This window comes from Bidens hawaiensis, unplaced genomic scaffold, assembly GCF_021521415.1.
Source record: "Bidens hawaiensis isolate Kalapana, Puna unplaced genomic scaffold, B.hawaiensis_p1.1 tig00005152_1, whole genome shotgun sequence".
NCBI lineage: Eukaryota > Viridiplantae > Streptophyta > Magnoliopsida > Asterales > Asteraceae > Bidens > Bidens hawaiensis.
The window spans coordinates 439,196-511,284 of NW_027491329.1; the positions used below are offsets into that span (position 1 = coordinate 439,196).

A 72,089-nucleotide genomic window follows, 5' to 3' on the forward strand; every position below is an offset into this window, starting at 1 on the left:
TTATCAAAAGAAAAGAAAAAGAAAGCTATTGAAAAATATAAAAGGATCAAAAACAGTATAAAGAAATAAGTTATCTGATATCATGACATAAGGGACACTAAGGGAACTACAGGCGTGGGGCATCCAAATAAGTCCTAAACACCCTGAATGTAAGGCATGTAAGTCCAACGTTCAACCTTATAGTCTGTTATCTACAACAAATATATATATATATATATATATATATATATATATATATATATAATATAATATAAGTAACTGCTCACTATACCAAAAGCAATTTTGACCAGGGCATCAGGGGGTCGGAGTCAATTCGGGGTGATTTGGAGAATACTGAATAAGCTTTGAGAAAAGATTAGAAGCAACCTGAAAATACAGTGATAACCATTCCTAACTTATACTCTAATTGAATCCTAAACGTATCACAGAAAGCAATGACCATTATGCTAAGTGTACCTGCTGTCAACCTGACTCAAGTCATAATAACACTAACCATGAAGTGGTGTGATCTTGCCTTAAACAGTCTGATCCCATGTTGAGATCATTCTATGAAATTATTTTCAATATATTCCACTAGAATTTGATCTCTTATTTCACCTTAAACAAATTGCTCAATTCAGCTCACTGTTCTGAAATGATTATCCTTTATGAAAAGTTGAAATTTTGAGCACAGAACATAAATAATCATGTCCAAAATTTGTGGCATAACAGTTGTGATTATCAAACTAAATTGAAAATCAATTGAGTGTTTCGAGCAAAGAAATTGTGCTTGCTTGTGTTACATTGCTTCGAGTATACTACGTGACTTGTATGATTCATCTGTATGGTTACTTTTGAGCATTCTAATGACATGAAAATTTGCTATTAAGTGTTTCGAGCATGCATCTTACTTTCGAGCACCTGATATTATATGAAAATTGATGTTATGTCTTTCGAGCATGATTGCATGATCAATTGTTAGACCCAAGTCTTCGAGCACAAAAAAAATTGACTGAGGAAACTTTTAAGTGTTTCGAGCATAGAAGTGTGCTAGATGCTTCAGTATGAGAGTTCGAGCTTAAGAACTTAATGGATCATTTTGTTAGTAGTTCGAGCAAACTTGTGTGCTAGACCCTTAGGTTGTGTGTTCGAGTACAGGCATAGGAAGGATTCAATCTGCTAAGGCTTTCGAGCAGAAGGGTACATCAAGCACATTGAGCTGTAGCACTCTAAGTAAGTCGAGCAAAGGCTACAACACTGTTAAGAATGCATCTCGAGCATAGGGTATTGTCATGATAGACTTCTAAGTATCTCGAGCATGATGCATAGTTGAGTAGGGTTAGATTACAGGTGTGTCTCAGGCATATATATTGAATAAAATTTGCTAAGTACATTCGAGCACACTACACCTCGAGTATTGCTTAACACTCAAGCAAGTAATCTAATGATCATTAATCATTTGGTTAAGGCATCGAGCACAAGTCTATTCGAGCACACTGTCTCGAGTATACTAGTGCTCGAGCAGTATATTCCAAGTACATCGAGCAAGGGTTGTACTATGTACTCGAGTACAGTTGGATACAGCTGTTCATTTGGCTGAATGCTCGAGCAAGGGAGGTAGATTAAATTTGAATTAAATGACAACTGTCGTGCACTAGACGACAAAAGGAGGTACTGTACCACCCAAACGTTAGGTATAAAAGGGGAACTTAGAAACTTTTTCACACATTTCTTCTTCCTTCTATTAAACGTAGACGCAAACCCCCTTGCTCGTGTTATTTCCTTCTTACTCGAAAACTCTAATACTCACTCGATTATATTTCGAATACAGCCATTAGCTCTGTTTCGACCTCGGTAAGACATCGTTATTCGATAATTGTCACACCGATTTTGAAATTAGGGTTTCTAATTGATTTATAAACTAATTGTTTACTTGTTTATGCAGGTACGCATATTACTACGGAGCATGTTATTGAAGAAGCTATAATCATCTACCTATCCTCGAATATTAGTTTTGCAACTTTGTGTACTGGCATATTTTCTTGTTTTGCAGAACTGATGGCTTTCAAATTCGAGAAGAGACACAATATGTGCGCTCAGTTAGAGCTTGATGATGAGAACATGGAGTTGGAGAACATGATTATTTTTCTCAGAAACTCCAACTTGAGGGTAGCACTAACTGAGAACCCCACAATTTACAGGAACCATATTATAGATTTTTGGGGGTCAGCGACCAATGTCAATGATGTAAACGGGAAGAGAATTGAGGCCTCTATCCTCAATAATGACATTGAAGTAACAAAAGCCTCAATCAGAGCTGCATTGGAACTTAATGACAATTTTGATGCTCAACCATCTTTCTCGGTCCAAAGACTGTTAAGAGTCTTTCAAGAGACTATGGGATACCATGGAGGCGTAAAGGAGGGACAGTTTCATAAAGGAAGTTTTCCACTTATCTACCGCTTCCTGATTCATCACATCATTTAGTCCTTATCTCCTAGGAGAAGGACTTGGATATTATTGAGTAGAGAGCTCGGGACTCTCACTGTGGCGATACTCTACTAGCAACCCTTCAACATTTCAAGATTTATCTTCCAAGGGTTAGGGTCAAATGCAGAGAAAGAAGTCAATCAGCGATTTCTTATGTATCCTCATTTCCTGCAAATTTTGATAAACAGAGCATTATCATATCTTCAACGAACATGACAGATATTGAGGTTACACGATCCCAACATCTGCAAACGCATGAAAGATGCTAAGAGCAACTTTGAAGACAATGATGATTGGGATGTACTCCCATGGTTGCTTGTACCAGCACTAGGTGCTATTGATGTGCCTCGTACCCCCAGTAACAGTGATGATAAAGAGGATGATGATGTGAATGATGATGATCAAAACGATGATGGGGACAATGGTCCAGAAGGTGAAAATGCCATGGTTATTGATAGTAATGATGATGCACAAGAGGTTGTTGAGGGAAATGTGCCTATGATTGAGCAATCTACTCAGAAAGGAGATGCTGCAGGATTAGAGGTAGGTGAAGAAACTAATGAACCAGTTGAGGGTGAAGCTGCAGAAGGTGTGGATGACGATGTATTTATAGCAAATGTTATATCCAATGTTGCTGATACCATTGAAAAGATAACTCTACCAGATTCACTACCACCTGAAGTTTACAATGATGACACAGACTCCATTGAACTAAATGATGTAAATGATAATGTTCCTTCCTCACTAGCTATAACTGAACCAGCCATCTCAGACTCTAAACCAATCAATGACCCTCATATCCCTTCACCACCAACATCACCACTTACTGTACCTATCATCACAAGACCCGTTTCCCAACCTACAAAACCTGATCAAGATATACCTCTTCAAACCCCACCATCCTCTCCATTACAATAAACATATGCTACTACCAAGCCAACACAACCACTTCCCACAGAACATGAGCCTTATAATGTCCCATCTCCAGAAACTGCTGAATCAGAACCCTTTTTTGAACCCGCTACAAAGCCAACTCAAGAAACCCCACCCTCAAGCCCGAATCTGTATGACATTGTCTGTGAAAATGCCAAGCTTGAATTTGAAAATATTATGTTGAGGGAGAGGAATGCTGTTTTGGAAACCAGGAACACAGCTTTGGAGGCTGGATTAAAAGAAGCACTATTGAAAATTCGAACCCTAGAGGGGTAGTCTGAGGTTGAGAAGATCTCAGATGCACCAAAACAGGGGGATAAACCTGTTGAAGCAAAGCATGATGGTGCAAAAGGATTAAAGGTGATTGGAGACGTGTATGCCGGCTCTAATGAAGAAGTTGTGGATGTTGGACCATCAGATGCACTAAACATTATAAATCAAGCATATGAAGATGGAAAATCTGGTGATGAGGGGGAGAGTGAAAGTGAAGATGAAACTGAAGAGGATAAGTTGAAAAGGAAAGAAAAAGGGAAAGGTATTGCTATTACAGATGATGATTTACATCCATGTCGCAACACAAAGTTCAATCTGATGATATACTTCACAAAGAAAATGTAATTGATCCTGACGTAGCAAAAGTTGAATCTCTCAAGACTGCCATGAGATTAATGAATGAAGATTTGGAGTCTTTGAATCAAGAAGATGAGGAAGAAATTCCTCAAGAAGTGCTTGAAGCACTAATCAATATGAAGCAGAAAGAAAAGGAGGATGAAAGAAGGATGAATGAGGCAGATGAGGCAATCAAAGCCACACTAGATAGCAAATCTGAATGTTGATGAACAAAAGAGTACACAAACTGAAGAACCTGTGACAACTGAGCCTGAAGAGCCTATGGAAACTGAACCTGAATAATCTGAAACTGAACCTGTAATACTGAGATGGAAACTGATAAAGAACAAGAACTGGGTTTGGGATTAAGAGAAGAACCTGAAAGAGATGAGGCGTAAAAAATGCCATGGAAGGTGTATGAAAAGTTCATCGCTCAGTTAGTGATGATTAGAACACATTTTGACATTCTCTTACATCCTGAAGAATTTAGACCAAAAACTGTGGCTACCGCAAGAAGGGCTCAAGAAGAACAAAGACAGGAACATTGGAAAAAAAGCCAACTCCTGCAAAAAGACAAACCTGAACCAAGAGTAAATGAAGTTTGTGATGAAGATGATCAGGAAATTGAAGAGATCAGTGATGAAGAAACAAAGACCTCTGAATCGATTGATGAAGAAATTATTATTAAACAGCCAGAAATTGAAGTGACACAACCTAACACACCCACTCCATCTCAATCATCTGAATCGTCTAAATCGTCTGAACCAGAAACTGAAGCAAAAGAATCACAGAAAAGAAAAGAAACAGCTGAGATTGAAACACCTAAATCTAAAAGACAAAAATCAGTGAAGGTGATGGTGTACAAGAGAAGATTGGACAAACTTGAAGAAAGGAGAAGGGCTCAATCTGCAAGTAATGAAGAACCAATGATGGGGCAATCCACAACCTTGATGAAACAATTGATATAGAAGATGATAGTGAAGGAGAAATGAAAGGTGTTGGAAAGGAGAATGAAGACAGAGATTATTTGATCAGCCTGGACTATGACTCAAAGTACCTTCTAAGACTATCAAAAGAATACATAGCCAAAGAAGCCGAAGGGTGGAGAATGAGGAAGTCGAAACGAGAATCGTTGATTAAAGCTGGTCACAAGCCTGCATTCCTGAATTTGCAATCCTTTGACACAATAGACAAACTTTACAGGAATGCTCTTGTGGACGACATCTCAGATTATGTGAAAAAGGTATCAAAGAAGAAGGTAGAGGGAGAAAAGGTGTTAAAAGAGTCGGACAGTAGCAAAAGGAGAACATAAAAGAAAGCCAGTGATGAAACATAATATGAAACGATAAAGGCAAAACATAATGACATAAAGTTTCTTCAACTATATGGCTACAGCTATGAGTCCTTGATAAAGCTTTCTCTTGAAGAACTAAAAAGAAAAATTCAACTTGTAAAAGACTCTCACAAAGACAAGAAAAGTCAGGAAGAATATGAAAGAGAACAAGAGTTAAGGTTGAGATTGGAATAGAAAGAGAAGAAGCTAAGAAGAAAGAAGAGGATGTGAAAAGATGGTTTGAAGACCGTCAAAGGGTAGAAATATTGAAGAAGATTGTTATGGAGAAAGGAATGATGGAAGAGCAGTTTCAAAACATGCCTAATGAACAATTGATGGACATATACAATAGAGAGCAGAAACTGTATCTGGAAACACAAAGAAAATTAGAAGAAGAGAAAAGAAAGATGAAGGAATTAGTTAGGGCTTAGATGATGAGTGCATTACACAAGAAAGGAGTGAATATGGGAAACTAATGACTCAAACTGAAGAAACCTTGAAGAGATGGTATGAGGAAGAGGGGCTTGACAAACAAAAGAAAACTCAACAAGCAAGCACAAGCCAAGCACCCCTTGGATCTGAGATTGTGAGGCCTGAGCAACCAAGGAATCTAAATTTTCCCACACATCTCTTCTTTGATAAAAGATCCAAGACTCTTAGGGTGATCACTGAAGATAAAGAGGAAACTCTGATTATCTTCAGGGACGACTTGAGGGACTTTACTAGGGAACAATTAACAAGGATGGTTGAATTGACACTGCATGACAATCAAATCAGAAATCAGCCATCTAGTCAACCAAGGAATGAGCTATCAAAGTTTATTAAGGAACAAGCTGAGAAAGAGTTTCCAATCCTAAATCAAAATAAGAGAGTCATACACAGCCAAGCTGAGAAAGAGAGAAGGAGAAAAAGGATAAACGAAGGACATACTTTGGAGCTTTCTCTTTTTGATTCAAAGAGAAGGAAAACTCAAGCTGGCAGCTCTTCGATAAAAAGAATGACTCTGAGGGATTGTCTAGTAATGAGAAGGGAGATGACTCACAGCAAAATGGAAGAATCTCTAACCTTACTTATAACACACACAACGACTCAATCAACTTGAGGAATGCATCTGGAGGCACAATAGCTGTGATCTTATATGACAGTGATCTTCAGTTTATATATCTGCAAGATATTCAATATATAATAGATGCCAGATTCCCTCATGATTTTCAAGATTCGGTGGAGCTTGACATAATCAAACAGAAGGCCACCTATGTTAAACTAGAAAAGGAGAAAATAAACACAAGAGGCAGGAGAAGATAGCAGAATGGAGCTTAGTGAAGATTAATTTTATTTCTGTTTATCTTGAAATTTTTGTTTAAGTTGTAAATGATGGAAAAACTTTAATGTGTAATGCCCAAGAGGCAGAATTCATATTTATGTAATGAATGACATGTTCTTAAATGATATATCTTTGATGTCTGATACATGTGTAACTCTATGCAGGTATGTTTTGCTGCTTCTGAGCTTTTTCCAATCTAAGGGGAGATTGTTGGGTCGGATTTTTGATAAGGAAGATTGGAATCTTCTCAACCTCCTCAGAAAACGGCTAAGTATGGACTTCAAGAAAGCCTAGACGATCGAGCATGGTTTTACTACTTCGAGTAAGGTCTTCAGAACCTTAAATGGTTGATTCTTCTAAGTGTTAAGGCTTTGAGCAAGCTACACCTCAACGAGCAAGAGTATTCTTCTATCGAGCATGGATTGCCAATCGAGCAAACAGCTTGATCATACAAGTTTTAGCCAAGTGTTACGAGCACATGGGGACAAGCATGGACGCAATAAGAAGATGTCAAGTGATCAGAGTAAGGACTTCGAGCACAGTTCAGTTCTCCGAGCAAGATTTACATCCGAACATGTTAAATATTGCTTAATAAGTCTAAGGACAAGACTGAAGACATCAAGTAGAATGAGCTTGCTCGATGGACTAATTCGAGCAAAGCAAGGATTGGTCAAGAGGAATGAAGCCTGCTAGGAGAGAATATATTCAGTGAAGATATTCTAAGTAAAAGTATGCTCGAGGACAGTCACCAAGCATACCTAGTATAGGAAGTGTGCTCGAGCAAGATGTTTACCTTGCTCGAGGACTCTTTACACTTGTATTTGTTTTGTATTTCATTATGTAATGATTATGACTTCTAGAAGGAATGTCAGTGTCTATAAATAGACATCCTAGGTTTCCTTTTAGGACACGGATAACGACGCACGCAATACGAGAAACATTCCAAAAAGAATATTTTATTTGTTTCCTCGTACAGCCGCCGCCGTCACCCCTAGACATTCCTTTCATTGTTACATTGAATGATGCATTTATTAAAGTGAATCTTTGTCTTTGATTGTGTTCTATTGATTATCTATTATTGTTTCGTGTCTGTTATCCTGATTCCGTTGGGATATTCAATAGGCCTTTGGGTAATCGAGTCGGTGTGTTCTTGTCAACCTTTCCCGCACAATTTCCCGCTTAAACTCAAAATTTACAATTAACACCAAAATATTACAGTTAAGTTGTTCTAGATGTTCAAAAACCATCGCGAACAATCTAAGCATAAATCAAATTTAGTTATCATCAAATCCATGAGTAATTGATTGATTCTTGGTCCGTAATACCTTACTCTCGATTTCAATACAATTAGAAACAATTAAACATCAATTTGAGGCTCAATTGAATACTATTAACTCCAATTCACTAATCAATCAGAACATATGGCTTTGATACCAATTGAGAAGCCGTATGTTCCTGATTCAACAAGTTTTCGATTGATCTAGTTCTTAGATTTGTTTACATGAATGGATCTATGGAGATTACGTTAACTATGTGTTTCTGAGTGTATTTGGGTAGAGTAGCGAGGCTTCAATGTAAATAATCAATAACTATTATTTCAGAAATGCATTACAAGGTATATATAGGAGATGGGCCTCATTCGTTCTCAATACATTAAGACATTCACTAAGACTTAATGAATGACCACATTCATCCTCTCATTCGTTATAAGTTTGTAAACGAATGAGGGATACATTAATGAAAGGTCGCATTCGTTATTAGCTACTCAAACGAATGTGACATACACTTAACGAATGTGTCATACGAATGACATACATTTACCAAAATACCCCTATACATTTTTTTTAATATAATAATACTTTAAACAAAGACCGAGACACAAAACTGTGCACTAACATAACATCTTAGTTTACCCTTGTTGAAACCCACCTTCTTATCATTAGGAAAGGTCTAGTTATTTTTCCCAGTTTTCTTGGTGAAGTTTTTGGCTCTAAAAACGACCATAGCAATCTACCAGGAAATATCGATCTCCTCTACATCCTCGAGATGGATTTGATCTAGTTTAGCAATCATGATCTAAGGGATTAGATCACTAGCTAGAAAGGCTACAAGCGTTGTAGCAGTTCATAAAGCCAGCCATTAAAGCAATGTTTTCCTCAGTCTCTTTTAAAATTGAAAGAATCTGTGGTGGGGGGGGGGGGGGTTGGCTGTAGAGCTTGCTAATGACATGGGTATTTAAGCCTTGGTCGGGGTTTGGTGGGAGCTTTGACTTGAATGATAGATGGGTGGTAGAGTTGCTTGATTTAATGAGGATCTAAGCATAGCAAAACCATCTTGAGTAGCAAAAGCATTATTAGTGGAAGAACTTTCTCCTGCTGTGTTATAAGAACAGGCGTGATTAATGGCACATTGCTTGTCATCCATATCACAAGATTTAATGACAGCCATAACTTCGGACAGAGTCAACCTAGCCAGATCCTTTTGTCTTTTTAATATTAGCCACATTCATATCACAGCTCTGAGGAGGGAATTCTGTTGGGTCGGATTTTTGATAAGGAAGATTGGAATCTTCTCAACCTCCTCAGAAACGGCTAAGTATGGAATTCGAGCAAGCCCAGACAATCGAGCATGGTTTTTACTACTTCGAGCAAGGTTCTGAACCTTAGATGGTTGATTCTTCTAAATGTTAAAGGCTTCGAGCAAGCTACACTTCAACGAGCAAGAGTATTCTTCTATCGAGCATGGATTGCCAATCGAGCAAATAGCTTGATCATACAAGTTCTAGCCAAGTGTTACGAGCACAGGATGATCGAGCACATGGGGACGAGCATGGATGCAATAAGAGGATGTCACGTGAATCAAAGAAAAGATTCAAGCACAGTTCAGTTACCGAGCAAGATTTACATCCGAGCATGCTAAAGATTGCTGAATAAGAAAAACTGAAGACATCAAGAAGAATGAGCTTGCTCGATGGACTAGTTCGAGCAAAGCATGGACAAGTCAAGAGGAATGAAGCTTACTCAAAAGGAATATGTATTCTTCGAAAGAGAATATATTCTAAGTTAAGTCTGCTCGAGGACACTCACCGAGCACACCCAGTATAGGAAGTTTGCTCGAGCAAGGTATGTACCTTGCTCGAGGAATGTAACACTTGTATTAGAGTTATCTTTCATTATGTAATGACAAGGACTTCTAGAAAGAATGTCAAAGTCTATAAATAGACGTCCTAGGGTACCTTTAGGGTACGGGTTTTTCAAGACGGATTTGGGAGACAGAGGCTGGCACGCACTGATTACGAAAGCATTCCATTTTGTTCATCATACAAGAGCCGCCGCCATCACACAAAACCCTAGACATTCCACTCACTATTCCACTGATGTATCATTAAATATAGTGAATCTTTGTATTTGAATAAGCGTTTACTGATTATCATTTACTGTTTTGTGTTTGATATATGTTCACAATCCTTCATTCTCAATCATTGGATATCCTGATTCCGCCGGGATATTCAATCGGTCTTTTGAGTATTCGAGTCGGTGAGTTCTTGTCAAACCTTTGCTAAGGTTTCACCTAACTGCCGGTCCTGACAAGTGGTATCAAAGCTTGAGTAAGCTCACAAAATACCACGGGGCTGAGGGTTTGTGAAGAAGCTTGAAGATTCACTGTGCTCTGCTGCTGAAAAACTCAGATCTGGTGAAATGGAAGACCAGGAAGTGTCAACCAACAAGATTCCAAGGCTGCTTGGACAAGAGAACTTTATAAAATGGAAAGTGCTATTTGAAGCTGCAGTGAACTATAACAATCCAGAACTTTGGATGGCTCTCACTGAAGGGAACTATGTTCCTTCAGCAGCTCCAAACAACAACGGTGCGGTCGACTTGAGAATGAAAATGAGGGATGATAAAGCACTGTCAATGCTGAAGTTGGGGCTTTCATGGGAAATTTTAACCACTGTAAATCATCATAAAAACGCAAAGGATATGTATGATGCAATGATTGAAATGTTTGAAGGAAACACTGAATTGAGAGATATTAAGAAAGACCGACTGAAGCAGTAGTTGGATAGATTTAAGTTTAAAGAAGGAGAAAGGTTGAAGTCAGTGTTACAAAGGTTCATGACCATTGTGAATGAAATTAGGACCACTGATTTGCAGATTTCCGATTTTGAGCTTAACAAGAAGCTTCTGTCATCTCTGTCTGGCGAATGGTATACTGTAAGCAAGTTTATAAAGTAAAAGGCAAGTTTTCCTAGCTTCAAACTGGATGATGTGATTGTTTTTCTTAAGGCTGTTGAGCATGAAATGATTGAGAATCATATGATTCGAGAGGACAAGCCAAGCTTTCAAATGAACAATGCTCTTGTGGCACCAATGGGCAATCTCTCGATCAAGAATCAACAGCCTATCATTGAGGAACCATCAGAAGCAAACTCATCTTGTAACACTCAGTCAAGATTCAATGTGCAGCTGATGGAAGATGACAATCAATCCACCGGAAATGGGCAGTCTACTTTCGCACAACACAATCCAACTCAAGGAACAGATTACCAGGCATTATTCTCAATGTTCACTGAGTCTTACCATGCCTTTGTGGCCAAGAATTTGATAAACACAAGCATCGTACAAGAAAACTTAGAACAGATAGATGCTGATGATTTAGAAGATATGGACATCAAATGGCAAGCGGCTATGTTGGCAGTAAGAAGCAAAAGGTTGTATAACAGAACTGGCAGAACCAGTTTTAATGGACTCAATGAAAGGATTGGATTTGACAAATCCAAAGCCATCTGTTATAACTGTCAACAACCGGGACACTTTGCAAGGGAATGCAACATGCCAAGGCAGTCTGGCAATCAAGTTAACCAGAATCAGTTCTATCAGAATCAGAACCAAAATTTTCAGCAGCAATGGAATTAAATGCCCAGCTAAAATCCCTATCAAAATTAGAATAGAACCCAACAACAAACATTTCAACCTCAGAGAAATAATCAGATGCAGGTTCACACAAATCAAAACAGACCATCTCAAAATGGTGTGAACCAGCAAAGGGATCAAGGGAATGTAGCTGTTACAAGGGTGGCTTAGGATGGAGAGTTTGACTGGAGTAGTCATGCTGCTGAGATGGAAAGGGCAAATGTTGCATTCATGGCCAAAATAATTGACAAGGCTGAATCTTCCAATACTAAGATGCATTCTGATACTTCTATTTCTGATCTTCTTGCTAAAATTGATGAATTAAATCAGGAGGTTGGATAATGGAAAACTGAATGTGGAAGGAAGGATGTCTTTTTGAATGTGTATGCGGATAGTGAGGCTACATATGAAAGTCAAATCAAGGTATTGGAGGATGATTGCATGATATCATACCAAGATCAATCCAAAATGAGAATTGAGATAGAAGGACTAAAGAAGATGTTTGCTGAAGAAAAACTCAAGAATGCAGAGCTGTTGATTGAAATGGAGTTTTTGAAAAACCTTGTCTCTACAGGAAACATTATTGGTCATGTTGACAAAATGAAAGAGGAAGAGAAGTACAAGAAGGTACCACCTCCTTTCTGTGACAGTTACCTTTTGAAAGTTGATAAAGAGAGCAGAAGTGAGTATCTCAAATAGTTCAAAAATGTGTTCGATGATAAGCCTAAATTTATCAAGCAGTATGATGATGTGATTGTAGATCAGGATGGAGAATTTGTGATGAAACAGACTGAAAAATCGTAAACTGTGATTGATGAACAGCTTCAAGGAGAGAAAAATAAGTGGAGTGAATACTTTAGTGAAGAAAGCAACTGTAGCTATGGAAGCTCTATGTCATCAAAGGGGAAGAAGAAGAAAAGAACAAATAAGAAGAAAAATGACAAAATTCCTCTTCTGCCATCCATGACATCACAGGTAAGAAAGTACCACGAGAGAATGAGTAGAGAGCATGTTCCATTTGATATATGTGCTAGACCACAGCCAGTCATCAAGAAAAGAACAGAACCACAGCCAGTCATCAAGAAGAAAGAAGAACAACCAATTAAATCCTCTTATGATCAGAGCCATCCACCAATCTACCAAGAAGAAAATATCCAAAAGAACAAGAGGGAAGTTCTACAAGAATGCCATCCAAGCTGAAGAAAATTGTTTTTGTCAAAGAAAAATATCCACAAGCAATTGATCTCAGCAAGCCAATCAAGATGGATTTCTCCAACACTTTGAATCCAAAGACATCTTTAGGATTTGACTTCCTTAAACCAAGTGACAAGATCAAGGACAAGAAACTCCTTGAAGATTTGGGAAGCTTTGCTAAAGTATTCTACACGAAATGTGATGCATATGGGCATCACACTGACTCTTGCTGGGTTCTTGAGGATATTTTTGAAATTCCAGAGGTGGTTAGTGGCTATGACATGAAAAGCTACAAAGAAATGTATGAGAGATACTTAAATGGAAATAAAAACCCATCTGAAGATAGGCACCATTAGCCTGTGTTGGAACAAAGGCTCAAAACAATTTTGAAGATCAAAGAAGATGACCAGATCCTGAGAACAACAGACAAGAACAAAAGGTCACCAAATGAAGAGAAAGCTAAGAGGAGACCAGGTGTTCTAAATGGTGATGAGAAGTTTCTGTTAAAACAAGGATTTGAACCAAGAGGATTCAAGTGGAAGACAAAGAAGAAAGTAGAAGAAGGGATGGATAAGGTGATTGAGGAAGTTGATAGTAGCATTAAAGTATCTGCAGTGTACTTTGGATCAGAGTCCGAAACTGATGAGGATTGTGAAGTCGTGTATGAAGATCCACCACCTGTTCCAATCCCAACTTCTGATGCATCCTCCACTATCTCTGAATTACAAACTGATGGAATTTGTAACTCATAATCAAACTGATTCCTTTTGTGTGTGTGCAGGAACAGTCCATGAGTAGCAATGATCTATAGTATATGGACAGTGGATGTTCAAGGCACATGACATGTGACAAGTCTGCATTGATTAATTATGTGAAGAAGTATGAGGGACCAGTTGCATTTGGGAGTGATGAAAATGGAGGAAAAATTGTTGGAAAGGGAACACTCACAAATGGCAAAGTATCCTTTGACAATTTTCTACATGTTGAAGGACTGCAGCACTATTTGCTGAGCATTTCTCAAGTATGTGACAAGGGATACAAGGTTGCCTTCAATGATGAACATTGCTTGATTTTGAAGCCAGAGTTTCTGATTCCAACCGAAATGATAATTATGATGGCTCCAAGAAACGGCAACCTCTATGAATACTGCAACTTCAAGAGGTGGTTCATGCTTTGTATCAAAGGCAACTGAGCATGAAACTGTGCTATGGCATAGGAAGATGTGTCATGTAAATTTGAAGAACATGAACAAACTAGTGAAAGGTGAACATGTTGTTGGCCTTCCCACAAGAGAGTTCAAGCTAGAAGAAAAATGCACATCCTGCCTAAAAGGAAAACAACACAACTCCTCACACAAGAGCAAACTAATAAACACAATAGATGAGGTCTTGGAATTACTTCACATGGACTTGTTTGGTCCAGTGAGTGTTCCAAGTGTTGGGAAGAAGAGATACTGCCTAGTGATAACTGATGATTTTTCAAGATTCACTTGGGTATATTTCATGGGCAACAAGGATGAAACCCCAAACATGATCAAATCCTGTGTACTCAAGATGGAAAATCAACTTGACAGGACACTGAAGGTAATTAGAAGTGACAATGGGTTAGAATTCAAGAATGACACTATGAGTGAATTCTGCACTTCTAAGGGTATCTTTCAGCAGTATAGTGCTCCTAGAACCCCTGAACAAAATGGTGTTGCAGAAAGGAGAAATAGAACTTTAATTGAAGCTGCAAGAACCATGATTGCTGATGCTAACCTTCCAGTTACTTTCTGGGCAGAAGCAATAAACACTGCATGTTATGTGCAGAACTGGGTTCTACTTAACAAGGCACAAAACAAGACACCATATGAAATTCTCTACAAGAGAAAGCCTTATGTGAAGTTCTTGAAGCCTTTTGGATGTAAATGCTCACTCTTGAACACAAAGGACTACTTGAACATCCAGATCACTGGAATGTTTCTTTGTGGGCTATTCAACTCATTCAAAAGCTAATAGAGTGTATGTGATTGAGCACATGGTGGTCATTGAATCATCTGACATAATCTTCAATGAAAACCAGTTCAACAATACTGATGATCCAAAATGGCTATTTGATCTTGAGAAAATGATCAAATCATTTAAAATCTATAGTGAAGACATGGATGATAGTATGTACAGAACCAGCTTTGAAGAATAAGAAAAACCAAAACAAGTTGATCTGAACAAACTATGGACCTCAGTTGCTCCTGAAGCAAATGGTTTTGACTTTGGTAGAAGCATCCAAGAAGAAGATGAAGTAGAGAGAGTTGGACAAGAGACTGCAGTTGAATTCTCAAATGAAGGTCCAAGTGTTATTGAAAGTGAGCCCATCCAAAGTCAACAACCCTCTCAGACTGAAGAAATGTCTCAGTTGCAGACCCTGTTTGCTCATTGCAGCTAGGAGGAAATGAGGCATCTACATCAAAACTCAATGATGTTCAAAACTCTACTTAAAATCAAGACAGATCTGATGTTGAATCTGCTGAGATGAATATGACAAATCTAGAAGCAGAAGTGTTTGTACCCCCAGTTGTTCAAACTGCCTCTGTAGAAAGAAATCACCCTACATGGAACATAATTGGAAATCTACATGAAAGAGTTACCAGAAGTGCATCTGAAAGAGCAAATATCTGCCTGTATGCATGTTTTCTATCCTAAGTTGAACCAAAGAATATCAATCATGCTTTAAAGGACAACAGCTGGGTGGAAGCTATGCAGAGGAATTAGCTCAGTTCAGAGATTTACATGTGTGGGACTTGGTGGACAAGCCCAGAGGCAAGTATGCAATTGGTACAAAATGGGTTTTTAGAAACAAGAAGGATGAAAGGGGGATAGTGATAAAGAACAAAGCTAGATTGGTAGCTCTAGGGTGTCTACAAGAAGAAGGAGTAGACTTTGAAGAGGTATTTGCACCTGTTGCAAGACTAGAGGCTATCAGGATTTTTCTAGCATATGCAGCATCAATGAACATTAAAGTCTATCAGCTTGATGTAAAATCTGCATTTCTGAATGGAAAGATAGATGAAGAAGTTTATGTCACTCAACCTCCTGGATTTGAAGATCCAATTCATCCAAACAAAGTCTACAAGCTCAGCAAAGCACTTTATGGACTACATCTGGCACCAAGAGCCTAGTATGATGAGCTGTTGTTAGAACATGGTTTCTCCAGAGGAGCCATTGACAAGACTTTGTTTTACAGAAGAAAAGGAAAAGGTTTGCTGCTGCTGCAAGTGTATGTGGATGACATCATTTTTGGCTCAACAAATGAACAAATGTGCAAAGAATTTGAGCAAGTGATGAAGTCAAAATACCAAATGAAGTCAAAATATATTCAAGAGATTCTCACCAAGTTCAAGTGCCAAGACTTCAAGACATTGTCAACACCAATGGACACACATGAGAAAATGGTACCTGATGAAAAGAGGGGGCCAGTGGATCAGCATGAATATAGGTCCAAGATAGGATCATTAATGTATCTCATAGCATCTAGGCCAGATATTATGTTTGATGTGTGTGTTTGTGCAAGATTTCAAGCCAATCCCAAGGTGTCATATATGCTAGCAGTGAAAAGAATATTTAGATACTTGAAAGGAAACCAGACTTGGGAATTTGGTATCCAAAGAACTCTTCCTTTGATTTAATGGCTTATACAGACAAAGACTATGATGGTTGCAACATGAGTCGAAAATCAACTTCAGGAGGATGTCAGTTTCTTGGAAACAGACTCGTGTCATGGCAATGCAAGAAACAAACCACAGTGTCAATCTCTACTGCTGAAGCGGAGTACATTGCTGCATCTGATTGCTGTGCACAGGTTCTGTGGATTCAAAACCAACTGCTAGATTAAGGTCTGAATTTCTTACTCACACCTATTTTAATTGATAATACTGCTTCTATGTTCATTGTTAAGAATCCAGTCCAACATTCTAAGACTAAGCACATTGAAATTAGACATCATTTCATTAGGGATTGTCAAGAAAAAGGGCTTATAGAAATGAAAATGGTAGACACATATGATAATTTGGCTGATTTGTTCACCAAACCTTTAGATTAGACCAGGTTTCACTTTCTGTTAAAATGCCTAGGAATGATTAATGCTGATGAAGTTTGATTTAGGATGTATGCCTAAGTGGGGTGCTTACTGATGATCTATGTTACTCACTTTGAATGTTTGCATGATAACATTTCTATGCTTGAATGATTACTCAAATTGCATGAATCATGTTTGTGACTGTTCTTGTGTAGAATTTCTGTTAGCTTTGATAATTACAGCTGTTAGTACTTTGATATGTGCTTGCATGATGAATGTTTATGATTCTAAGTACTTCGAGCATGAATCTGTGCATGATGATGTGCTTATTTCTCTTCGAGCACAAGCTTAGGCTTCTGAAAGACTATTCTAAGTCATTCGAGCACAGATGTCATTGCTCAACTGCTCGAGCATAGAATGCAGTCTTGAAAACTTTTGCAAGTGTTTCGAGCATGCTTCTGTGGAAGATAGGTGTTTAATGCTCTTCGAGCATAAACAATCCATACTTGGAAGTTTTTCTCAAGTAACTCGAGCATGAATGTTACCAGTTAAATTAATTGTCTCTCGAGCACAATCATTGAATTGATTTACTCTATTGCTTGATACATTTTCGAGCATGCTCGATGGAGTTCTGGGCATGCTCGATGGAGTTCTGGGCATGCTCGACAGACTTAACTGTTAACTTGTTGTTTTTATGCTATCTGAAAGTTTGTGCTGTGATAATGTGAAAGTGTGTGCTTGGTTTCAAATGATTAAATGACAACACCATCTTTAAAGTCATTGTTCTTAAATTGAATTCTCAAAGGAAAATGAATTTTAAAATGTTAAAGAGTTTTTGATTAAGCAACACAATTTTGGTGATCATACAAGAGAGATGATAACATTATCCAAGTTCCTAATCAGGAGTGAAAATTGTTTTTCAAGTGGAGATTAAATTCAACTAATATGGGAAATGATAGTATATTGTGTAATCTCCTAACTCATGGATTATAGGCTTAAAAGATTTCTGTTCAGCAAACTGACAATTTGTGTAGCTTCTTCTCATGAGTGTAGTGATCTATGTTATACAAATACTATAATCATGCTAAGTTTAACGTGGTGATTCATTTGAAAACTAAGGTATGTTTCCTTACACATCTCTTCGAATGATAGGCAGAAAGGCAATTATCCAATCATACACGAGCCTGTTGATGTTTTGGTCTACCAAAAACAAGTCCTCAAATTTTAGCAGCTACTAAATAGCTATATATATATATATATATTTGAAAGTTTATAAACAGAAAATGAAGCAAATGAAAAAGATTGAAAAAGAAAATGTCATATGCTTCAAAATCATTAATGATAAATAAATGTATCATGACCTTAAGGGGCTCTAAAAGAACTACAAGAGTGGGGCATTCAAATAAGTCCTAAACACTCTAAATGAAAGGCATGTAAGTCCGGATGGCTTGTAAGTACAACGTTCAACCTTATGGTCTGATATCTATATATATTATTACTAAATAAACTGCTCGGACAATTAAAAAATATTTTTGACCAACGCATCAGGGGGTCGAAGTCAATCCTTGGTGATTCGGAGACAGCTAAATAAGCTTTGAGAAGAGATAAGGAACAACTAAAGTCTAAAATGTGACCATTCTAACTCGAGCAACTAATTGAATCTTAAGAATATCACAACAAGTCATAAGACTCTTGCTAAGAACTTACACCTAGAGTCAGCCTGACTTAACTCATAATACGGCTGAAAATGAAGTGGTGTGACAGTTATTGGACAATCTGATCCCATGTTGAGATCTTTCCAATTAATTGACATGACTTTTTGAACTAGATTTTGATCTCTTGTTCACCTCAAACCCAAGCTTGAGCAAACGGAATGATTTCATTAACTTGTAATCTTAATTATTGAAAAGTTTGAGTGTGATCTTTGTCTTAACTTCTAGGCAAATGATATTGACTTAACCAATGTTATTTGTGTTTGTTCTAAATATTTTCGAGTATGATCTAGGAATTAGACTGTACTTCGAGCTTGCTTTTGATGTGTTTTTGTTATCTTTGATCTATGAGCACGAAGATATACTTTGTTATTTTACTAAGTATCTTCGAGCATGATTGCATGAGTAAGTATGATTTCAAGTCTACGAGCACGACAACTGAATGATAGGAAACATCTAAGTGTTTCGAGCAAGGTCTGTGCTAGGTGTCTTGGTGAGCGTGTAAAGATGATTGAGTTAGAATTTCGAGATGAGGAAAGATGATTCTATTGCTAAGAAATTTTCGAGCACACTAGGGTACCAATTTCTGTGCTCGAGTGCGGGATTAGGAAAGATTTAGTTTGATTTAAGGTTTTCGAGAACACTGTACTTCGAGCACACAGGAATGCATCTCGAGCAAGCATTGTACCATGTTCTTGTGTACAGGAGGAGCCAGTTTTTATTTTGGCTGTATACTTGAGCAAGGGTGGTAAATGTGAATTTGAAATTAAATGACAACTGTCGTGTGCTAGACGACAAACCAAGGTACTGTACCACCAAATCGTTAGGTATAAAAAGGAGACTTAGAAAGTTTTTCACACCTATTTCTCTAATTAAACCTAAACGAAAGCCCTCTTGCTCGTGCTCTCTCCCTCTTGCTCGCTGGTCTATTATTTCTTAATTTCACTTCGATAATAGCCATTAGCTCTGTTTCGTCCTCGGTAAGACATCGTTGTTCGATAATCGTCACACCGATTTTGAAATTAGGGTTTCCAATTGAACAAATTGACTAACTGTTTACTTGTTTTGCTGGTACGCATATTACTAAGGAACAGGTTAATTGAAGACGCCATTAATCATTTATCCATTCTCATATATTAGTTCTGCAACTTTGTGTACTGACAACTCTTCTTGTTTTTGCACAACTGATGGCTTTCAAATTCGAAAAACGGCATAATATGTGTGCTCGGTTGGAGATAGATGATGACAACAGTGAGTTGGAGCCAATGATAAACTTTTTGAGAAACTTCAATCTGAGGGTGGCTTTAACTACCGACCCCACAATATACAGAAATCATATTTCGGATTTTTGGGGGTCTGCAACATATGTCAATGACATCAATGGGGAAAGAATTGACGTTGCTAAGTCGAGAGCTTGGGACTCTCACTGTCGCCATTCTTTACCAGCAACCCTTCAACATTTCAAGACTCATCTTTAAAGGGTTGATTTCAAATGCAGAGAGGCCAGTCCATCAAAGATTCTTAATGTATCCACGTTTTCTGCAGATCTTAATAAACAGAGACTTACCAGACATTCAGAGGACAGGGTAGATTTTGAGGTTGCAAGACCTAAATATATGCAAACGTATGAAGGATGCTCAGAGTAAGTTCATTGACAATGATGACTGGGATGTACTCCCATGGTTACTCGTACCTGCACTGGGTGCTATTGATGTACCAAGGACCCCGGGCAACAGTGATGAGGAAGATGATGATGGTGATGATAATGATCATGATGATGGTGATGGTGCCGATGGAGGAGATGAGATGGTGATTGACAATACTACTGATGCACAGGTTGTAGCTGACGAGCCTATGTCTGAAATTGGTCAAGAAGCACATGAGGAAGTGCATGTTGCTGCAACTGTTATTCAACCAGACTCCCCACTTTCTCCAATTCACACTGATTATGCTGACATTCGTTCTTCACCAGCCACAACTGAGCCTTTCCTATCAGCTGCTGAACTACCTACTACATCTCCATTACAAGACAGACCTATCCATCCTCAACCTGCTATAGAACCAACTGAACCTACTCTCCCAACCCAAATTCTTGAACCTTACAGGATTCCATCACCTGAAACTGAAGACTCTGAACCGTTTTCAGAACCAACTCCAAAACCATCGGTTGAAACTCCTATCTCCAGTCCAAACCTCTATGACACTATCTGTGAAAATGCTCAACTAGAGTTTGAGAACATTATGTTAAGAGAAAAGAATGTCATTTTAGCTGCAAAGAACTCGGCTCTGGAAGCTGCATTAAAGGAGGCTTTATTGAAAATTCAATCTCTTGAGGGGCAGTCTGAGGTTAAGAAGACCTCAGATGCACCAAAATAAGGGGACAATATTGATGTTGAAGAGGAGGTTGGACCATCTGATGCTTTGAACATGCTAAACCAAGCATATGATGATGGAGAATCAGAGGATGAGGGGGAGGATAAAGAAGAAGATGAAACTGAAGAAGAGAGACTAAAAAGAAAAACAAAAGGCAAAGGGGTTGCAATTACTGAAGAAGATATACATCCCCTGCCTAAGCATCCAGTCCAATCAGAAGATATTTTGTTTAAAGAAAATGTTGTTGATCCGGACATAGCTGAAGCTGAGTCAGTGAAAACAACAATCAATCTAATGAAGCTGGAGGCCCTTGAAAGGGAAGTAATGGTTGAAGAAGAAGAGGAAATTCCTCAGGAGGTCATAGAAGCCTTGATTTAAATGAAAGATAAAGAGGAGGAAGATGAGAGGAGATTAAGAGAAGCCGATGAAGCAATCAAGGCTACAATTGATGCCTTGAAAGAAAATTTGAATGTTGATCCACAAGAACTTGAACAAGAAAAGGCTGCAGAGCCTTTGATCACTGAGCCTGAAGAGCTTGAAATAAATGAAGATGAACTTGGTTTGGGTCCTGTAACAAATGAAGAAGATTAAACAGTTGAGGTTTCAGCATTTACAATGGTCAAACTGGTGATAATGAAAGATATAACACTCATACTGAACAACCCATAAAAACATCACCCAGACATTGTAAAGGCAGCAATGAAAGCACAACAGGAATTCATCAATATGGGCAGAGAAAGGGAACAGAGAATGAAAGAACATGATGACTTAAATGAGCCCATTATTGAAGAAGTTACTGAAAAACCTGTTGACACACACTCACCTGAAACTGAAAATGACGAATCTGAGTCTGTTGATGAAGAAATAATCTTAGAAGAACCAGAGGAAATACAACTCAAAAGAAAACCTTTATCTGAAATTGAGACTTCAAAGCCAAAGAGACAAAAATCTGTGAAGAAAATGGTCTACAAACTTAGGTCAGAGATGCTTGAAGAAAGAAGAAGAGCTCAATCCAAACAAAATGATGAACCAATGATTGAGGCTCTTCATAACCTTGAAGAAGTGGTTGACTTGGATGGTGAAAATGAAGATGAGGAAGAAGTAAAGGAAGCTGAAAAGACAAATGAAGATGTTGAGTATCTGATCAGCTTGGGTTATGATCCTCTTTATGTTCAAAGACTATCAAAAGAGGATGTGGCAAAAGAAGCTGAGGGTTGGAGAGTAAGGAAAGGAAAAAGGGAAGTTTTGATAAAGGCTGGTCACAAGCCTGCATTCCTCAACTTACAACCCTTTGACAAGATTGATAATTTATATAAAAGGGCTCTCATGGAGGATCTATCTGAGTATGTGAGAAAGGTGTCTAAGAGAAAGGAAGAGAAAGAAAAGAAATTTACAGAATCTGACAGCAGCAAGAGAAGAACAGAGAAGAAGGCAAATGATGAAACAGAGTATGAATCCTTGAAAGCAAAACACCAAGATATAAAATTTCTTCAGCTATATGGCTACAGCTACAACTTCTTGATAAATCTCTCTCTTGAAGAACTGAAAAGAAGAATTCAACATATTAAAAACTCTCACAAAGATCAAGAAAGTCGAGAAAAATATGAGAGAGAACAGGAACTGAAAATAAAGATGCAGAAAGAAAGGGAGGAGAAAGAAAAGAAAGATCAAGAAGCTAAGAAGTGGCTTGAGGACTCTCAAAGAATGGAAATGTTGAAAATTTTTGTAAGAGATAAAGGGATATCAGAAGAACAGTTTCAGAACATGCCTCTTGCTGAACTAATGGAAATATATCACAAAGAGCAGAGGATGTATCTTGAAATACAAAGGAAACTGCAGGAAGACAGAATGAGGGCAGAACAAGAAGTTCATGTAGAAATGATGAATGCCCTCCACAAAAAGGGAGTAAAAATGTCAAGACTGGTAATGCAAACAGAAGATACAATAAAGAGATGGTATGTTGAAGAGGGTCTTGATAAGATAAAGAAGGTTGAAATGGGGAGCTCAAGCAGAACCCATAGGTCAGAGAGTGTGAGGCATGTGCAGCCAAGAAACTTGAATCTGCCCACACGTCTCTATTTTGACCGAAGATCGAAGACATTAAGGGTGGTGACTGAAGATGAAGCAGAACATATCATCATCTTCAGAGATGATTTGAGAAATTTTACAACAGAACAACTGACCAAGATGGCTGAGCTGACTTTATATGACAATCAAGTAAGGAGTCAACCATCTGGTCAACTGAGGAATGATCTCTCCAAGTTTTTAAAAGAACAAGCAGAAAAGGGATCCCATTTCTACAGTAGAAGAAGAGAGAGATCAGGAGCCAAGCAGAAAAAGAGAAGAGGAGGAAGAGAATCAGTGAAGTTTACATATCTAAGCTTTCCCTCTCTGAGTCAAAGAAACAAAGAACTCTAGCAAGCAGCTCTCATTAGAAACGGAAGACCTTAAAAGAGTGCTTGGCTACGAGAGAAGTGATGAAGGAACCCAACTCAAGAGTACAACAATTTGGAAGAATCACATACTTAACGTACAATCAACATGATGATTCGACCACTTTGAGAAATGAGTCTGGGATACCTATTGCAGTCATAAGGGAGGATGGAGATCTGCATTATATGCATCCTCAAGACCTACAAGATTTAATTAGTGCAAGATTTCCAAGTGATGCCTCTGACTCCTCAGAACTTGACATGCTGAAGCAAAGAGCTGCATATGTGAAGAAACTAAAAGAAATAACTTAAGCCAAGAACAGAGGAAGAAGATAACATAATGGAGCTAATGAATGATTGATTCTTAATTCTGTTTATCTTTATATTTTGTTTGATTTGTAAAAATTTAGTTTGTAATGCCCATGTGGCAGAATTCCAATTATGTAATGAAATGACATGTTCTTAAATGATTTATCTAGAAATCTGATACATGTGTAACTCTATGCAGGTATGTTTTGGTGCATCTAAGCTTGTTCCAATCTAGGGGGAGATTGTTGGGTCGGATTTTTGATAAGGAATATTTGAATCTTCTCAACCTCCTCAGAAACGGCTAAGTATGGAATTCGAGCAAGCCCAGACGATCGAGCATGGTTTTTACTACTTCGAGCAAGGTTCTAAACCTTAGATGGTTGATTCTTCTAAGTGTTAAAGGCTTCGAGCAAGCTACACTTCAACGAGCAAGAGTATTCTTCTATCGAGCATGGATTGCCAATCGAACAAACAGCTTGATCATACAAGTTCTAGCCAAGTGTTACGAGCACAGGATGATCAAGCACATGGGGACGAGCATGGATGCAATAAGAGGATGTCACGTGAATCAAAGCAAAGACTTCGAGCACAGTTCAATTACCGAGCAAGATTTACATCCGAGCATGCTAAAGATTGCTGAATAAGAAAAGCTGAAGACATCAAGAAGAATGAGCTTGCTCGATGGACTGTTCGAGCAAAGCATGGACAAGTAAAGAGGAATGAATCTTACTCAAAGGGAATATGTATTCTTCGAAAGAGAACATATTCCAATTAAAGTCTGCTCGAGGACATTCACTGAGCATACCAAGTATAGGAAGTTTGCTCGAGCAAGGTATGTACCTTGCTCGAGGACTGTAACACTTGTATTAGATTTATCTTTCATTATGTAATGACTAGGAATTCTAGAAGGAATGTCAAGGTCTATATATAGACGTCCTAGGGTACCGTTAGGGTACGGGTTCTTCTTCCAAACCAGCAACGCACACCAAACCAACAAACAAAATAGATATCATAAATCTGTTGATATCAACTTTGAGCCCCAAAAAGGTCTAGCGGCTCTGATCCAGTTGTAAGTCCCACATTCGGGTCTTATGCAATATGATATTAATTAACACAATGGATATGCAGATTCTGGACACCGTGATAATTCAATAACAATATGAACAGGCAAATAATAAGAACAAAGTAAACTTCAACACACACGTTTATTATCACCAAAATGTCGGGTACATAAGTTCACTAAATCTTGAGAGCTGATTGCTGTAAGATGAATGAAAACTCTAACAATAAATAATGATATCCAAAATTATATATAGGGTTTACACAAGCAATACCTGGCCAAGCCCATATCAAGCCCAATCCCTTTAGGGATTTCAGTTATATTAAGCTAAAACATAAACACCTAAACACAAACATAAACTAACAAAATATATCCCAACAAAGACAGAAGTCAATTGCAAATAATACTTTGAAGGGAAAGGCTTAAATGAAGAAACTATTTAAGAAGAGTGATGAACAACCTAAACCTGATGTGCCTAGAATCAGTGCCCTAGATAGTCTCTCAGAAGTTGAATTTGATGAATCTAAGGAGGAACCAGAAGTACAAACTCAAGTAAGAGAAATCCTTCATGTTGATATGACTGAGGAGCATTTTGAAAACTTACAGAAAAAGTTAGATAAGAAAGAACCTAAAGATTAAGATTCTTTTGGAATGTGGCATGAGTTTGATGAAATCAAGGACCAAGATGATGAAGGTCTTGATTATTTCATTAATAAGAAGGGAGAAAATAAAGAAAGAAGGCTTGTAGAACTAAGAAGATGGGACAATAAAAGAAACTTTCTGGTGATTTACAATTATACCCCTGAACATGTGATGAAAATCTCAAATGAAGAAATTGAAAAACACATTGAAAGGGTGATTTAAAGAACCAAAGAACAAGCTTCTGTTCCTTCCAAACATAAGGGAAAATCAAAGAAGGACAGTCCACCGGCTAGTAAAACTCAAAAATTTGCTCAAGAAAATATTGAGAAAAGATTAAGAAAAGGAGAAGAGGGATAAGAAAGAGAAAAAGAAAGAGATTAAGAAGAATAAAGAGGTTGAATAGCCTATTTTTACAAATAATATGGTTGATCAAACCAAGAGGTTACTTGTTGGTACAGGCTTAGCTGAACATGTAACTGAAAAGCTGACTAGAACTCAATTGAAGAACTTTTTGATCAAGAGATCAAAAGATTTAATAAAGACTTTGTAGAACAAAAAAAATCATCACAAGAAAGATAGAAACCTTCTTCATCTCATTCAAAGAAGCAAGATTCAAAGAAAAGAAGGAGCGTTGAAGAAGAAGTGATTGATGAATCAAGTGATGAAGGGAAGAAGAAAACAAAGACTTCTGCTGAAAAGAGCATAGCTGAGAAAATAGTAATCTTGGCTAATAGGGGCTATAGTGCTGTTGAGATGATGGCATAACCAAGAGAAAAGGTAGAAAAACTATTCAGGGAAGTGGCTATAAAGTAACTCAATGTAAATGTCAAGGTCATAACAGAAAATTATTAGAGGGAGAAAACTCCTCCTAGACCTCATGCTACAAGTGGAATTCAAAGCAGGCATCATCAACCATCATCTTCAAGGCCCTCAACTTCAAGAATAACCAACCACCAGGACTGCACACAAAAGTGGTTCAAGTCCTGAACCAGATATGCCTGAGATGAAATTCCAAAGGACTGGTTTTGGGACAAGAAGAAAATGGTGCTGGTGATCAGAATGAGTAGTGGGAAGGAGTTGGAAGTGAAAGAAAATGAGCAGTTTAGGAGATTCATTATTGAGCAACATACCAAGTTAGCAAAGCTTCCTCTTCATGACTATGAAAATCAGTATAGGCTTGTCATGGCCCAACAAAACAAACTTTCTCAATACTTAAGGAATCAAATGAGAGCAGGGTTTCCAATGTTCAAAAGAAGAGTAAAATACAATGTGAATATGGATCCCTCTTGCTTTATGTAACATTTGAGCCAAAACAAGGTACACCTCAGTACGTATTTACCGATTAAGCAAATAAACGCCTTTGGTGTAATAAACGAACGATTAACCGAACGGGTCGGGTGATGCCGCAGATATCTCGGGGGGGCCATCTATAAGTGATATACGATCTATACAAGCTAAAACATTAGAAATATGGCCTTATTTTGATAGCAAAACAAGTTAAACGAAAACATGCTCGTTTAACTACCCGCTATAGATTTAAACACGAAAGATAGTTACAAACCAAGCATTGTATCATCCGTTAAGCCGAAAAAGACTTACCAAACACTTATTTGAAATGTTTTAAGCGATCCGTGAAAATATTTTTGATTTTTACAAACATATAGTATGTTTTTATAATTTTACACAAAACTAGCCGAAAAACACTCGTTTTCGCGTTGTTTAACGCACCCGATAAGTTTTTCGCGCCAAAAACCGAACCCGAACTAAATTTGGACTGGGCTTTTTGTATTGGGCTTGAGAAAACAGATTGTTGGCCAAAATGGTCCCAAGGGGGCCCAAACCATCCTTCCGATCGGCCCAGCCCAGCCCACCCCACCCCCCATTTTTTTTATATAACTTGTTTAGGAAGCTTGTTTATCCAATTTTGTTTATAAAATCTGAGGTCCAAGCAGCTTCATCCTAAAATTCCAGAAAACCTCCAAACCCTAAGGTAAAGGGCTTAAATAAGTAGCTTTTGAACTTGTTTAAACTTGTTTAATACCATAAAAAACATGTCTTGGTTACTAAAAATCATTCCTAACCGTATAAAAATCCTAAAAATGGTCCATAAACATGTTTTGATCATAAACACAGTAAGGAACCAGTTTTGATAGTTTTTTTGGCCATAAACACGGATTAAAGGGTTGAAACGGCGTTTTTACGGTTCAAAAGTTCGTTTTTGTGCACTAGCCGAAACCCTAAGTTAAGGGCTGTTATGTTGATGAAATATTGTTTGGTTTGTGATATAGGACTTGTACCTAGCTTTCTTAGAAGAACAAGAACTTGAAAACTTGATTAAAAAGTCGGAAACGAGCCAAACCCGCTAAGGTAATGCCGAAACACTCGCTTACGGGCAATTTAGGTTAAGGTTGTGATGTGCATATTTTTAGGACTTGAATTTTTTCAGGAACATTAGGGACCATGTCAATGAGTCCCTGTTCAAATTTGGTAATTTGTCGACCATCCGAGAATATTTGGCGAATTTATTACCAAATTAGGACGTTTATTTGGGAAAATAGATAAAATACTTCAAAAATTATGAAATTTTTCTGGAAACTCAGATTTGATTTATTTTGATCACATATGAATTTTGGGATCATTTGGAGAAGTTTAAAGGTGCTTTGTTTATTTGCGTTCGTGTGAATTTTTATAGCCGAATTTGGGCCGAAAAGAATATCGCACAAACTTTATACATTCTGAAACTGATACAGGTTGTTTTGGGATATGATTTGAGTATTCAGGAAATTTTGTGGAATTTTTGGAAATTGTTTGGGGTAAACGGACGATTTTCAGGCAAAATATAGCTGATAAAATGAATTTTTATAAATTAATAAATCAGTAAATAAATTCCAGAAATATTTTTATAAAAATCTAAATATTTTAATTGATAATTAGTTAAATTTTCATAATTTAATGATTAACAGTAAATTAATTATGCTAATCTGAATATTAAACAAATTCAGTTTTTATAGCAACCGGCAAGTTCGCGACTAGTGAACCTGCGAAAAAATCAAATCACCAAGAGTGATCAAAAATCATATGTTTGGACTAATTAAGTGAAAATGAACTTTTCTATGAGAAACATGGACAATCCGGGTGGATTGTGCGCATTTCTTCTCAAATCAAACTGAATAAACGGAAACGGGCCCCGTGGCTAATCCGGGACCCCAGTATGTGATCTTTCTTTATAACTTAATCATTTTATTAACCAATACATTTACCCTAGCTTATTTTCCCATAACTGTTTTCTGAACGCGTAAACGAACAACTTGGCCCAGCTGGGAAAACGGGAGTCTCAGCCAAGTTCGGTTTTAAGTATTAGACATTGAACAACATCACAACCTAAGCCTATTGCCACTTTCTGGGCGTTCCAACTACACCCAGATTAGTTATACAGCCCAGATTAGTATTGAGATTTTAATAATATTAAAATATTAATATTATTATAATATTGATTATAGGAACTACTGATAGCGGACCGAACAAACCACAAGCTGATACAGTACTGATTATCTACTAAACCGTGAGTTTCATGACCCCACTTCTAAACTGTTTTACGAACTTTTGGGGTGAAAAGCATGTTTGCTTATATCTATGTACTTATCTGAAACATGTGATGATGTGAATTTTCTAAGTGCTAACACACGAAAGTCACCACGATCACAGTGATTAACTTTGAGCCGGTGTCTTTTGAATAGTACTATTGGTTTGACAAACCCAAACGGAGCCGGCACGGTTTGCCGAGACACCAAAACCGTTTGCACATGACCATAATTTTTACGAACCATCTATGTAGTGTTAGACATAGCTACCGGGGCATGTTGTGGGCGGAAAGGGGCCACAGTGGTTGATTGAGCGTGGGAAATGGAGGCACGCAGCACGAACAGTCCAGGCTTCACTGTAGCTTAGCATAATTACATCACATACATCATTTACATACATACATACTTATTTCATGATTACAAGTGTTGACTTGTGAATACTCATTACTGATTTCTTGAAACTTGTGAAACTCACCAACTCTAGTAGTTGACCCGTTTTAAACTGCTTTTCAGGTGTACCTAAATCGGAGTAATTTGATGATCTGTTACTTACCTGAAGTGTGTGGTTGATGCTATGTGAATAGAGGCAAGGATGTTAGTAGTAAGAATGTATAGTTAATGAACTAGTTTTGTTTATATCACCTAGACTTGAAAACAACGATAGAACAAAGAAATGTAATATATTGTAAATTAGTTTGTAATGTTTCTTTATAAACAATGTTTTGATATCAGAGGTGTTTGTTACATTCCCGTTTTACGCTTCCACATTGTGCTAGTCGGGGTGTGACACTTTACAAAAGAGAAAGGAAAAGATGGGAGAAGAACTGAAAAGGTCAAAGTCTGCTCCAAAGACACAAAACTGGACAATCAGACAAGCTATAAGAATGAAAAGATTCATGATCAGATCAAATGTTGATGTCACTCCACATAGAAGAATTGTTGGGATTATGATCTAGTGACTCAATATCACATTCTTCATAGTGATTATGCAAAGATTTTGGCTGTTATTGAAGAAGATGATGATATCCAGTACTTACATGAAGATGATTTGCAGGATATTATAGACATTGAGTATCCCATCACTCACAGTTACCATGTTAAATTTGAGCATGTTTCAAAAAAGGGTAGCCTATGTCAAGGAGATGAAGAGATATGAACGAGAAAAGAAGATCAAGAGAAGAAATTATATACCTAATCTTTGAAGATTATTTCTCATGCCTTTTGTATTTATTTTCTTGATGTAATTTTTATCTTTTCATGTATTTTGATTTGTAATGCCCATGAGGTAGAATTTGAACATGTAATCATTTCCTTTTAAGTAATGTAATTTACCGTTTTTAAGGATTTGATGTGTATTTTTGACAAGTGTATGTAATCTAGGAGTGTTTTGGTGCATCTGAACTTATTTCAATCAAGGCTGAGATTGTTGGGTCTAAGAAATGATTGAAATCTTCTCAACCTCTACACAAACGGCTAAGTATGGATTCCAAGCATGTTTATGCACTTCGAGAAAGGAAATTACTTCCTCTAGCAAGATATCCTTACCCGAGCTGGATAGTCTTCAGAAATCTTCTAAATTTTGAGTTCGAGCAAACTCCACTTTTTCAAGCAACAGATGTTCTTGATCAAGAAAGGTTTGCTAACAAGCAAACTTGTAAAGATACTTTTCTTAAACTAAGTCCCGAGCAACTTAGTGGGTCGAGCAAGGTTCATAATAATAAAGAGGATCACAAGCATGCTGGTAGAGAGTTTATGAAAATCATCTAAGTGTTACTCCCGCAAGGTTTAGTCTCGAGCAAGCCTACAACCCGAGCATACTTGGTTAGTTCAAATAAACCTAAGCTAAAACTGAATTGATCCGAGCAAGAACTTTCTTGCTCGTGGTAACGTATCCAAGGAAAGTTTGGTATGCTTGAGAAGATGAAGCTTGCTAGAGAGGAATATTTGCATGTTGCAAATATTCTAAGTGTTGCCTGCTCGAAGTAAAATCCTGAGCATACTCAAAGATTACAAGGTCATAGGAGCATGCTCGTCAAGGAAAAACCTGCCACAAGACCTTTTACACTTGTATATTCTTATGTTTTGCTAATGATTAGGGTTTCTAAATGAATGTCAGGTCCCCTATAAATAGAATGATAGATAGCATTGATGGGACACCTTAGACACCTGACCAAGACCTCAGTGTACATTATTCACCTAAGCATATAGATTTCAATGTAGACATTCCTTAAGACCCTAATATTTTCATGTACTTAATTGATTATCAATTAATGCAATGGAAATCTTTTAAGTTTATTGATCTTTTGTCATTTCCTGTTTTAGCAACTTACTAATTAGTTGATTCCACCGGCTGTAGTTAGGGTTCTTCATTATTATTTTTGGTCTCATCAGCTATTGTTCTTGTCTGTAGCATAGTGAATCCCAAGTCCAATGGTCCTGACAATCAGATCGTCTAATGGCTAAGCCACCACCATCAAATTCTCTATTCCTGGTTACCTGAAAAGTGTTTGTAAAATACGTCAGGAACACATTCTGGTGAACACGTTGTCACTAAAGCGGTTTTATAATCTTAATTATTCCCTACGGGTATCTTGTGACTCAGCCTGTCATGGCAAAGGAAATAATTAAGTTTTGAATTCTGAAATACTATTATAAAACTCAAGTTCAACTTGAAACCGCTCAGCAAACAATGCAGTGTTCGTGAACTTGGCAACTACCCATATAAAAGAAATCATTCCCCTAACGGGTTGATTGTTACCCGGCCCATCGTGGCAAGGGTAATGACTAAGCATGGTGTAGTGTGCCCACCGACCGACCACATAAGTAAAGATCCAGACAAACATATACGATAGCCTGAGGGCCAGCTATTACTTTTATTTATAAAGTTTTAGGGATCTATAATCCCATGTAAACTTTGTTTGTATAACTCGTTTTAGGAATTGCAAAGTTTGAGCCTATGCACCTTTAATCTGATTCTATACTGGTTATGTCTGTGCGTTACCTCGGGCCTATAGTATGAGAATGACTTTTGTAAATATCTAGATCGAATAATTTATCTTTAGACCTTTAGTCTAATTTGTATTGATTTAGACCTTGATAAATCGTTTATCTAAATAAAACGTTTAGACATGTAGTCTTTCTGTTTATTTACCAATTATGTGCTACATTTCTTCTTCACGAAGAAATGTCTATTAATAAATATCTTTATGCTTATTCTTCAAGAAAAAGCGTCAATTTAACTATACCCTGACTTAGGGTGTAGAAGTGTAACCAACAATTGGTACTTGCTTTGTAAATATATCAGAGTTGCGGTTAATTTTAACAGAAGACTTTGTTTATAATAAGGTACTAATTTATTTTGAAAAACTTTTCAGATATTAAATACCTGAGTGTTTGATTCACAATTCTTGTTTAATTTGTTTATAATATTAAAAGCTGGGCCATTTCCATATAGCAAGCATCTAATTTCATAAGTGACTGTAATTCCTTGCTACCTGTGCTAAATCTATTTCCCTGAAATGTGGGGGGGGGGGGGCGGGGGGCAGTACGTCAGCCGCATGTGGTGAATTGTTGACTCTAAAAATATTTAATAAATATTTATCTGACAAGATAGTTTTCTTGAACAAACCCAGCAGAAACGTCTCTTATTTCTAGGATTTGTACCACTTTCCATGCACACATAATTCATGGGTTCTCCAGGAATTGATGCCATTGGAGAACTAGTTATGGCTGCTAGCCTGTGGCCACGTAGCCTTGCATGATACATTGGACAGATATGTTTGGATCCAGATACATGTGTACTCGATATGAGTTGCTTTTATTTTCTATCTTGTAACTAAGGGATCACGTAATCCCTTAAATTTTTACATGTTAAAGATCACGTAATCCCTTATAAACATTTGACTGACTTGTTAAGATAAACAACCCGTTTATCTTAATGACTGATTGTAAAAGGTTTAACGTATTCACCTGTCATTGTCTATTCTGAATGATGTGATGATCTCGTTTGAAAACCTTTATGAATGAATGATGCATAACCTATAATAAAATAGGTTCACATAAATATCTGGATCGTCTCTTGATCCGGCTACAGACCTTTAGTCATGTTTTGATAGCTTTAAATCTTGATTTTTAAATTTTTGGAATAAAACATTTAGACCTGTAGTCTTTCTGTTTATTTGTCAAACATGTGCTACATTTCTTCTTCATGAAGAAACATCTATGATAGATTTCTTCTTCAAGAAGAAACATCAACTGGCTATAACCTTTGTATGTAAAATCTTATGTTACTAATCATGAAAAAACATTAATTTTAACTAAACCCCTTGCATATAAAACTTTATGTTTCTTAATCGTGAAGAAACTATATTTCACTATATTCTCTTGTATGTAAAAACTAATGTTTCTTAATCATGAAGAAACAATATTTTCTCTATAACCTTTGTATGCATAAAGCTTATGTAAACATAATTATGATCAACGTTTGGGCTATACCCCCAACTATGGTCTAAGCCATTTAATAAAATAATAAAATAATAACTTAAGCAGAACCCCTACCTTACACAGGTACTTGGAGTTTACACGCCTTAGCTTGAACGAGCAGCACTTTTACTCTATATCATGTATTGAGGCTTAAACCATCGGAACCTCGGAGCTTGGCATGTGAGAAAGTGTGAATTTGGTGTGAAGTGGCATGTGCCGTGAACCCTTTTTTATAGGCCGATTCCTCAACCCATCGCATATCGCGATGACCCTTTAAGGTGGCCATCGCATAGCGCGATGACTCAGTGCATTCAGATGATGCCATGTGTTGACATGTGGACTGCCACACATGCCACATGTTGACACGTGGATGGACGCGTGTCACCTCGCAGTGGAGGTTGCGTCGCGTATCGCGACGGACCTCTGGTTTGGTTCGTCACGTAGCGCGACACCGTCCAATTTCTCGTATTCTATGAGGCTTCAACGCGTATAGTGAAGGGCTTGTTTCTTTCCCGTCACGTAATGCGAGGGGTTTCAAGCTCAATATTTTCATTATTAGTTCTTTACTTTTAAAAAATACTAAGGCGGCTCTCAAGCAGCTCACGGAGATGCAAACTGTTGGGTCGGATTTACTACAAGGAAGATTGGAATCTTCTCAACCTCCTCAGAAACGGTTAAGTATGGAATTCGAGCAAGCCCAGACGATCGAACATGGTTTTTACTACTTCGAGCAAGGTTCTGAACCTTAAATGGTTGACTCTTCTAAGTGTTAAAGGCTTCGAGCAAGCTACACTTCAACGAGCAAGAGTATTCTTCTCTCGAGCATGGATTGCCAATCGAGCAAACAGCTTGATCATACAAGTTCTAGCCAAGTGTTACGAGCACAGGATGATCGAGCACATGGGGACGAGCATGGATGCAATAAGAGGATGTCACGTGAATCAAATCAAAGACTTTGAGCACAGTTCAGTTACCGAGCAAGATTTATATCCGAGCATGCTAAAGATTGCTGAATAAGAAAAGCTGAAGACATCAAGAAGAATGAGCTTACTCGATGGACTGTTCGAGCAAAGCATGGACAAGTCAAGAGGAATGGAGCTTACTCAAAGGGAATATGTATTCTTCGAAAGAGAATATATTCCAAGTAAAGTCTGCTCGAGGAAATTCACCGAGCACACCTAGTATAGGAAGTTTGCTCGAGCAAGATATGTACCTTTCTAGAGGACTGTAACACTTGTATTAGATTTATCTTTCATTATGTAATGACTAGGACTTCTGAAAAGGAATGGTAAGGTCAATAAACAGACGTCCTAGGTTAACATTAGGGTACGGATTTTTGGAGACAGAGGCTGGCACGCACTGATTACGAAAACATTCCATTTTGTTCATCGTACAAGAGCCGCCGCCGTCCCACAAAACCCTAGACATTCCATTCACTATTCCACTGATGTATCATTAAATATAGTGAATCTTTGTCTTTGAAATAGCTTTTACTGATTATCATTTACTGTTTTGTGTTTGATATCTGTTCATAATCCTTCATTCTCAATCATTGGATATCCTGATTCCGCCGGGATATTCAATAGGTCTTTTGAGTATTCGAGTCGGTGTGTTCTTGTCAAACCTTTGCTAAGGTTTCACCCGACTGCCGGTCCTGACAAGTGGTATAAGAGCTTGAGTAAGCTCACTGAAGACCACGGGACTGAGAGTTTGTGAAGAAGCTTGAAGATTCACTGTGATTAGCTGCTGAAAAACTCAGATATGGTGAAATGGAAGACCAGGAAGTGTCAACCAACAAGATTCCAAGGCTTCTTGGACAAGAGAACTTCATAAAATGGAAAGTGCTATTTGAAGTTGCAGTGAACTATAACGATCCAAAACTTTGGATGGCTATCACTGAAGGGAACTATGTTCCTTCAGCAGCTCCAAACAACAACGCTGCAGTCGACTTGAGAATGAAAAAGAGGGATGATAAAGCACTGTCAATGCTGAAGTTGGGGCTTTCATGGGAAATTTTAACCACTCTAAATCATCATAAAACGCAAAGGATATGTATGATGCAGTGATAGAAATGTTTCAAGGAAACACTGAATTGAGAGATATTAAGAAACACCGACTGAAGCATCAGTTGGACTGAATTAAGTTTAAAGAAGGAGAAAGGTTGAAGTCAGTGTTACAAAGGTTCATGACCATTGTGAATGAAATTAGGACCACTGATTTGCAGATTTCCGATTTTGAGCTTAACAAGAAGCTTCTGTCATCTCTGTCTGGCGAATGGTATACTGCAAGCAAGTTCATAAAGGAAAAGGCAAGTTTTCCTAGCTTCAAACTGGATGATATGATTGCCTTTCTTAAGGCTGCTGAGCAGGAAATGATCGAGAATCATATGATTCGAGAGGACAAGCCAAGCTTTCAAATGAACAATGCTTTTGTGGCACCCATGGGCAATCTCTCGATCAAGAATCAACAGCCTATCATTGAGGAACCATCAGAAGCAAACTCATCTTGTAACAGTCAGTCAAGATTCAATGTGCAGCTTATGGAAGATGACAATCAATCTACTGGAAATGGGCAGTCTACTTTCGCACAACACAATACAACTCAAGGAACAGATTACCAGGCATTATTCTCAATGTTCACTGAGTCTTACCATGCCTTTGTGGCCAAGAATCTGATAAACACAAGAATCGTGCAAGAAGACTTAGAACAGATAGATGCTGATGATTTAGAAGATATGGACATCAAATGGCAAGCGGCTATGTTGGCAGTAAGAAGCAAAAGGTTGTATAACAGAACTAGCAAAACTAGTTTCAATGGACCCAATGAAAGGATTGGATTTGACAAATCCAAAGCCATCTGTTATAACTGTCAACAACCGGGACACTTTGCAAGGGAATGCAACATGCCAAGGCAGTCTGGCAATCAAGTTAACCAGAATCAGTTCTATCAGAATCAGAACCAAAACTTTCAGCAGCAAAGGAATCAAATGCCCAGCCAAAATCCCAATCAAAATCAAAATAGAACCCAGCAACAAACATTTCAACCTTAGAGAAATAATCAGATGCAGGTTCACACAAATCAAAATAGACCATCTCAAAATGGTGTGAACCAGCAAAGGGATCAAGGGAATGTAGCTGTTACAAGGGTGGCTCAGGATGGAGAGTTTGACTGGAGTAATCATGCTGCAGAGATGGAGAAAGCAAATGTTGCATTCATGGCCAAAATCCATGACAAGGCTGAGTCTTCCAACACTCAGGTACATTCTGATACTTCTGTTTATGATCTTCTTGCTAAAATTGATGAATTAAATCAGGAGGTTGGAAAATGGAAAACTAAATGTGGAAGGAAGGATGTATTCCTGAATGTGTATAAGGCTAGTGAGGCTACATATGAAAGTCAAATCAAGGGATTAGAGGATGATTGCACGGTATCATATCAAGCTCAATCCAGAATGAGAATTGAGATAGAAGGACTAAAGAAGATGTTTGCTGAAGAGAAACTCAAGAATGCAGAGTTGTTGATTGAAATGGAGTTTTTGAAAAACCTTGTCTCTATAGGAAACATTGTTGGTCATGTTGACAAAATGACAGAGGAAGAGAAGTACAAGAAGGTACCACCACCTTTCTGTGACAATTACCCTTTGAAAGTTGATAAAGAGAGCAGAAGTGAGTATCTCAAACAGTTCAAAAATGTGTTTAATGATAAGCCTGAATTTATCAAGCAGTATGATGATGTGATTGTAGATCAGGATAGAGAATTTGTGATGAAACAGACTGATAAGTCAGAAACTGTGATTGATGAACAGCCTCAAGGAGGGAAAAAGAAGTGGAGTGAATACTCCAGTGAAGAAAGCAACTGTAGCTGTGGAAGCTCTAAGTAATCAAAGGAGAAGAAGAAGAAAAGAACAAATAAGAAGAAAAGTGACAAAATTCGTCTTCTGCCTCCTATGACATCAAAGGTAAGAAAGCACCACGAGAGACTGAGAAGAGAGCATGTTCCATTTGATATATGTGCTAGACCACAGCCTGTCATCAAGAAGATATCAGAATCACAGCCAGTTATCAAGAAGAAAACAGAACAATCAATTAAATCCTCTTATGATCAGAGTCATCCACCAATCTACCCAGTCTTTTCTAATCACGAATTATTTGATGTTGGTGATGTGGATAATGCTCCAAGAAGAAGATATCCAAAAGAACAAGAGGGAGGTTCTTCAACAATGCCATCCAAGCTGAAGAAAATTGTTTTTGTCAAAGAAAAATATCCATAAGCAATTGATCTCAGCAAGCCAATCAAGATGGATTTTTCAAGCACTTTGAATCTAAAGACATCTTTAGGATTTGACTTCCCTAAACCAAGTGACAAGATCAAGGACAAGAAACTTCTTGAAGATTTGGTAAGCTTTGCTAAAGTATTCTGCAAGAAATGTGATGCTTATGGGCATCACACTGACCCTTGCTATATTCTTGAGGATATCTTTGAAATTCCGGATATGGTTAGTGGCTATGACATGAAAAGCTACAAAGAAATGTATGAGAGATACTTGAATGGAAATAAAATCCCATCTGAAGATAAGATCCATCAACCTTAGAGAAATAAACAGAAGGTCACCAAGTGAAGAGAAAGCTAAGAGGAGATCAGGTATTCTAAATGGTGATGAGAAGTTTCTGCTAAAACAAGGATTTGAAGCAAGAGGATTCAAGTGGAAGACAAAGAAGAAAGTAGAAGAAGGGAAGGATAAGGTGATTGAGGAAGTTGATAGTAGCATTAAAGTGTCTGTTGTGTACTTTGGATCAGAGTCCGACACTGATGAGGATTGTGAAGTCATGTATGAAGATCCACCACCTGTTCAAATCCCAACTTCTGATGCATCCTCCAATATCTCTGAATTACAAACTGATGGAGTTTGTAACTCAGAATCAAACTGATTCCTTTTGTGTGTGTGCAGGAACAGTCCATGAGTAGCAATGATCTATGGTATATAGACAGTGGATGTTCAAGGCACATGACATGTGACAAGTCTGCATTGATTAATTATGTGAAAAAGTATGAGGGACCAGTTGCATTTGGGAGTGATGAAAATGGAGGAAAAATTGTTGGAAAGGGTACACTCACTAATGGCAAAGTATCCTTTGAGAATGTTCTACATGTTGAAGGACTACAGTACAATTTGCTGAGCATTTCTCAAGTGTGTGACAAGGGATACAAGGTTGCCTTCAATGATGAACATTGCCTGATTTTGAAGCCAGAGTTTGCGATTCCAACCGAAATGATTATGATGATGGCTCCAAGAAATGGCAACCTCTATGAACTGAGAATGAATACTGCAACTTCAAGAGGTGGTTCATGCTTTGTATCAAAGGCAACTGAGAATGAAACCGTGCTATGGCATAGGAAGATGTGTCATGTAAATTTGAAGAACATGAACAAACTAGTGAAAGGTGAACATGTTGTTGGCCTTCCCACAAGAGAGTTCAAGCTAGAAGAAAAATGCACATCTTGCCTAAAAGGAAAACAACACAAATCCTCACACAAGAGCAAACTGATAAACACAATAGATGAGGTCTTGGAATTACTTCACATGGACTTGTTTGGTCCAGTGAGTGTTCCAAGTGTTGGAAAGAAGAGATACTACCTAGTGATAACTGATGATTTTTCAAGATTCACTTGGGTATATTTCATGGGCAACAAGGATGAAACCCCAAACCTGATCAAATCCTGTGTACTCCAGATGGAAAATCAACTTGACAGGAAAGTGAAGGTAATTAGAAGTGACAATGGGTCAGAATTCAAGAATAACACTATGAATGAATTTTGCACTTCTAAGGGTATCTTCCAGCAGTATAGTGCTCCTAGAACCCCTGAACAAAATGGTATTGCAGAAAGCAGAAATAGAACTTTAATTGAAGCTGCAAAACCATGATTGCTGATGCCAACCTTCCAGTTACCTTCATCAAAACTCATTTCATTAGGGATTGTCAAGAAAAAGGGCTTATAGAAATGAAAAGGGTAGACACATCTGATAATTTGGCTGATTTGTTCACCAAACCATTAGATAAAACCAGGTTTCACTTTCTGTTAAAATTCCTAGGAATGATTAATGCTGATGAGGTTTAATTTAGGATGTGTGCTTAAGTGAGGTGCTTACTGATGATCAATGTTACTCACTTTGAATGTTTGCATGATAACATTGCTATGCTTGAATGATTACTCAAATTGCATGAATCAAGTTTGTGACTGTTCTTGTGTGGAATTTCTGTTAGCTTTGATAATTACAGCTGTTAGTACTTTGATCTGTGCTTGCATGATGAATTTTTATGATTCTAAGTACTTCGAGCATGAATCTGTGCTTAATGAGGTGCTTATTTCTTTTCGAGCACAAGCATAGGCTTTTGAAAGACTATTCTAAGTCATTCGAGCACAGATGTCATTGCTTAACTGCTCGAGCATAGAATGCAGTCTTGAAAACTTTTGCAAGTGTTTCGAGCATGCTTCTGTGGAAGATAGGTGTTTAATGCTCTTCGAGCACAAACAATCCATACTTGGAAGTTTTTCTCAAGTAACTCGAGCTTGAATGTTGTTACCAGTTGAATTGATTGTCTCTCGAGCACAATCATTGAATTGATTTACTCTGTTGCTTGATACATCTTCGAGCATGCTCGATGGAGTTCTAGGCATGCTCGACGGACTTAACTGATAATTTGATGTTTTTATGCTATCTGAAAGTTTGTGCTGTGATACTGTGAAAGTGTGTGCTTGGTTTCAAATGCTTAAATGACAACACCATCTTTAAAGTCATTGTTCTTAAATTGAATTTTCAAAGGAAAATGAATTTTAAAATGGTAAAGAATTTTTGATTAAGCAACACGGTTTTGGTGATCATACAAGAGAGAGGATAACATTATCCAAGTTCCTAATCAGGAGTGAAAATTGTTTTTCAAGTGGAGATTGAATCCAACTAATGTGGGAAATGATAGTATATTGTCTAACCTCCTAACTCATGGATTATAGGCTTAAAAGATTTATGTTCAGTAAACTGACAATTTGTGTAGCTTCTTCTCATGAGTGTAGTGATCTATGTGATACAAATACTATAATCATGCTAAGTTTGATGTGGTGATTCATTTGAAAACTAAGGTATGTTTCCTTGCACATCTCTCCGAATGATAGGCAGAAAGGCAATTATCCAATCATACATGAGCCTGTTGATGTTTTGGTCTACCAAAAACAAGTCCTCAAATTATGAGCAACTACTAAATAGCTATATATATATACTGAAGCAAATGCAAAAGAGTGAAAACAGAAAATGACATATGCTTCAAAATCTTTAATGATAAATAAATGTATCATGACCTTAAGGGGCACTAAAAGAACTACAAGAGTGGGGCATACAAATAAGTCCTAAACACTCTGAATGAAAGACATATAAGTCCGGATGGCTTGTAAGTCCAACGTTCAACCTTATGGTCTGATATCTATGTATCTTATTATTAAATAAACTGCTCGGACAAATAAAAATTATTTTTGACCAACGCATCAGGGGGTCGAAGTCAATTCGGGGTGATTCGGAGAAAGCTAAATAAGGTTTGAGAAGAGATAAGGAACAACTAAAGTCTAAAATGTGACCATTCTAACTCAAGCAACTAATTGAACCTTAAGTATATCACAAAAAGTCATAAGAATCATGCCAAGAACATACACCTAGTGTTAGACTGACATAAGTCATAATACGGCTGAAAATGAAGTGGTGTGACAGTTATTGGACAATCTGATCCCATGTTAAGATCTTTCCAATGAATTGAAACAACTTTTTGAACTGGATTTTGATCTCTTGTTCACCTCAAACCCAAGCTTGAGCAAACGGAATGATTTCATTAACTTGTAATCTTAATTATTGCAAAGTTTGAGTGCAAAGTTTGAGTGTGATTTTTGTCTTAACTTCTAGGCAAATGATATTGACTTCACCAATGTTATCTGTGTTTGTTCTAAGTATTTTCGAGTATGATCTAGGAATTAGACTGTACTTCGAGCTTGCTTTTGATGTGTTTTGTTATCTTTGATCTACGAGCACGAAGATATACTTTGTTATTTTACTAAGTATCTTCGAGCATGATTGCATGAGTAAGTATGATTTCAAGTCTACGAGCACGACAACTGAATGATAGGAAACATCTAAGTGTTTTGAGCAAGGTCTGTGCTAGGTGTCTTAGTGAGAGTTTAGAGATGTTTGAGTTAGAGTTTTGAGATTAGGAAAGATGAATCTATTGCTGACATTTTCGAGCAAAGTAGGGTACCAGATTTCTGTGCTCGAGTGCGGGATTAGGAAAGATTTTGTTTGATTTAAGGCTTTCGAGCACAATGTACTTCGAGCATTTCGAGCACACTGTACTTCGAGCACACAAGAATGCATCTCGAGCATAGGAAATTGATATGATATATTTCTAAGTATACTCGAGCAAGCATTGTACCATGTCCTTGTGTACAGGGGGAGCCAGTGTTTATTTTGGCTGTATACTCGAGCATGGGTGGTAAATGTGAATTTGAAATTAAATGACAACTGTCGTGTGCTAGACGACAAACCAAGGTACTGTACCACCAAATTGTTAGGTATAAAAAGGGGACATAGAAAGTTTTTTCGCATATTTTTCTCTAATTAAACCTAAATGAAAGCCCTCTTGCTCGTGCTCTCTCCCTCTTGCTCGCTGGTCTATTATTTTTTAATTTCACTTCGCTAATAGCCATTAGCTCTGTTTCGACTTCGGTAAGACATCGTTGTTCGATAATCATCGCACCGATTTTAAAATTAGGGTTTCCAATTGAACAAATTGACTAACTGTTTACTTGTTTTGCAGGTACGCATATTACTACGGAACAGGTTACTTGAAGACGCCATTAATCATCTTTCTATTCTCATAAATTAGTTCTGCAACTTTGTGTACTGACAACTCTTTTTGTTTTTTGCAAAACTGATGGCTTTCAAATTCGAAAAGCGGCATAATATGCGTGCTCAGTTGGTGATAGACGATGACAACCGAGAGTTGGAGCCAATGATAAATTTTTTGAGTAACTCCAATCTGAGGGTGGCTTTAACTAACGACCCCACAATATACAGAAATCATATTTCAGATTTTTGGGGGTCTGCAACATATGTCAATGACGTCAATGGGGAAAGAATTGAGGCGTCGATTCTAAATCATGACATTGAGATAACAGAAGCCTCAATCAGAGCTGCACTGGACCTTAATGACAATTTTGAGGATCAGCCGTCCTACTCAGTCCCAAGGTTACTAAGAGTCTTTCAAGAGACTATGGGCTATCAGGGAGGAGTTAAGGAGGGACAGTTTCAAAAGGGAAGTTTTCCTTTACTCTACATGTTCCTGATTCATCACGTGATCCAGTCCTTATCTCCTCGGAGAGGGACTTGGACTTTATTGAGCAGAGGCTTGGGACTCTCACTGTCGCCATTCTTTACCAGCAACCCTTCAACATTTCAAGACTCATCTTTAAAGGGTTGATTTCAAATGCAGAGAGGCCAATCCATCAAAGATTCTTACTGTATCCACGTTTTCTGCAGATCTTAATAAACAGAGACTTACCAGACATTCAGAGGACAGGGCAGATTTTGAGGTTGCAAGACCTAAATATATGCAAACGTATGAAGGATGCTCAGAGTAAGTTCATTAACAATGATGACTGGGATGTACTCCCATGGTTACTCGTACCTGCATTGGGTGCTATTGATGTACCAAGGACCCCTGGCAACAGTGACGAGGAAGATGATGATGGTGATGATAATGAAGATGATGATGGTGATGACGGTGATACTGACATGTTGGTTGGTTGTGCTGATGTGCCTTTAATTGAACAACCTGCAGATGAGGAGGTTATTGCAACGGTAGATAGAAAAGAGGAGATAACTGAGCCGATGGATGAAGATGTGTTTCTGGCACCTGTGATTAACAGTGATCACAATGTTGTCTGTCCACCATTCCCTACCAAACCTGTTACTAATGATATTCCTGTTCCTGTTCCTACTTCACCACTAAAAGACTCCACTCCTCATGAACAACCTACTCTCCCAACCCAAATTCCTGAACCTTACAAGATCCCATCTCCTGAAACTTCAGAATCCGAACCATTTTCTGAACCAGCTCCAAAACCATTTGTTGAAACTCCTATATCCAGTCCAAACCTCTATGACACTATCTGTGAAAATGCTCAACTGGAGTTTGAGAACATTATGCTAAGAGAAAAGAATGCCATTTTGGCTGCAAAGAACTCGGCTCTGGAAGCTGCATTGAAGGAGGCATTATTGAAAATTCAAACTCTTGAGGGGCAGTCTGAGGTTGAGAAGACCTCAGATGCACCAAAACAGGGGGAGAATATTGATGTTGAAGAGGAGGTTGGACCATCTGATGCACTGAACATGATAAATCAGTTCTATGATGATGAGTCAGAAGTTGAGAGGGAGAAAAGTGGAGAAGATGAATCTGAAAGGGAAAAGTTGAAAAGGAAAGAAAAGGAAAAAGGGACTGCCCACATAGATGATGACTTACATCCTTTACCCAAGCATGCAGTTCAGTCTGATGATCTATTATTTAAAGAAGATGTTATTGATAAAGACATGGCTGAAGCTAAGTCAGTAAAAACAACGATAAATCTAATGAATGAAGAGTTGGAGGCCCTTAAAAGGGAAGAAATGGTGGAAGAAGAGGAGGAAATCCCTCAAAAAGTAATAGAAGCTTTGATTGATATGAAAGAGAGGGAGGATGAAGAACAAAGGAGATTAAGAGATGCTGATATTGCATTTAAAGCTGTGTTGGAGGCCATACAGGCAAGATAAAATGATGATGTTCAAGAGCCATCAGAAACTCATAAAGAGCCTTCCCCATCTGAGCCTGAAGTGAATGAGGATGAACTGGGATTGGGTCCTGTAATAAATAAAGAAGATGAAACAGTTGAGGTTTCAGCATTTACAATGGTCAAACTGGTGATAATGAAAGATATAACACTCATACTGAACAACCCAGAAAAACATCACCCAGACATTGTAAAGGCAGCAAGGAAAGCACAACAGGAATACATCAATATGGGCAGAGAAAGGGAACAAAGATTTGAAGAGCATAATGAACCAAAAGAGCCTATCATTGAAGAAATCACTGAAGAACATATAGAGACTCACACAGTTGAAACTGAAAATGACAAATCTGAGTCAGTTGATGAAGAGATTATTTTAGAAGGACCAGAAGTTGAACTGCACCAACCTTACTCTCCCACTCAATCTCAATCATCTTTGAAAAGAAAAGACACTGATGAAATTGAGACTCCAAAGCCAAAGAGACAAAAATCTGTGAAGAAAATGGTCTACAAACTTAGATCAGAGATGCTTGAACAAAGAATAAGAGATCAATCCAAGCAAAATGAAGAACCAATGATTGATGCTCTTCAGGATATTGAAGAAGAAGCTGACCTTGAAGTTGAGGATGAGAAAGAAGAAAGTGTGGAGGAGACTGAAAAGACAAATGAAGATGCTGAGTATCTGATCAGTCTGGGTTATGATCCTCTTTATGTTCAAAGACTATCAAAAGAGGATGTGGCAAAAGAAGCTGAGGGTTGGAGAGTAAGGAAAGGAAAAAGGGAAGTTTTGATAAAGGCTGGTCACAAGCCTGGATTCCTTAACTTACAACCATTTGACAAGATTGATAGTTTTTACAAAAAGGGCTCTCATGGAGAATCTATCTGACTATGTGAGAAAGGTGTCCGAAAGGAAGAAAGAGAAAGAAAAAGAATTCAAAGAATCAGATAGTAGCATGAAGAAGATCGAGAAGAAACAAAGAGATGAAGAAGAGTATGAATCCTTGAAGTCAAAGCATAAGGATATAAAATTTCTCCAACTTTATGGATACAAGTATAACCATTTGATAATCTCTCTCATGAAGAATCGAAAAGAAAAATCCAACAAGTGAAAGACTCTCACACTGATAAAGCCAGTCAAGAAAAATATGAGAGAGAATAGGAACTGAAAATAAGGATGCAGAAAGAAAGGGAGGAGAAAGAAAAGAAAGATCAAGAAGCTAAGAAGTGGCTTGAGGACTCTCAAAGAATGGAAATGTTGAAAATTTTTGTAAGAGATAAAGGGATATCAGAAGAACAGTTTCAGAACATGCCTCTTGCTGAACTAATGGAAATATATCACAAAGAGCAGAGGATGTATCTTGAAACACATAGGAAACTGCAAGAAGACAGAAGGAGGGCAGAACAAGAAGTTCATGCAGAAATGATGAATGCCCTCCACAAAAAGGGAGTAAAAATGTCAAGACTGGTAATGCAAACAGAAGATACAATAAAGAGATGGTATGTTGAAGAGGGTCTTGATAAGATAAAGAAGGTTGAAATGGGGAGCTCAAGCAGAACCCATAGGTCAGAGAGTGTGAGGCTTGTGCAGCCAAGAAACTTGAATCTGCCCACACGTCTCTATTTTGACCGAAGATCGAAGATTTTAAGGGTGGTGACTGAAGATGAAGCAGAACATCTCATCATCTTCAAAGATGATTTGAGAAATTTTACAACAGAACAACTGACCAAGATGGCTGAGCTCACTTTATATGACAATCAAGTAAGGAGTCAACCATCTGGTCAACTGAGGAATGATCTCTCCAAGTTTTTAAAAGAACAAGCAGAAAAGGGATTCCCATTTATACAGCAGAAGAAGAGAGAGATCAGAAGTCAAGCAAAAAGAGAGAAGAGGAAGAAGAGAATCAGCGAAGTACACATTTCTGAGCTTTCCCTCTCTGAGTCAAAGAAACAAAGAACTCTAGCAAGCAGCTCTCACCAGAAAAGGAAGACCTTAAGAGAGTGCTTGGCTACGAGAGAAGTGATGAAGGAACCCAACTCAAGAGTAAAACAATTTGGAAGAATCACATACATAACATACAATCAACAGGATGATTCGACCACTTTGAGAAATGAGTCTGGGATACCTATTGCAGTCATAAGGGAGGATGGAGATCTGCATTATATGCATCCTCAATACCTACAATATTTAATTAGTGCAAGATTTCCAAGTGATGCCTCTGACTCCTCAGAACTTGACATGCTGAAGCAAAGAGCTGCATATGTGAAGAAACTAAAAGAAAGAGCTGAAGCTAAGAACAGAGGAAGAAGATAACAGAATGGAGCTAATGAATGATTAATTTTTATTTCTGTTTATCTTTATATTTTGTTTGAGTTGTAAAAATTTAGTTTGTAATGCCCATGTGGCAAAATTCCAATTATGTAATGAAATGACATAATCCTAAATGATTTATCTAGAAATCTGATATATGTGTAACTCTGTGCAGGTATGTTTTGGTGCATCTGAGCTTGTTCCAATCTAAGGGGAGATTGTTGGGTCGGATTTTCTACAAGGAAGATTGGAATCTTCTCAACCTCCTCAGAAACGGCTAAGTATGGAATTCGAGCAAGCCCAGACGATCGAGCATGGTTTTTACTACTTCGAGCAAGGTTCTGAACCTTAAATGGTTGATTCTTCTAAGTGTTAAAGGCTTCGAGCAAGCTACACTTCAACGAGCAAGAGTATTCTTCTATCAAGCATGGATTTCCAATCGAGCAAACAGCTTGATCATACAAGTTCTAGCCAAGTGTTACGAGCACAGGATGATCGAGCACATGGGGACGAGCATGGATGCAATAAGAGGATGTCAAGTGACTCAAAGCAAAGACTTCGAGCACAGTTCAGATACCGAGCAAGATTTACATCCGAGCAAGCTAAAGATTGCTGAATAAGAAAAGCTGAAGACATCAAGAAGAATGAGCTTGCTCGATGGACTGTTCGAGCAAAGCATGGACAAGTCAAGAGGAATGAAGCTTACTCAAAAGGAATATGTATTCTTCGAAAGAGAATATATTCCAAGTAAAGTCTGCTCGAGGACATTCACCGAGCACACCTAGTATAGGAAGTTTGGTCGAGCAAGGTATGTACCTTGCTCGAGGACTGTAACACTTGTATTAGATTTATCTTTCATTATGTAATGACTAGGACTTCTGAAAAGGAATGTCAAGGTCAATAAATAGACGTCCTAGGTTACCTTTAGGGTACAGATTTTTGGAGACAGAGGCTGGCACGCACTGATTACGAAAACATTCCATTTTGTTCATCGTACAAGAGCCGCCGCTGTCACACAAAACCCTAGACATTCCATTCACTATTCCACTGATGTATCATTAAATATAGTGAATCTTTGTCTTTGAAATAGCTTTTACTGATTATCATTTATTGTTTTGTGTTTGATATCTGTTCACAATCCTTCATTCTCAATCATTGGATATCCTGATTCCGCCGGGATATTCAATCAGTCTTTTGAGTATTCGAGTCGGTGTGTTCTTGTCAAACCTTTGCTAAGGTTTCACCCGACTGACGGTCCTGACACAAGCATGCGAATTGCAAAGTACGTCATCAAAGCGACACATTGCGCCCTTCGTCCGTGCCCACGCTCAAGTGTTTCGCACCCTCGCTAGGACCCCACTAAGTGTGTCTTTCCACATAAGAATATTATCATATGAACTTATTTCCTTATAAGGAGCTCACACGTTTTGTAATTTATCAAGGTATGAGGAATTTTTTATTTCCTATTTATACCCATGTGGAATAATTTCACTTTCTTCTTTCTTCTAATGTGAGATGAACCCACTTTTCTTATTTCCTCCATGTGGGATGTTTCCACTGTATTGTTTCATATGCTTCATTATTTATGTTGAGAATATTTTTGGTCTTTTATCTTTCAAATTTGACATTTTTTTTGTCCAAATTAATATGGGATTTTCGGGGATGATACAAAAATTTCCTGAAAGTTTCGGGATGTCACATGTGTGGATATTGCAGGAGGGGATATTGCATGTGTGTTTTTCCATTGGTCATCGATGGTCGGCCAGAGTCTGCCGGAAATGGTTGCGGCTACCCTTTCTCTAGAGTTTTTAGGGTTTTGTTGTAGTGGTTGAAAGATTAAAATGAAAGTGATGCGTTATAAAGGGTTTTATATAGCTAGGATTAGTTGAGGGGTAAAAAGTGTAGAAGTTGAAAGATAATTTTCTTATTATTATTTTAATGTAGTTTTTTTTTATTTATTAATGGTTGTTATTTTAATATATTTTTTATTTATTGAAATATCATGTGTTAATTTTAATTATAAAATTAGAAATGCAAACTAGGAAAAAAAATAATTAAGTAATGATTGTTGTAGAGTTTTGAAAAGAGTTTTGACTATACTACTTATTTTGCAAAAAATTGAAACGCTGACTAGACGTAACGTTTGAAAAATGCCCAAGGGTGAAGAGTTGTGACTACTCATAGTCTTAGGGATTTGATTTGAAAATTAAAGTGCAAAGTGATTAAAAGGTGAGCCAAATAGGTTTCGTTTGACAATCAACTTTTTATGTAATGATATGTTTCCTAAACATCTATTGCATCATGCTTAAGAACACCGGATTATAAATTTGTTAAGATTGATATTGTTTCTAGCATACCATAATTATTTTGTTTTTAATGAATAAACCAAAAAATTGCTTGCGTGACACTGGTAACTTACGGAGAATATGTCACCTTTTGGTCTAGATAACTAGACTAGAAGGTTTTAAGTACCTGATCTGCAACTTTAAAAGTTAAATGTTTAAATTTGAACTACTTTCAAGTATTATATTCATATTTATGTGTATATAACTATAACTATATATATATATATATATATATATATATATATATATCGGAGATTTCAATTAAGAACCCCTTTGAGTTTTAAGAACTCGAAATAACTCAGTGTAACGATTTTTTTTTTCAAATTTTCTTTTACACGTGCGTAATATATGTATGTTACATACACGTAAAAAAATTACATAATTTTTTACGCACCGAGTCAATTTACATATGTGTAACGGACGTAAAAGTTAGTGTAACCACTTACATATTTATTCTCTCTCATACTTTGACTTTTTTGCCAGATTTAATCTCAACCACATATTTCAATCCATTTAATTAAATGTGTGGTCTAGAATTGAGTTCTTAAGTTCTTAAAAGTTAACATGGTTATCAAAATATCCCTCCCCTATATATATATATATATATATATGAACATGAAAATTTATATATAAAACTTTAATCCGATTATATTTGGTTAATCCCGATTAATATTAAGCGCTACCTGACCGCTAAACTATCATCTAGTGTTAGTATTAAATAATCATTTTAATAAGCAAATCCAAATACCCTTTTGGCTTTAGATAGGATAGTTATTTTCTTCCCCCACAAGCAATTATTACTATATAACAAATAAGAAGTTTGGTGTCGCAAATATCCAATTGGGCCACTTAGCGGTACCGAACTGGTCCGCAAATTTTGTTTTATTTTCTTAGTTCAGTCATCGTAGTGAACGTAACGGAAACCAACCGAACGTCAATTTTATTTTTTTTTTGCCTTTCTTTTTTATTTAGTTTCGGGATCGAAATCGGTCGAGCTTTACCAACGCTCGAGTTTTACCGACCGACGCCACCTCATTGGTCCACCTCAATTTTTATAACTTTGTGTTATATATTTGATTTTAATTTCGGTATAACAATGCACAACACTGAAACAACCGAATTCGCGTCGACTTATTGGCTCAACGTTTGGGACCGACAACGCTTGGATGTTATCACCGTCCAAGTTTTACCGACCTGCCTGGTGCAACGAGCCAATTAACATTTAAACTTTCGTTATTACTTTTCATCAAACCACCTTCTAGATGGTTAAGTTTTATATTATTCATTCATAAAACAATTTTACCAAAAAGTATGCCATTTAACCACTTCATCATCAAATTATACCATATTATTAAAATTTTCTCTGTTAAATTTGTGGAGTTGAACGAATATATATGAATTATAAGTTTATTTGTAGTGAAATTAAAACAAACAACTCAAATACAATCGCATAACACAATCTAAGTACATTGGTGGTCTTTAGGTGAAAAAATCTTTCAGATTTTAAATTTAAATGTTGTCTAACAAATCATTTAGTTACATTTTTAAACATCAAGAATGTCAAGCCATCCTATTCAAAATACTCCTTTCTAAGTCGGTCAAGCTGCATTAAAAGCTGCTTCAGACAAGGTGGCAAAACATGAGAAGGCGTGTCTTGACAACCAATATGTATTTATTAATTTTGCTTTTGACACTTTTGGTTTCCTTACGCCTGAAACTGTGGAGTTACTTACCCGTGTTCAGCGGGTCATGCATAGTAATATTATGACTCCAAGATCAGCAAATGTAGTTTTTAAAAAATTAGGTTTTGCGATTCAAAAAGGGGTAGCGACGCAACTTATTGTTTGCTTGTCTTCTGTTTCGATGTAATCTAAACATTGAAATTTTCACTATAAACTGGATGGTGTTAGACATCAATCCATCCTTATTAATTATAGGATTTAAACACTCTAACCTTTACACTGCATTCTCGGGTTTAAAATACAAGGAAAAGAAATGTTAAGATTGGAAGAAAAGAAAAGAAATTATATGCTTAAAAGACATTCTCAAGTTAAAATAAAATAAAAGAAAATAAAGTGTTAATTACATTCTTGAGTTAGATAGGAAGGAAAAGATAAGAAAAAAAAATTGCAACTTTACAATTATGCCCTCATTTTTGAGTTAAATAGGAAGGAAAAGATGGGTAAATTAGTAACAAATAAACTTTTCCTTCACAATCCGGGCATATTTGGCAGGAAAGTTTTGAAGGAAAAAATACCTAACTTTTCTTTTCATTCTCTTTCTTTTCTTTTAATAAAAAAACTCAAGAATAAAACAAAAAAAAAAAATTTTTTCTTTTCTAAACCGTTAAATAAAAAACCCAAAAATGCAGCATTAGAATAGGTTACAATAATAGAGATTCACGTTACCACCACACTAGGCCACACTAGGTCATTTAGTTGTTTAATTTATGTTATCTAAAACCACGGTAAGTAAAGTTTTGTTCCACTAATATTTTAATTGTTTTGCAAATAGTGGGTAGTGACGAATTCAGTAGCGTACTGTGTGGAATCTATCAAAGATCTTATCATAAAATGATTCTTAAACATGTAATGATCAACTCGTACTAATATATTTAGTGACATCTAAATTTATTTGTTTGCTAGTTTTAAGATAGTGGCGTTGGCTTATAAAGTTGTTAATATTTTTATGTAAGTCATAAAAACTTATAATATTTAATTAGTTATGGAGGATGGAGGGACCGTTCCAAACTTGACACTCCATAAATTCAGTTCTTTCTAATCATGAGGTCTGCCAAACAATCAGCCTCCTTTGTTTTACTCTTTCTATTAATATTAATTAATGTCACTGGATACTTGTAATCCAACATTAAGAAGAAGAAGAAGAAGAAGAAGAAGAAGAAGAAGATTACATCACAAAGTAAAGCCTATGAATTATTTTTATTTTTTCTTTTTGCTTTTTTACTTAATAGTGTTGTGTTGGTAGTGTCTGCAAGTAAGTTGGAAAACATAGAGGAGGAGGAGGAAGGTGGAGTGCCGGTGGCATGTCGACTACCAGAAACCCCAACCGAGTCGATGGAGTTTCTTGGGAGGTCATGGAGTGTGTCATCTGTGGAAATCTCAAAAGCACTTTCCCATCAAACTAAAAGTGCATACTTATTCTCTTCAGGGGAGCGGGAGCATGTAAGAAAAGAAACATTTACTGGTTTTTCTGTAAAATATTAAAATATAATAATTCACTACATATTTGGCTTTGTTGCAGGAACCTCAACCACCAGAAAAAGAAGATAGCCCTCCAAGAAAAAGTGATGAATTGAAGGCAAGTATATGCATGCATTCAAGGGAAGTAGTTATAACAAATGTTTTATTTTTTTAGCGATTGCTTTAGATTACAAAAGATTTGGGTTTAAACGGAAAGGGGTTTGCTTAATTCGTCGACCCAGGCTGATAAATCTAATTAGATTTTAGGACAAATAATGAAACTACAACCTTGATAGTTTACAAAATGGATATAACATAACTTTTCATCATATAATATTATTATACTAGTAAATATAAATGTTGAATTCAATTGCTGAGATTCAACACAGCCATAAAACAAAACTGAAGTAGTACTATTTCATGTTTTCTAATCTTAATAAAGAAAAACACCACCATTCAACTAAATAGAATAACAAAATCTCGTAATTTACACAAATCTGTCTTTTTATGTGCATGCGAATTTGAACATTCGCGTGTAGATCCACTCATTCATACAAGATGGATGGGCCAGTGACAGTGTTGTGTAATGGGCCACTTTTTATACGGGTTGAAAGAACTCCACAGGCTGAGCGACCGAAACTGAGACCTTTAAAACTTATATAAAACAAAAGGAAAAAAAAGCCAAGTATAAACGAACACATACCTCTAATTCTTCAGCATATTTAATCTGATGCAGGAATTGTTTCTAATTCATCACGCTCTGAACCAAGATTTTGTATCAAGCCATCAATTGCTCAAAAATGGGGTATGCATATAGCCAGCCTAGTTTGATCTTTGACTACCATAATAACTATAAAAAAAATAAAAATAATAATAATAATAATAATAATAATAATTTAACAACTTAGTGTTTTTATTTGTATACAGCTTTACAGGAACATAATGAGAGGAAGGACAATGGGCAGATGGATAAAAGAACAGAAAGATAGGAGAAAACATGAGGTCCGAACACAAATAGCTCAACTGCATGCAGCAGTATCCGTGGCAGGAGTTGCCGCCGCTGTGGCGGCTCTTACTGCCACATCAGCAACATCAATCAACGGAAATAATAATAATAATAATAATAATAATAATAATAATAAGGAAGAAAGATGGTGTTCAAAAACATCAAATGCAATAGCATCAGCAGCAGCTCTAGTGGCATCACATTGCATAGAGATTGCAGAGGATATGGGAGCTGAACATGAGCAGATATTATCAGCCATCAATTCTGCAACTACTGCAAGGACTAATGGTGACATCATGACCCTAACCGCAGGCGCTGCCACTGGTAATACTTCATTTTCGAAATATAAATCACCAAAGTAGTCATTTTTCTAAATATGTTACAATTTCAGGTCATGTTAAAACAATTTCACACATATAGCTCTGAGATACGCAGTTTTATAGTCGTGTATTTACTTTTATTCACAGTTCCCTAGAAAAAAACCGTATTGTCTTCCCATAATAAGTGCTATGCGAATCATTTGCGTTTGCCTATAAATGCTATGTAGCGGTGGCAAAACAAACCCAAACGGGTTGTTTAGGGTCAAGTTGGATAACTTTTAAAATTGAAATGGGTCAAGATGGATCAAAAGAATTTTGCAATGTCAAGATGGGTTGGGAAAATGCTAGTGACTTTTGGTTATGGGTTATAATGGGTTTATTTATGGGTTAGAATTGGGCTAAATTAAACAAGCTCCATCCAAAAATTATTTCAAACAAAACCCACGAAACCGAATAGAAACCGAGAAATCGAAATCAAACAGAAACGGAATAGATACCGAAACAAAAAAAAATAAAGCAAAACCGAACCGGAAAAAAAACGAAAATTCCGAACCTTAACCGAGACAAAACCGAGTTTTTTTTAATGAACGAGGACGACAGAGAAACATTTTAATTATTTTACTTTTTGTGTTTTTGATTTATATTTTGAGTTATTAATTTTTTATTAATTGTTTTGAATATTTTTTGGAGGGGTTTTTGAAACCATTTGTATTTTAACCTTTGCTTGGTTCAAGATGGGTTAACGTTACCCGTCTTGACCCATAACCATCCTAAACCGAATAGAAACCGAGAAATCGAAACCAAAAACATTGAAACCGAATAGATACCGAAACGAAAAAAAAGCAAAATTGAACCGAAAAAAAACGAACCTGAATCAACACAAAAACCGATATTTTTTTTATGAACGAGGACGACGGGGGAAACATTTTAGTTATTTTACTTTTTGCGTTTTTGAGCTATATTTTGAGTTATTAATCTTTTAGTTTTTTTTGAATATTTTTGAGGGGATTTTGAAATCTTTGTATTTTAACCTTTACTTGGGTCAAGGTGGATTAACTTTACCCATCTTGACCCATAGCCATCCTAACCCTCTATTTTAATAACCCATCCTAGCCCATACCCATCCTGACCCAAACCCATTCTAACCCATCACCCAAATCCAACCCAACGCATTCATATTAACACATAGAATTGTTAATTACAATTAGAGGTTCACAAATCGGTTAACCGGTTAATTTTCTAACCAGTTTTTTTTGGCAGGAAATAACCGGTTAATCGGGTTGGGTGTAAATGGTTTTGATAAAATAATTAAAAAAAAAATCAGTAACCGGTCGGCGAATAACCGGTTAAAACCAGTTTTTAATAAAATTTAAATAAAAAAAATCGGTTAACCGGTTTTGAAATCAATAATATAAACCGGTTACTAACCAGAGGTTAGGATCGGTTAGTAACCGGTTAGACTTTCGGGTATGAACCAGTTAGAAACCGGTTAACCGGTTTCAGTGTGCACCTCTAATTACAATAAGGGTTTATTACACTATGTAGCTGAAATTGGAATAGCATCAAGTGCCTAAAGATTCTTTTTTGTTTGCCATAATTAATGTTACTTGAATCAGAACCGAGTATCTATGTTTAATACTTGCATGACTTTAAAAAAATGTGCAAGTAAAATTATATAAACGATAATAAATCATGCATCTAAAGGATATATATGTAAAATAGTTTTGGCATGACCGTAATGGTACAACATACTAAGAAAAATGGCTGCTTAGATGATTTTCTATTTTCAGAATTATTGAACTAACCTCCTATTATTGCTAAATGCCAATAATAATAACAATAACAATAATAATGATAATTACTATAGCATTGAGAGTAGCTGCCACATTAAGAGCAAGGCTGCAAAAGGGAGCTGCAAACATGGCTTTCGGTGAGGAACAAGGTGAAGAAGGTAAAGAATATAATGTATTGGCAGCCTTAAACTTTGTTTCTAAAGGGGGGCAACTTTTAAAGTTTACAAGAAAAGGTAGCTTTAGTTAAACTATTGTCAACAAACATAACATTTGTTTTGAAAAAGGATTGTGATATTATGTGATTTAATACAACAGGAGATCTTCACTGGAAGCAAGTTTCTTTCAAAGTCAATACAAAATGGCAGCTGGTAGCGAAATTGAAAAGCAAGCATATTGCAGGAACTTTTACAAAGAAAAAGAAGTGTAAGAACTAAGAATTAACATTGTATCATAGTCTTTTGAGAGTTAATAGTATTCACCTGAAAGTAGCATTTAGGGGCAGCAACTGTTGACACGACTTAAAACACGACCCGAACCCGACATCAAAAAAAAAAAAAAAAACACGTTTTGGGTTGACTAACACAACCCGTTTAAAGTACGGGTTCGTTTCGGGTTGACCAACCTGACCTGTTTTAGTAACTTTAACAAAACTTTTTTTGTTTTGTTTTTTCCATTTTCTGAATATATTCTTGCAAATTCCAATCAGATTTCCTGATTTTAATTATTTTTAAAAATAAAAAAAAATCAGATTACTTATTTTCTCTACTGACTCTATATCAATTTTAATTTAAAAAATCTTTTAATTTTTTTTGGTAAATCGGTCAAACGGGTCGTTTTCAGGTTTTCCTGAATATAAGTGTGTGTAGGTTAGGGTCAAAATCTTTGACACGAATAATAATATGGGTCGGGTTCTAGTTGTACATTTCAACCCGCCAACCCGACACGATTGACACCCTAGTAGCATTAATGATGATGTATATGCTCGTGCTGCAGATATAGTCTCGGGTGTGTGTGTTGAATGGCCGGGAAGAGAGACGAATGAAGAGAGGCAGTATTTCGGGATCGAAACGTCTGAAAGAATAATACAATTTGAATGCAAAACAAAAGAAGAAAAACATAAGTGGATAGAGGGCCTGCAGCATTTATTGAATTGCAGAGCTAATATGGCAAGGTCTACATAACAGCATTTGGGATTGAAATTCTGCAGTGAGCGGATTATATATATAGTGTGATTGATTGTGTTTATGAATAAGAGTTGAGTGGAATGATTTATTCAGTTTCACAAATTGGTAGGACACTGATTTTGCAATGCAAACTCTATGGATAGCGGCTTGGCTCCTACATCAATCATGTTTCCTCACACTAGTTCTTTCATGAAATCAATGTTATCGACAAAGACCTGCAATACGGGATATGGAAAAATAAGGGCAAAATAAACAGTTAAATATTTAAGAACCAGTAAAAATATGCATATATGTGTGTTTAGGACCAGTATCATTTCAGAGACTTCCAAATAATTTAAGAACTCTTAACAACCAACCATTTTACTTATTTATTTTCATTATATATAATTAATAGTATTATTTGAGGGCAGTTTTATCATTTTTGAGGCCATGCTATCCTTGGCAGTAAAGAAAGACCAAAAACTTGCCGATTTCCACCCGTCTGGATCCAGGCTGTTATCTTTGTGTTTATGACCGGTAGGGGCCCAGGTTGAAGTACTATATCTCCACCAAACAGTTTAACAACTTGTGCAGTCTTATACACATCATCAGTCCCTATTGTAATCTGAATTACATAAGCTGTTAAAAACCGAGTTCATGAAAGCATTGGTCATAACAGTTTAACAATTCACCTGCCCATAGCCATTTCCTTTGTCATATTCTATGACACCATAATTGTATGTTAATTCCAACACTGCACTTTCATCTTCAGACCCGTAACCCATCACGGCTTTCGTGCACTGAAAAACCATTACATATTTACATCGATATACAATCACAAAGCTCTTAATAACAATAACAATAGCAATAATAAGCTGTAGATTACAAAAGCATCCATCACCTTGTTATCAGGTTCATCTCTTCTTTGAATAAGTTTTATTCCATATGCCTTCAAAACACAACTCCACGCATGACACATGAGAAAAGTTAGTTATAAATTTAGTAAGTGTATGTGGGTGGTTAACCTGCTTGTAAAAGTCAATGGACCGGTCAATATCTCCTACTCTTAACATCATTTGACATAAAGGATCAGAAAGGGCTCTTCCTCTCAATGAGCTCAAATGTGTAGCCATCTGGATCTTCAATGAAGGCGTTTATTGGGCTCGGTTCATTGGTTATTTTTCCACCTTTGGCTTTTATAACATTGACGGTTTTAGCTACCTAATCACACAAGCAGGTTCATTTACAGTTAAACACAACCAAGAACCAGCTTTTGAAAAAAACTTACATCCTCAACTGCTATTCCAAAATGTCCAAAACCATTTCCAATGTCATACTTGTTATCTCCATAATCTGCATAAGCATTGTTAGAAAATGAAAGCCCAAGCAATGATGTAACTTGATAAAAAAAAACAAAAAAAGAAAGAAAATTGCACAAAAGGTCCCTGTGGTTTGATCATTTTGCAAGTTTGCCCCCAAATTTTGAAATTTGCAAACTTAGTCCAAACATTTATGAGAGGCTTGCATGTTTTCCCTAGTGTTAATCCCGGGTAGTTTTCAAGGGAAATGTGATGTCATGTGCCATTCATGTGAGGCTAGTTGTGTCTTTTTCAGTTTTGGAAACCTAATATCATAGTCTTTCAAGCACCATAACTCCACACGTCGACTTCATCACCTTTGATTTTACTAGGGTTTCAAATTTGAAAAGACACAATTACCTTCACATGAATGGCAAATGAATCAATTTTCTGTGAAAATGTAACTAGGATTACCGATGGGGACTAAACATGCAACACTTTCATATAAAAAAGGTGATGTACTGTAAGTAAGTTCAATAACAAAATGAGTCTCTTCGAGTCCATATCCCACAAAAGCATTTGCATATCTTTCTTCTAGTAAGTTTCGTTGTCTCAGCACTTTCATACCCAAGCACTCGGTAAAAAACCTAAACAAATAAACATGTAGTATTAATTAAACTTAGCATGCATCAATTAAAGAAAACTTGGCATAAAAAGGGGTGTACTTTATAGTTTTCTGCAAATCAGTGACACGATATACAACATGTAACATTTTCCTATTATCCTTTCTTGACCAATCTATTGCAGTTTCTTTGGCTACAGGTTGTGCAGTAGTCAGCAATGTGGATGCACCCGCACCGAATAACTGTGTTTTAGGTAGAGCTGTATGATTCATCAAATAAATAAGACAGTGTCATATAGAATATAATAATACATGCAGCTGACACATAATAAAAGGACAAAGAAAAGTAATAAGTATACATACTTGTTGGGTTTCAGTGGTGATCAGTTAAAATTTGTTTTATTAAATCCGGTTCAATAAACGTGACAAATAATAATTTATCACATTAATTAATAATTATACGCAGCGGAATATATAATTAATCAGCACCGAAAACCAAACCCGACAGGATCTGGTTACAGAAAATACGAGTACGAGTCAAAAAATTAAATATATAATTATAAAATAACAATATATTTAAGTTTACCTCGGTTAATAAATAATCGGTTGAGACACCGAAGGCTAACGAATCGAGCTAGGTGACACAACGAGATCCAACGACCAACGGTGGCGGTGCACGATAGCAACGGCGGCGGCGGTGGTATTCGGACAGCAGCGGTGGCACCGGCAGGCGGTGGCGGACAGACGCCGGTGGCTGGTTAGGCGCCGGCAGTGATGGCGGCGGTGAAGCAGGTGGCCGACTGTTGGATGGAGGAAGGATGAGATGGACTTGTTAGGATTAGTTGTCAGGTTATTAAAACATCATATATTTATATAGCCTCCTATTAGGTTTAACTAATCTCATTAGTTATAAACCTAATGGGCCAACAAGTTCAATTCTTACTCCAAAGCCAGCTCCATGTAATTTTCATCTCATTAAAGTGTCTAACCCGATTAACTAACTTAAGCGGGTTAATGTTTCGTTACCTCACAGAGTAACTCTCACAGGTCATAACCCGGTTGGCCGTATTGACTTACCCGAACCGGTCCATAATTCCAACAGTCTCCCACTTGGACGATTTCTGGTTAAGTTATTCAATACTGACAGCCAGCGGTGCTCTAGCTACACAGAGCTGCCCCCAACAGGTTATAACATTTTAAATTCATTAACCAAATTAATCTTGGAATACACTATTGCAAGATAACGAATTTATGGTAATCGTTGTCATCTATCCTTTCTGTATAAGACATCAATTGAACAATGAGACATGGATCACGTTCAATCTCATATGGCGTTCAATCATTATACTTCTTGATCTAGAGTCAAAGTGGTCCAATCAAACACACAGTTAGTTTGGGTGAGGCCTCACACTTTACCAGTTTGAATCAACGAGGGCGCCAAGATGTCTAACTGTTACATATCATGTAAGAGTACAGAATCCCATCTTGATTACATACAACTCCCACTGAACTTCAGATTATTCCCAACCAATGCCTTTATAGCTGGCAGTTACGCGACAGCGGTTGACACTGATCAAAGAATAGCCTTTAGTAAACGAAAGTTCTAATATGTATCTTAGGTCTAAGGAAACTAAATGAGTATACCAGTATCAAAACATCTTATGAATAAGATTCATGAAGATGATTTGATGCGAGTTACATCCAACGTCATTCATAATGAGGTCTGTGAGTTTGGAAGTCAACTCCTTGAGTCCAAAGTCAGAATGGTCTCAATTCAGAGTCGTTCCCACGAGTTTGACTGACTACGGATATTTTAGAATACAATATTCATGGATTAAACGTATTAAAACGAACACAGTTATATCATTCAACATTTGCATTTAACCATTAAATCAAAAGAGAACTTAAAGTACAACTATTTGAGATGTTCACAGATCCAAATACTAAATCAAAACAAACTAATAGCTAATCTAAGACCGATAGCATCTCTGTAATGATCATGCTTGTCCTGAGTCATCGGTTTAGTGAACAGGTCAGCTAGGTTTTAATCTGTATCTACTTTGCTTATTATGATGTCTCCTCGTTCCAATATATCTCGTATATAGTGGAACTTACTTAGAATGTGCTTGGCCCTGAGCAATGGCTCCTGTGTTATCACAGATTACGTCGACCCGTTTCCAAAAGCTTGGAACCAGATCGAGGTGGGCTATGAATTTCTTCATCCAAGCAGATTGTGAGCGAGAATCATCTCGGTCAGTCTGGAAACTAGCGTCAGTGTAACACCTTACAGTGAGTTCTTCTTCCACTCCTCCAAACACCAAGAACATGTCTTTCGTCCTTTTCAGATACCTCAGAATATTCTTCACAGCAGTCTAGTGGGCAATGCCAGGGTTCTGCTGAAAACGACTAGTCATGCTCAGTGCATACGAGACGTCAGGTCTAGTACATAACATAGCATACATGATAGAACCAATCGCTGAAGCATATGGAATTGCTTGCATGTGCTTAGTTTCAATGTCTGTCGCCGGAGATTGTGATTTTTTCAACATGGTTCCTTTAGCCATGGGGAGAGCTCCTTTCTTGGAGTTTTACTTACCTTTTTAATTGGAGCCAGATTGACAATGCGAGCGGCGGTCAAAATGGCAAAGCTCCAAAAGGAGTGAGGCAAGTTAGTTCTACATATAATTGATCGGAACATGTTTAGCAAGGTTCAATTTCTCCTCTTGCTCACGCCATTGTATTGGGGTGTGCCGGGTAGAGTGAGTTGTGAAACAATTCCACGCTCTTTCAGAGGATGTATGAATTCTGAACTGAGATACCTCTCCACCTCGATCTGATCGAAGCATTTTAATAGTTGTCCCGAGTTGGTTTTCCACTTCGTTTTGAAACTCTTTGAACTTTTCAAAGGTTTCATGCTTGTGTTTCATGAGATACACATAGGCGTACCTACTGTAATCGTCAATAAAAGAAACGAAGTATCTTGACATGGTTATGAAGGGACCGCATACATCAGTATGTATGATTCCCAGCAGATCCTTTGCTTGTTCATTCTTATGAGTGAAGGAAGCTTTGGCGAGTTTGTCAGCTATGCAGGATTCGTAGTCATCAAAAGAGTCCGGTCCTGTGGATTCAAGAATCCCTTCAGATTGGAGTCTCTTAACTCGTGCCTTGCTTATGTGGCCAAGTCGGCAATGCCATAGAAATGTATAATTGATGTCAGATCTGATACGTTTAGAAAGATTATATACATTATTGTTTATTTGTACATCAACCTCATAATTACCATTTCGAGATTTAGCCTCAAAATAAAAGATATCATTCAAGTAGGCAGAAATAACATTACTATTAAAAACGAACTTAAATCCTTGTTCAAATAATAAAGAAACTGAAATAATGTTTCTGGTCAAACCAGGTGCAAACAAACAGTTATCCAAAATAATTACAAGGCCATACGGACAAGCAAAATGATATATGCCAGTTGCAAGAACTGGGACTCTCTTCCCATCTCCAACAATGAGTTCCATGCTGCCTTGTTTCAGCTTCTTCCAGTTTTCAGGCTCCTGCAAGACATTAACGATGTGGTAGCCACATCCGGTATCAAATACCCATGTGTTGCTAGAGACAATGAAAAGTTCAATAACGTAAATAGAAATACCTTTAGAGGAGCTTTCACCATTGGTCCTCTGCCTTTTTAGCTCAGCAAGGTAGTCGGGACAGTTACGTTTCCAGTGTCCCATTTTGTTACACTTGTAGCACTGGCGCTCCTTAGGAGGCGGAGATGGTACCTTTGCAACACCTTTGTTAGTGTTGGTGGCAGACCTAGCAGCAACAGTAACCTTCTTCTTGCCTTTACCATTATGACCCCGGTTCTTGGGTTTAGGCTTGACGACACCAGCAGATCGAACCATAAGAACTTGATTGGTTTTAGCGGGAATATTCATCTCAGCCGGCTTGAGCATTCCATGAAGCTCCGGCACTGTCTTCACCCAGCCATTCATATTGAAATTCATTACGAACTGGTTATAAGAGTTGGGAAGAGAGTTCAGGATGAAATCCGCTGCCATTTCATCTGACAGGGGATAATTAAGTTTTCTTAGTTGTTCGATGTACCCTTTCATCTTGACGAAATGCGCATTAACAGGTGATCCCTGTTCCATTCTGCAACTGATGAGCTGCTTCATGGTGTCATAGCGTTCTTGACGGGCTTGGTTCTGGAACATGCCTTTGAGTTGCTCAAGCATCTCATAGGCACCAAAATCTTCCAAGCCTTTAGCAAGCTCGTAAGACATGGTGGCTAGCATGATACATGCGACTTCAGTAGAGTCGTCCATATGTTTGTCAAGAGCCCTCCTGGTATCAGCAGTATTGTTTTCAGGCTCGGTTGGAACAGGTCCATCGAGAACATAGTGCTTCTTTGCCATCTTGAGAACAAGTCCCAAGTTGCGGTGTCACTCAAGAAAGTTGGTGCCATTCAACTTTTCTTTCTCAAGGATAGCCTTAAGGGTGAATGAGGAGTTATTATCAGTAGACATCTGTTCAATTAAGCAAAAGTAAATTTTATTAGTATTTTTGATGTTTTTAATCCTATTATTAATGACCCAATGACATTAGTAAATAGGAACTTGAGAATCTGGCTTCCAGTTACTAATGGCAGCTGTAGCACACAACATTAGTAAGTGGTTAGGCAGACAAACAATGATTGCTAATTATGGATAGAGCACAACTCTCGTTTATGAGGCCTATTAAGACAACATTTGCCTAAGTAGATACGTTTAGCCTCATCTATGCCCACCTTAGTCTCCAGACAGCTGTAGCACGTAACAAGAGAGTAAAGTAATAGTCGCCCTAGTATAGTCACTTGTGAAAGGGCCGGATGTGTCAACGAAACTCTTTCACCTTGAAGGGATAGGCTAGAAATTAAGTGCGGTGCTGTAACTCCAAACACTTGAAGTTTCGCAGTCTGCCTCAAGTGTGACTTATAGTAGGATGGCATAGACTATTGATTTAAATTGGGATTAATTTTAAATATTTACCGAATAGAGTAAAAGTCCAGTTTTACTTTATTGATCGAGACAACTTGATGAACCCTTTCATCTCTCAGGACACTTAGTTTTATATGACCTATTTAAACTAAGTTTGTCGCGATAATACCAACCAATTTTAAGTTAATAGTTTTACCTATTAAGTTATTAGTTATGGAAAGTTAAATTTAGTTTAATTTTGCAAAACTTGATTGGTTAATTTATTTTAATATATTTGGTATTAGGTTGGTGGTATTATAATCCTATTATAATCAAGCAAGCAACCAAAATAGCAAACAGAATATGTAAATCTTAAATGGCCATGATTAGTGATTGATCTTGCTAGAGCCTATTAGCAAGATCAATCGGGTCAAGGGGTCACAACACAAAACAACCACAAGGATGGACTCTTGGTGCATCCCGTCATCTTTGGTAACTCCCACTGACTTCAAGAACTCCATGAGCTCGTCCTCGGTTTTCTTCGGGTCTTGTTCATTACAAAATTACACTAATACAAGTAATGAAAAACTAAACCCTATCTATTATAATTTTGTACCATCAAGGTGGCCAAAAACCATAAAATAAAACCAAAAACTAAATACAACTTTTGAACCATCCATATGGCCAAAATAAAATCATTCAACCAAAAAAACAAGGTCGGGCCAAATTTACATACTCAAAGAAAAATAAGTCGGGCAATATTTTGGTCAAACAACATAAATAAAATTTTGACCAAACTAAAATTACCCTAATATTTTATCTAGATCATAAACGTCAACTCCATTGAAGTTTATGATGTAGAACCGGTGAAAATACCGGATTCGACTCGTATGTTGTAACCAAGGCTCTGATACCACTGTTGGGTTTCAGTGGTGATCAGTTAAAATTTTGTTTATTAAATCTGGTTCAATAAACGTGACAAATAATAATTAATAATTATACGCAGCGGAATATATAATTAATCAGCACCGAAAACTAAAGCCGACAGGATCCGGTTACAGAAAATACGAGTACAAGTCAAAACATAAAATATATAATTATAAACTAACAATATATTTAAGTTTACCTCGGTTAATAAATAACCGGTTGAGACACCGAAGGCTAACGAATCGAGCTAGGTGACTCAACGAGATCCAACAAACCAACGGTGGCGGTGCACGATGGAAACGGCGGCGGCGGTATCCGGACAGCAGCGGTGGCACCGACAGGCAGTGGCGGACAAGCGCCGGTGGCTGGTCAGGCGGCGACAGTGATGGCGGCGGTGAAGTAGGCTGTTGGATGGAGGAAGGATGAGATGGACTTGTTAGGATTAGTTGTCAAGTTATTAAAACATCATATATTTATATAGCATCCTATTAGGTTTAACTAATCTCATTAGTTATAAACCTAATGGGCCAACAAGTTCAATTCTTACTACAAAGCCCGCTCCATGTAATTTTTATCTCATTAAAGTGTCTAACCCGGTTAACTAACTTAAGCGGGTTAATGGAATGAAGGGGGAATGGAATGGAAGAAGGAATGGAATGGACAAGGGAATGAAATTGATCATTTCATTCTTTTGTCTTGTTTGGTTAACCTATGGGAATGAAATAAACTATTACTTTAAGTTGTTTGGTATCCTAAAAAATTGTATGATGGAAATAGAAATAATAAAAACACTTCTATCTCAAAATAATTTTTTTTTACAAAAAAAATCGCAATGGCGATGGTGGTGGTGTTAGCTTCGGCGACAAAAATGGTGGTGGCAGTGGCGACGGTGGAAGTGGGGGTAGCAGTGGTAAGGTGGTAGCATTGGCAGTGATGGCGATGGTAGGGTGGCGGTGATGGTCAGACGACGGCGGTGACAATGTTTTCGGTGGTTACAGCGACGATGGCGGCAACGGCGGTGGTGGTGGTTGCGCTGGTGGTAAGGTGGTGGTGGTGGCGGAGGCGGTGGTGGCGGCGATGGTGGTGGTAAGGTGTCGGTGATGGCGATGGTAGTGGTAGTTGTTGTTAGGTGGTGATGGTGTTGTTGAGAAAGTAGGGTGAAGGAGGAATGGAATGAAAAAAAAGAAGGGGGGTAGGAAGGAATGGTTTTGATGGAATGGGATTCCATGTGTAATGGATGATTCAATTCCATTGAGCAACCAAACACCACTTTTTTCATTCCTACGTAATGAATCATTCAATTCCCCCTATCATTCATGCATACCAAACGCTAACTAACATTACACAAGTGATTTCAAATCATGATTATGGTTGATTTTTGCATCACACAAGACAGATACCCCTTGCTTTGGAGGTGTGCATGAAACTGAAACGAATACTGAAGGTTTGGTTTTATAACCGAACCCAGCCGAATTTATAGATTTTTATTTTAACTCTAGCATTTAAGGGCAAATGTATATAGCAATAGCAATCAATTGGGCCAAAACCAAATCGTGCAGCAATGGTTTGTTCTTTTTAGCCCGAAACCAAATCGTGCAGCAATGGTTTTGGATTCTTTAAATGCCGGAATTGAATTAAACTAGAATACAAAATGCATTAAGCATTTGGTTGGTTCTGAAAGTTGTCAAGAGATAATAATAATTAGTTACCGGTTTTGGATGAGAGCAAGCCTGCGGGAAGTAGCAGGAACAGAAGATACATGGCGCACTGAAGAAGATTGATTATGATTATTATAAGGACGAATTTGGAGAAACAATGTGAACAGATGAGCACGCCATTGTTGGCGATGATGGTCTCAAATTGGCAGATAACATCCTTTAAACGTTTTACTTGCTGCCTTTTTTTCTTCTTCTTTTTTTTTCTCTAAATTTAGAGTTTGCCTCTTAACTTATTTGTTCAAGCTTGATTTTGTTGTTTAAGATCGTCTTGATTTTGTATGTTTTATTGATATTTGTATTTAGTTTTTATGGTTGGTTGACAATGTGAAACATATCTGTTGTTTAATGTGCATATATATTATATATAGGGAATACAGCAGTAATAAACTTGGTAACAGATCAAGTCCTCACAACTATTTGTCTTACACATGAGGGTTTTGATATGTAACATCAAGTCCCTAATAAACCAGTCGTGAAACATTAGAATAAAGAATTATTCGTAAACCTAATCAACCAATTGAATGCAGTTTTTGATAGTCTCAAAACTCAATTTTACTAAACGATCATCATTTCACATAAACTTGGGGCAAACATAGAGACTTGGCATCAAGCCTCATTTAGACCTATCAAACACAAAAACAAAACATTAGAATAAAAATATAACCCAACAGGACTCAAATCCGAATTACGTTCGAACACAAACAATCAAAGTAGCATACCTGGTCTCCATAATCAAGATCCACCTTCTTCGATATTGTAATGAAAATAGGGGTCAGGTGATAATAGAAAGTATGGTTTTTGTAAGAAGGATAAAAAGTAATATAGTCCATTGATTTTGAGAATGGATGATTGAGATTAGTTTATGGGTGAAATCAAGTGTTTATAGAGATACCACATTTAGTGACTTTCTCTCTCCACATGTAAGTCACCTATCAATTCTTCTGTTATTTTAAAACATCCATAACTTTTTTATACGACATCTTTTTTAAAAATTAAATCACTATAATAACGAGTGTTTTTATATCTTTTATATGAGTATCATATTGTTATATAAAAATAAAAAAATATTAATGGGTTTTTTACAAATTGTATTTTACAATAATTGTGTTTTACAAAATTGTGTTTTATCAAATTGTGTTATACAATTATGTTTTTTATTATGTTTTTTCATTGTGTTTTTTTCATAGTATTTTCCATTTTGCTTTTTCCGGCAACTTTTACGATGACTATTTTTGGGCGAAATTTTTCGGCCAAAAATTTTCGGTGACTTTTCCTGCCAAATTCTGACAACTTTTCCAGCGAAAATTCCCGGCAACTTTCCTGGGTAGTTGGTGGCAGTAGGCGGTGGATGGTGGTGGTTGTAGAAGACGAGTGAAGATGTAAGTGGATTTTTGAAATTACATTAAGTGGGTTTCTGAGATTAAATAAGTGGGTTTTTGATAAATTAAGTGGGTTTTTAAGATTAAAGTAGGGGAATAAAATACCCTCTTTCCTAGACTTCTTAGAAAAATCAAGTTTAACCCAACCCGTGAAAATAGAACACAACATACAAATGCATACACAGATGGTCAATAAACAGAAATAACAATGTATCACTTCAACAGCAGTACAGTTTTGCTGAATATATGTAGGACATTTCATGTATTTAAAATGCATGTTGGTTGACTTTCTACATGTTTTTAAGCTAGTTTTTACCCGTGAGAGATCAACACAACTTTCCCACATGCGATGGAATTATGAATTTCCGATGGAATCTGTAAGGATTACAAAAATACTCCCGTACTTTCCGTTCAAACCCATCTCAGGAATGATCTCATTTCCGTTGAGGAAGAAAAACCATAAATTTTAGTCGATAATTACAGAATAATAGCATCTGCGTAGATTGAAGTGGATTAAAAGAAATCTGAGCAATAATTACAGAACCAAGTAAACAATTACAAAATCAAATCTGAGCTATAAACAGAAGCATCCATCTTAGGTTGTTACAATCCCAAAACAGGAAACATAATTAACTTAGCCAACAAAATATATAAAAGTCAAACTAATTTTATACCCCCAAGGAATATTTTTTCTTGTTGCATTCTGTTATAGTGATGGTTTTTTTCAGCCATTTAGGCTTCACCATCTTCTTATCAGCAGCATGCTTATGCTCTTGAATCGTAGCAGGGGCAGCAACCGCTACTGACTCGATGGCGGTACCTTAGTCAACCTCAGGTTTGATCTCTTAGTTTATAAGCTCTAGGCCTTTTAAAGACATCACATCCTCTTTAAGAAACAAGGCTCATATAGAAGCATCACGATCACATGTACCACCGCAAACGCACCACCAAACTTAACACGAGCAGAACAGTATTCGTTTAAAAGTAACAATTCTAAATATAAAAATTAAATTTTATCTCTGTCGTCACCATCGCTGCTGCTGCTACCGATTTCACCAGCATCAATAGCTCTTAGAGCTAATAACCAAATTAGCTAATTAAATCGAACCGAACAATTAACCGATGGTTTGGATAAATCTTAATCAATTAACTAAAAATATGGTTCAATTATTGTTTTACTGCATTATATAACCCAATCGACCAAAATAAATCGATTTTATATAAACCTGTGTTCGTTTATGTTTGTTCTATTATGTTTGCTTACATTCGACAACTATTCATTTTGGTCTTAAAGAACAAACGTGGACCGGGTAATGGGCTGGTCTGGGCCAGACTGAGTTACATTTTTTGTAAGGCCCGGTCCCGGGAGCCCTACTTTGACGTTGGATTACTCATAAACACAGTTCTAAAATCAGAGTTAGTTTTAACTTTTCTCGGAATACTTAAAAGTTCAAACATTACATCACAAAACATTAGTGTTTGTCTTAAACATACAAATTGTCTTTTCATAAACATTAATATAAAACAGTCATGACACTTCTTCATAGATGCCAGCCTCTTCAATTCATACCATGTGTCTCTCCTCAAGCTAACTGCTTCAACCTATTTGCCTGCGTGCATACTAAAAGTCAGCTACGCTGAGTGAGTTCTGGTTAATCAGGCAATATACATTACATACACATACTTACACATACGCGTCCGAGGGTACATATTACCTACTTCACCTGCTTATATATGTCGTTCATACATACTTTCATTCATTCATACTTTATTATCTCTACGTTTTAAAGAGCATTTCGTCCTACATACCTCAGATATTAGTAGGGTCTGGTGCCCTACGTACCTCGGATATTATTAGGGTCCGGTGCCTTACATACCTCAGATATTATTAGGGTTTAGTGCCATTCATACCTTGGATATTATTAGGGTCTAGTTCCCTTCATTGTACCATACCACCATACAACCATACATACGTTTGTTACATACCTTTATTACTCGTAAGTATTTAAATATCTATAACCACGTGCATACCATCCAAACTTTCTATATCATTCACATATATTTACAAATATACATATAATATACACTTATCACATTTTAAGGTAGGTGTATTAATCTATCATATCGTAGTATGCACACAGCCCCGAAAACATAACACAGAAAGGGGCTAGAACTCACCTGGAGTCGGTTTCTTTATGAGTTTATGGTCATACCTCTTCTCAGCTGGGCACGGCTAACTGTTTAACAAGTTACGAGCATCAATTATCTATTTCAACTACTTTATATTTCTAGGTCAATGAAACCTTCAACTGACGGGGGTCTGGGGGCAGATGTCACACCCTCAAATTTCCAACTAACGAGGTTTTGCCAAGAGGCGTGTGACATACCAGGATCTAGCCACTTGTCATACTGAACAAATCATTTTGAAATAAAATATATCATTTATTATTCCTCATTAAATGGTACAATACATTTACAGTATAAGATGCGTTTGTGGAAGCGTAAAAGTAATATTTTAAAAACAAAGTATTATGTGCTCAAACATGTACAACCCATCCAAGTGTGCAACCATATATGACGTGTATCCATGCTATAATGCAATTCCAAACAAATGCATGCACGTGCTCCTTAGCATACCTAGTAACCTGGAAAGTATAAATACTCAAGGGTCAACACGAGGTTGGTGAGTTCATAAGTTGTAGTAAAAAACAAATAGTATGTACAGTTTAACCATTATACTTAACATAAGTAGTGTATGTATAAGTAGATTTAGCACTTTTCAAATATACTAGGGTAGCTAACCCATTTACAAGCTACTAGACGTTTGAACTAAAGCTGACTATCTGTATGCCTTCTTACTAGGTCTATCACAAAACACTGGCGATGTATGTTAGGACAATTTACACCCGTCCGACCTCCAGTCGAGTTATAGCAGGTGGGGTTTGTCAAACCCAGTAGTACTACTTAAATTTACCCGCGATCTCATCCTAATGGTTCAAGGTATGTAAGGACTTTAAGGGATATGAGGGCATCTAGTATACACTTGTGATATAAACGAAATACATAAATCCAAAGTAAGTCGCTGCGTTTTCCTCCAGAAAACCATTATGTAAGTATGTCCATATTTTCAATCCAGAAAACAAGTATAAGAAAATGCTTTGTTGTTTTCAATCCAGAAAACAAGTATACAAAAATAGTTTTGTTTTTTTCAATCTAGAAAACAACTACGAAAAAGCATGAACTCACCTGGTGTCGCGTGTAATAGGCTCTTCTCAAACCAAATGAATGCACCTGACTCGTTAACTGCTATACCTAGTACAAGTGTTTATGTTATGAGAATGTGTTTAACAACACAAGACTTTACGACTCATGTATAGACTCACAAACAAACACAAACTTGACCTGACGACTCGTTGGTGATAATAGGTAATGTCAATTGTACCAAAAAGTCCTAATCATGTATCCACACATCATATCATGGCAAAGCAACCGAATATTCATCATACAACTTAACTTATGATCATTCAGTTCACGAGACAGATTTTAGCATGCACAAACTGGTTTTATTCACTACGCAAAACTCAAAGACAAATTCTATAAAATTTATCACAGTAGAAAATATAGATTAAATTTGTCAAATAATTTTTATTATATTTTATAATATAAAAAAATCTCACAATAATTCAATCATTGCAGATAGGTACAAACAGTTTAGCTGATTGTGCAACAAAAAGTATTCTCATGGTTCTCTCAACTCATTTATCCAAATTATGCAAGGCCAATTGGGTTGTCTCCTAAACTCATAATATTAAGTTCCAGAAGTGAAACCAACCCATTTGGATTTGTCAATCTCTAGTTATGATGTTGGGAAGTTTTACCGGAAAACATCTTCCCGAATCAGATTAGACATGTAATCTTGTAAAATCATAAAACCTATCTTCTGTATATTCAAAAATTATAATTCATAACTTTATGGAAACTAGTCTCGACGAACTATATCCTAGAATCAAGAATTTATTAAAAACCATCATTTATCATCAAGTTATAGTCGAAAAAATAAGCGAATACAAAGCTGTCAGCATTCTGATTTCAACAAAGATCGACCAATAATCATGTATACGACATCCCTAATGTTCTACTACACCAATAAACGAACAAACATCATTACAACCATCATAAAACCTCCATATTACATAAATATTTCATATCTTATTAGGGTTTTTCAACACGAACAATAGACAAGCACGTAAATGAGTGATTATCGATGAAACACTTACAATTCTAATCTTTCTAATCACCCAAAAGCTCCCAAAGTGACCCAAGAACTCATATTTTTCATCCAATGACGGCTGGAAAGGGTTATGGGGTGATTAGGGTTTGAAAAATAGGTTTTAAACAAATTTTCCCGACCTGATCGTCCCCCGAGCTGTGCGGAGGCTGAAGCCTCGGGCTACGAGACGCGCGGGGCGCTTAAAAAAGTTTGTTTTACACTAGAACTTTAATAACTAATTATAATGTGAAAAAAATTTAACACATAATCATTTATCTATTGGCGCCCGAATCAAATAAGACTGACGCCGGTAGATACAAAACTTCTACTGGCGCCCGAATCAAATAAGACTGACGCCGGTAATTCATCAAGTAGAAAGGTATCTGGGATAACATTACGCTCCTACTTAGCTAAACAGTTGCACATACATTCTTGAAGGAGTGAGGAATTTAAGCGGTCGAGTACCAAGGAACCCAGAGTGACAGTATGCTACGCCTCAGCTA

General features: G+C 37.0%; 1 protein-coding gene and 1 pseudogene across 2 annotated transcripts; one reads left to right on the top strand and one right to left on the bottom strand.

The window, feature by feature from the left end:
* The first annotated feature begins 44,397 nt into the window (after window positions 1-44,397).
* Window positions 44,398-56,593, top strand: LOC143629091 (VAN3-binding protein-like). Its single transcript, XM_077098454.1, has 9 exons — window positions 44,398-44,954; window positions 45,139-45,267; window positions 51,901-52,141; window positions 52,191-52,247; window positions 52,866-52,934; window positions 53,057-53,459; window positions 55,323-55,481; window positions 55,564-55,671; window positions 56,242-56,593. The coding sequence occupies exons 1-9, from the start codon at window positions 44,398-44,400 to the stop codon at window positions 56,427-56,429; spliced, it is 1,911 nt and encodes a 636-aa protein (XP_076954569.1). The 3' UTR covers window positions 56,430-56,593.
* LOC143629087 (putative lactoylglutathione lyase, chloroplastic) lies at window positions 56,594-58,481 on the bottom strand (annotated as a pseudogene). The gene is made up of 8 exons (XR_013152872.1): window positions 58,435-58,481; window positions 58,232-58,356; window positions 57,700-57,764; window positions 57,437-57,632; window positions 57,313-57,360; window positions 57,104-57,211; window positions 56,900-57,036; window positions 56,594-56,647 (listed from the first exon to the last, which is right to left on the bottom strand). The product of XR_013152872.1 is annotated as a putative lactoylglutathione lyase, chloroplastic (transcript).
* Window positions 58,482-72,089: the final 13,608 nt, after the last annotated feature.

Excerpts from the sequence above, each read along its gene's own strand:
- LOC143629091 (XM_077098454.1), top strand. The coding sequence starts at position 44,398 with ATGGTCAAACTGGTGATAATGAAAGATATAACACTCATACTGAACAAC. Across the intron at positions 52,142-52,190 it reads AAACATTTACTGGTTTTTCT|GAACCTCAACCACCAGAAAA; the intron begins GTAAAATATTAA and ends GCTTTGTTGCAG. Across the intron at positions 53,460-55,322 it reads AACCGCAGGCGCTGCCACTG|CATTGAGAGTAGCTGCCACA; the intron begins GTAATACTTCAT and ends TAATTACTATAG.